The following is a 72,089-nucleotide window of genomic DNA, read 5'->3' as shown; positions in this document are numbered from 1 at the left end:
TAGAGCCAAGCAATGCAGAGGTCCTAATTAAAGTAATTAGAAAACAAATATTTTTGTACATGGAATATGTGGGACAAGAAGGCAGACAAAATGGCCAGCCTTCATGTTGTAATTGTCCTGTGGCTTCAAAGCTGAAGCAGCTATGAAAAAGAATGTTGACAGAGGAAAGATATTTGGTGTGCAGTTATGGTGCAGGTTAGAGAAGCAGACCCAGAGACTGCGCATATCTGAGTCACATAAACTTCAGTATTATACATTCTTTTACATGTTACCCTGTGTTTTAGTTTTCATTACATAAATATATACTCATGAAAACATATGTAGCTCTTTGTAGTTGTCTACCAATAGCATCACATATTGTAAGTAACACGGGCTTGGGGCCAGAAAGACATGGTTTTGAGTCCCAATTCTGTCGTTTATTTGGTGTGTGACTTTGGGAAAGTTCATTAAACTTTATGTATGTTACTTTGAAGTCTTTATGACAATTCTATTCAACAGCCTTATGAAGTTACTTAGTGGAGTGTCTGACCTAGAGTAGTGATTTAGCAATATTATTTCCACTGCTTTATTATAAAAAACGAATAAACTCAAATCACGTAGATTGACTTAAATTTCACTTGTAGTTTATTTTCCTTAGAAACCTAGGAGGGATCATGCCAATGAGTTGCTACCCCAAAACTCCTAATTTCACCTGGTGACAGCCACTGGGGTTAAGGTCTCCTAAAAGACATCCTGATATCTTTTGGGTTGGCCTTTGGGCTGCTAGTATCCTTTTATGTCATGAATAATACAGCACAGCGAATGGGAGACAGATTGCCTGAGTTCAAACCCCAGCTCTAACCTCTTACTAGATGTGCACCTTTGAACAAGTTTCTTCACTGCTCTGTGCCACTGTTTTTTCATCTGTAAAATGGACATAGTGATAAGTTTCTACCTAATAGGGTTGTCCAGAAGATTAAATGATTTAATGAGTGAAAGTACTTAAACATCATCTGACTTACAGTTAACACTGTATAAACCTCATAACACTGTATAAACTTGGAGCCTGTTTGGGTTGTGAACTTGGTCGAATATCAGCTACTGACATTGCTCATCTGATGCAAATACAATTCATTCATGGTAAATACATTCCCTTCCTTACGATAAGGTCTATGCTATACAGTGCACTAGTAATGGATTTACTCAATGGATTAAGACGTGTAAAGGGCTAAGTTCCTTGACATTTATTTCCTATAATAGGAATACCCATACTGAGAGGCAGACATAACATTTTTTCCCACTCTAAAGAGGAGGCTGAATTTCTGTGTATTGAAAGAAAGAGAAAAAAATTAAAAGTAAAAAGAGAGAAAGAGAAAATAATCCTGGCAAATGGACCTGAAATGAAAATCCTCTCTTATTTAGCAGTATTATTCACAGGTACAAAGATGTGGCCTTGTTTTCCACTGCCTGACCACGCAGTCACAGCCCCTCTTCTCTTTCTGCCTCTTTATTCAATTATGGAGAGCACATTTTGTAGTAGCCCTACATCTAAAAGGAATTTTTTTTCTGATTAAATATTGAACATTAAGATGGTCGGGCCTACTTACAAACAAGGCAGGCCTGAGTCAGTGGGAAATCTCAGTGATAAGGAATGGTCCCAAGGAGGCTATCCATTCCAGAAAAGTGACAAAGACATTTATAAAACTGTCTGAAGATTACAAATCAAATTGAGAGCCCAAAAAAATTACTGTATTTGGATATATAAATATATATAATCACGTATACACAGCAATGATTCATGGCATTGAGGGATGCAGAAAAGCTAAGTTTTAGGTTTAAATAATTCTGAGTTTCTCAGATATGCTTTTGCCAGGAAACAGGGAGAGAGGATGGAGCTCACTGCTCATTGGTCAAACAAGCATAAAATAAATTAGTGAAATCGGAGGATTTCAGGTGTTTGTTAGACTATGGAGAATGACGGCGTGGGACTAAGCAGCACCGTATTTAGCAAACCTGACCAATAAATCTCTCTAACAGCCCCTAGGAGGCACACTGTGGCATTATCCCATTTTATGGATAAGGACTCGATAAAATGTAGGCTTGTGAATCTCCCCAAGGCTAGAGGAAAATTCGTTTTGGTGCTCCTTGTGGGGCTTAAGCAGCTGGGCTGTAGTAGAAAGTGGGGTGGACTTGGAGCCTGTTCAGGTTGTGAACTCGGTCAAATATCTTACTTCATTCTTAAAACGCTCAGTTTCTTTAACTGAAAAATGGTTTGGGTATTTTAATCATGCCTTTAGAGAACACTTCACTATTGAGAAAAGAGTAGCCATATAATTGATGGATCGTGTCTAAAATTGTAGCTAGTTTTGCCCATGGTCATTTCAGTTCTATATTCCCTATGTTACGCCCATATCCCTTCACCTCCCTTACCTGTCACTCTGGCTGCTGTCAGCTCCTTCCCCCAAGCTACTGTGCCTGGGCTATCAGAGGGATCTACCTATAATATGTCTATTAGCCCTTTGCTTTCCAGCCCACAGACCTTCAGTGGCCCACAGAGCCAATACATTCATTGAGCATATGTTTATGTTCTCTGCTGTGTGGTATAGAAAGGTGATAGCAACAAAATGAACATCGATTAATTGACTGGTTCATTCATTCATTTAAGCAGCAATTATTTATTGAATGCCTACTATATGGCAGGCACTTTCTGGGCACTGAGGATGCAACAGTGAACAAAGCAGACAACAGTGTCACTCCTCATGGAGCTATGTTCTAATGGGGTAAACAGACAATATACAGATAAAGGTGTAAACATATAGCATGTTACATAGTGAAAGGACTAGGAGAAACAACAAACAAAGTAGAAAAGGAAGATATAAGGTCATGGGAGGATTGTTAAAATATTAGATAAGTTAGCCAAGGGCAACCTCAAGAAGAAGGTAACATTTAAGCAAAGACCTAAAGACGTGTAGCTATTTTGTACTGTGCCCGTTACATACCAAACTCCGTGAAGTCAGTGTGCTCTCCCCATTTACAGATGAGGAAGCTGAGTCTAGTTAAATCTAGGATTGCTAGATTTATCAAATAATAATGCAGGACTCTCAGTTACATTTAAATTTCAGACAAGTATATTCCATGCAACATTTGGGATACTTATACTAAAACCAATAGTGTTGGGCTTCCCTGGTGGCGCAGTGGTTAAGAATCCGCCTGCCAATGCAGGGGACACGGTTTCAAGCCCTGGTCCGGGAAGATCCCACAGGCCGCGGAGCAACTGGGCCCGTGCACCACAACTACTGAGCCTGTTATCTAGAGCCCGTGCACCACAACTACTGAAGCCCATGCGTCTAGAGCCCGTGCTCCACAACAAGAGAAGACATGGCAATGAGAAGCCCACACACCGCAATGAAGAGTAGCCCCCCGCACACAGCAACTAGAGAAAGCCCACGTGCAGCAACAAAGACCCAACGCAGCCAAAAATAAACAAACAAATTTAAAAAATAAATAAATAAAGAGGAGGAGCAACATCCTGGTGAAGTAAAGGGAAATAAAATAAATGGAGAACAGGGCTTCCCTGGTAGCGCAGTGGTTGAGAATCTGCCTGCCAATGCAGGGGACATGGGTTCGAGCCCTTGTCTGGGAAGATCCCACATGCTGCAGAGCAACTAGGCCCGTGAGCCACGACTACTGAGCCTGCGCGTCTGGAGCCTGTGCTCCGCAACAAGAGAGGCCGCGATAGTGAGAGGCCCGCACACCGCGATGAAGAGTGGCCCCTGCTCGCCGCAACTAGAGAAAGCCCTCCCACAGAAACAAAGACCCAACACAGCCAAAAATAAATATAAAAAAAAGAAAAAAATAATAAAAAATAAATGGAGAACACATTTAAAAAAAAAAAAAACAATAGTGTTGTTTATCTGGAGTTTCTGGGCTGGTAAATGACTGTGAATTGCCTAAAGAGATCAAAGAGATTCTCAGTAGTACTAATACTAATAATACGAAACACTTACGTAGCATTTACTATATACTGGACATTGTTCTGCATTAACTCATCTAATATTCACATATTCACGTTAATTCTCTGAGGTAGGTACTATTATTGTTTCCACTTTAAGAATGAAGAAAAAAGCATAGAGTAGTTAACCTCTGATTATGAATCCAGGAACTGAGTTTGGAACTGAAAAAAGACTTTGTCACTTTGCTAAAGATCTAATATTAATGATAGAGTATTGTTTTGAAAAAGATTTTTATTCTTTTTTGTTTTCATCGTTTCCTAACTTACGTACCATCTAAACGGAAATTTGTATTTCATGTTTATTTTGTGCATCATTTGAGCAGTTGCCATTTATTATATTCCTGGATTTCTTATATCTTTATCTTCAGTTCTTTAGCAAAATTTTAAAATATATTATTTTTCTCAGTTCAGGGACTGGCTGACCTCAGCTGGGCAGTTTTTGTTTGAGGCTTTTCATGTAGTTGTAGTTGATGACAACTGATATGATTATCTGATGGTTTCTTCATTCACATCTGGCATCTGGGCTGGATGGCAAGAACAGCTGGATTCTGGTCAGGCATCCCTCTCCACCTGGCTAGCTTGGGCTTCTTTACAACTTAGCTCTCTAGGGGAAACCCTAGAGAGTCTGGCTTCCCCCAGAGCTAGCACTCCAAGGACACAGTCTATTCTTTACAAGAATAGATGAAGATGGTTAAAATACTTGCCCTAGATAGGTGATAGAGAAAGAATTTGAACTCAAATTCATATTACCCAAAGACTGATCATCTTATTTTTCCATGCTAAAGCCTCAAGCTAGTGGCAGAGGATTTTATTCTACAAATAAAATTTCCCTCCCAAGTAGATCTTATTTAAATGTATATATAAATATATATCAAGCTTTCATATTTATATGCAAGATTTTTAATATGCCTTTAATTACTGTACAACATGCTATACTGCATAATATATTTTTAAACAAATCCAAAATACAATTAACTAATTAGGAGGAAAAGGACTTTGCCTATAAGCCAACATCAATCCTGAAGCATCCCTGCCAGACTCTTTTTCTGTCTTTCCATTACAGTGTTTATCTCTACATAAAAACTCAGAGAAAAATTCAGACGTATCAACTTTTTCAGGGAGTGTATTAGCTGACAAAGAAGGAAAAAATATTATAGATTCTCACTTTACAATCTGAGCTAACTTTCCTATGAATAAAGATCCCAGGGTAGAAGGAATAGCCTCCTTGATCCTTTACAACAGTGGAATTTTAGTGACAAAGAAAAAAGGAACGCAGTTACCTTCTGGCTCTGATTCTAATTCTACTTCATTTAAAATTTAGTTTAGGTATTTGCAAGATATGGCTAGAAATATAAGATAAACTGTATTCGAAATCCATCTTAATAATAGAAGTTTTTAAAAATGTTACACTTGCAGGATCCGTCCTTGTAGCCATGGAACCCTGGGTCCTGGGAAGGCTGCTGAGCATCGAGGAGGTAGAGACCAAAAGCGCAGTGGCGTAGATGAGAAGAGCTACAGAGCGCACTTTGAACAGGCACGAAAAGGCAGATGGGCTCAAGGTGCAGTCTTTGAATGCCCTAGTAGGGAACGTCGATTTCACCCTGTGGACAACGTATCAACACTGAAGTCTCTGAGCAGGGATATTTCCTCAGTTTTCCCTTATTTTTATGACTTAGAATAACTAAATCACCTGTGCTAAGGATGGATTGGACCAGTAAGTCACAAGATCTCTTTCGGTGTTCTCCTTGCTGTAAGATAAGGGAAATCACCCTAGCTTTGTCTTGGGGTGATCTATATTTCAGATGGTATCTAGATAGATAGATAGATAGATAGATAGATAGATAGATAGATAGATAGATAGATAGATAGATATAGAGCCACGACCTCCTTTTAAATGCCCCAAATTCTCTGTGGCACCTACAAAAACAAACTTTCATATAATTAAGTATTCAAACAGCTTCTTTCCTAAAGAATCACAGGAATGAGGTAATGGCCCCAAATGATTGAGCATATGTTTCACTGGATGTGTTACTTCATGTCTTTCCTTAATGCAATATAAAATAAAATGAAAAACTAGTTGGAAGATTTGATAGGCTCTTTCCATCTTTCTCAATGAAGAAAGAGTAAGCAACATTCAAAATAGATTTAAACAATAGCAAGGAACATTCTTTTTTCAGTAGGGACATTTTGAAATTCATATTCCATGCATAAGGCTCTCACTGAAGTACTAAATTAAAAAGGAGTTATAATTTCCCAGGTGCTTCATTTCTGGGAACACCTCCTTTTCTGCAAGTTGTCCTAGTACTCCCTTGGCCTTGAACAGAACTTGATTCATGTTTTAACTATCAGAAATGTCAAGTCGAGTATCCTAGAAAATAAGAGTATAAGGAGTACTACCAGGTAGACAAACTCGCATTTTGGGTTGTTGTCCTACAAAGCTATGAAATCAAATGGCTCTGGTTTCAGTTAACATGGGGATTTGATATACAAATATATTCAGATACCATTTAAAGAAACAGTCTAATTACAAAATAGGAAAATGTATATGAAGAGACCATTCATGAAGAGGAAATAAAGCACAGGAAAAGATTTCAATGTCATTAGCCATTAGAGGAATGCATATTAAAACCACAGTGAGATGTTGATGCACACCTATAAGAATGGCTAAAATTTTTAAAAAGTAATGACAACACTAAATGCTGGCAAAGTTATGGATAAATATTGTATATTGTTGATGGGAATGTGACATGGTGTAGCCACTCTGGAAAACAGCTTTACAGTTTCCTTAAATACTAAACATGTAAATACCTTATGACCCAGCAATTACACTTCTGGGCATTTATCCCATAGACACGGTAAATGATATTCACGCAAAAACTTATGTATGAATGTTCATAGCAGCTTTATCCGTAATAGCCAAAAACCAGAAAGAGATGTCCTTCGACAGATGGTTAAACAAACATTGGTATATCCATACTGTGGAATACTATTCAGCAATGAAACGGAACAAATTCTTGATATACCCAACTACCTAGATGAATCTCAAGAGAATTATTGAGTGAAAGGTGTCAATCCCAGTTCACATGTTGCAAAATTCCATTTAGATAACATTCTTGAAATGATGAGGTTATGGAAATGGAGAACAGATTAGTGGTTGCCTATGATTACATAAGGTGAAGTAAGGGAGGAGGAAATGAGTATAGCTATTAAAATGCAACACGAGGGTTCCGTATGGTGCTGGAAATGTCCTGTATTTTCATGGCACCAGTGTCAATATCCTCGATGTGATATTGTACTGACTTTACAAGATGCTACTGTTGGGGGAAACTGAGTAAAGAGCTCATGGGATTTTCATGTATTACAGTGCACGTGAATCTGCAATTATCTCAAAATAAAAAGTTTAATTAAAAATAAAAGGGTACATCTCCTCTTAGCCAGCCCTCCTGTATTTCTACAGCTTCTCTTTCTTTGGATTATAATAACTGTTCCTTCCCTTTGCCCCTTCAGGCCTGCAGCTGGTAACATTTTCATGTTGTTGCTAGTCTTGGACATTCTATACCATTCTTTGTTGATTTCCTTTAACCCTGCCCCAACTTTTGTTAATAATACATTTTTAAAAGCATTATTCTACCTGTTGCTACCAAAATCTGAATGACATTAATGTAAATATATTTTTCACCTGGCTTTACCTTCAGCTCCCAGGTGATGCCCTTAGTGAAAGAGAAGTTGTGGTGTGGTTGAAATAGCATATAAGTAAAGGTCAGGAGCATCTGCTGATCACGTCCTGTGTATCAGGCACAAAGTTAAATGATTTTGCATGAATCATTTCATCAAGCATCTTTCTGTCCAAGTCATGATGTTTTCTGCCATTACACTGTTAACACTTTTAAAAGCCTGGATTCTAGTCTAGCTATGCCCCCAAATCCTTCTGAGTATAATTTCCTTCTCCTTTTAAGCTTCAACATGGATATTTTATGACCAATGCTTAAGGATCTCATCCAAACTCAAGAGCACTTTCCTTCTTTAGTCATTTTTTTTTTTCTATTTCAGAAGTCAATGTTAGTGTCCCCACCTCTCTTAAGATGCACCAGGAAAGAAAGTACGAGTGGAGCACAGAATCCTGGACTAGATGTCCAGATATGCTGGCACTGACCCCATCTCCCAGTGTGACACTGGGCAAGACAGTTAAAACTGCTGATGTTCAATCTCCTTACCTAACAATGGTGGGTAAAACAATAAGATCCCTTTCCATTCTCATATATTATGGTTCTATGAAAGAACATATTTCTTCCTTTTTTTAATCCTTTTTTTGGTTTTACTTTTTACAATTTTTTCTATATTTTTGTTCTAGGGACATACTTCTTAATTTTTCTGTTCTGTGTAGCCAATCATTTTTCACCAAAATGTCTTTGCCAAACTCAGAGAGTAAACATATATAAATCTCTATCAAATTCTCATTTCATTTGCAATTTGTGTTCACACATTAGTATGAGCAAAATGTAGGACTTCAGTGACATTTTTTATTCATATAATTTTCTGAAAAAAACTCTTACCATCTCTGTTATTTATTTCTCAACTGATCTCTCTGAATTAGAATTTTTTTTTTTTAAAAAAGAGCCCTGAGATGCAATACTATTTCTATTGTTTGAAATCCCACCAGGGGTCCCTCAATTTGGCTCATTTTCCATTTTGAAGGTCTTGTCCAACCATCCTGGAACACTTTACTTTACTTCCATCCATCCCATGCCACCTCAAAAGATGAATGCTCTCTGTTTACTGGAGCTGCTTTATGTTCTTTGTATTGTGACAACCTATTTAAAAGAAATGGGACTCATGTCCTGCATAGGAGTATTTTGCTCTTGCCTTTAAATGGCTTGTACTCAGCCTGTCAGAGAAAGGAAACCCAATCTCATTTTCATCAAATATACACTGCAGAAACATTACTGTAATATGAACCAGAGCTTGAAAATGGAGAAGCAATTGTTGTTGCTAATCAGACACAAATTTCACACAGAGACAATTGCTTTTTTCCTGCACAAATAATATATTCACTCATTAAATTCAGTCACACTCTCAGCACAATCTGATCAGAAGCTGTTTTTAGCCCAAGATGCCTGAGAAATTCTGGCTTGTGTCACACAGGAACACAAGTTCCTATCTACTTCTCTCTCAAGCAAGAGGAAGATGGGAAAAAAAAAGCAGCTACTATTTACAAAGCACGCAGTAATTGCCAACATTTATTGAACACTTATTATGTACCAGGTACTGTGATAGGTGTTTGACTTCTTTCTTTTTTTTCCTCCTAGAAAAAACCGAAGAAGTGTACGCTGTGATGCCAATTTTCTTGGTAAAGTTAAATAACTTATACAAGCTCACACTATTAAAAATGGCAGTAGAGGGCTCAAATCTAGTCCTGTTAGATGACAAAGACTATATACTCTCTCTACACATAAGATGGCTTAGAACAAATGTAAAAATGGCTTGCTCATCATCCATTCAGTCATTCATTTACTTTATGACTATTTACTGAGGATTTAATATGTGCCAAACATTATTCTGGGAATGGGATCTATCACTGAAAAAAAGCCTGCTATTATGATGCCTACTTTATAGAGGAGGAAGATAAAGAGTGAATAATCCACATCCACAGAATTTAAAACAATAAAATACATAGCATATTAGAAAGTGGTATGGGATATAAGGGACAAAAAGAGCAGAGTAAGGGGGAGGGGGTGTGGGGTGTGTGTGTAGTGGGTGAAGGCTGGACACAATTTTAAATTGAGTGATCAGGGCATGCCAGATTGTAAAGGTAACATTTAAACAAATATTTGAAGAAGGCAAGGGAGTTTGATGGGTGAAAATTGGAGGAAGAGTGCTTGCAAGAAGGGGAACAACTCATGCAAAGGCAGTAAGGCAGAGGGGCATCTTGTATGTTTGAAGAACAAGAACAGCAAAAAGGCAGGTACGTCTGGAGGAGAATGAGCGACAGGGTAAATAGTTGGAGTTGACATTGGAGAGAAGTGATGTAGGCTAATAGAAGGCATTTGACTTTTTCTCTGCATAAGATGGGAGCCATTGAAAAGTTTGGGGCAAAGAAATGACATTATCTGACTTTTAAAAGAATCATGCTGGGGATTTCCCTGGCAGTCCAGTGGTTAAGACTTCGCCTTCCAATGCAGGGGGTGCGAGTTTGATACCTGGTCGGGGAGCTAAGATCCCATATGCCTCGTGGCCAAAACACCAAAACAGAAAATGAAACAATACTGTACCAAATTCAATAAAGACTTTAAAAATGGTCCATATCAAAAAAATCTTTTAAATTAAATAAATAAATAAATAAATAAATAAAAGACTCACTCTTGCTGCTATATTGATAATAGAATATATTGGGAGCAAAGTGGACATAAGGTGACCTGTGAGAAGGCTCATACAGGGTGATAACAAGTGGTAAAATTGTGGATATATTGTGAAGGTGGGACAAATAGGATTTTCACTGAGATCAGATGTTTGAGAGCTTGAGATCAAGAAAAAGTGAAATCCAGGATGATCCAAGATTTTTGATCTCAAAAAATTGAAGGCTAGAACTTTCATAACTCATTGACAAAGCCTACAGATGGAATAGAATTTGAGAGGAAGATCAGAAGTTCAGTTTTGGACACATTAAGTTTGAGATGTCTAGTCATATATCCAATTGGTGGTGGCGAGCAGGCAGTTGTACCTATCAGCCTGGAGTTCAGGATCTTGAGGTGTAAATCTAGTAGACAGTGGTACTAGCATGGAGACCAGATGAGATCATCAAGGGGATGAGTGTGGATGGAGAAAACAATAGGACTAAGGACTGATCTCTGGGACAGAACAACTGTAAGAGATCCAGGAAAAGACAAGGAACCAGCAAGAGAAGGTTGAGAAGTATTGTTGAGTGAGATAACATGAAAGTGATGAAAGTAATGTCCTGAAAGCCAAACAGTGAGAGTGTGTACAAGAGCAGGGAGTGATGACCATGGGCAAGTGCTACTCTAAGATTATATATGCATGTAATACATATATATACACCTATTTATATAAAGCACCAAGAATTAAGATGAGTCATGTTGGGAAAAGTAACATTCAAACAGGATCTAAAATCATTTCCATATCAAGAGAAGTAGCTCAAAGATTGGTAAGCAAGAACACTAGTGAGGGATGGTGAGTAGATGATACAATATGATGACATGAGATATCAATCTGGGGCTTTTAGGGAAAGATCTGGAAGCCTAAGTGAGGCAGAGAGATAGCTGCCCCACCGCCAGGACTGGTGGTTTGAGAGTAATGGGAGAGAAAACAGCCACACTTTAGAGGATGTTAGGGGATGCAGTGTTCTCAGAGAGCATGCAGGTTTCCTTCAGAGCAAGAAGATAAAGGAACATCCATAGAACAATCTGTGGATACAGGGAATTCTGCTGATGATAGACTATTAATTCTAGAAGGCACACTGGAAAGGTTTTGGAAACTGGAAGTCATTGGGTAATAGGGAATGTGCAAAGTTTATAGAGATTTAAAATGTGAGAGACAAAGAAAGCCTGGGACTTCTTTCTAGTTATTCTGAGAGCCCAGAACTCCTCTGGCCTCCTGATATATAAGCTGGGGTGGAGGAGAACTCATATTTATAATGTTTAAAATGGGCTAGGCTCATAATTCTAAAGAGCATCTAACTTTTATACATTCTTCCCAGTTCTAATAAATCTAAGATTTGGTGGATATGGAAGTTTTTGTTTTTTTTCTCACCTCCAATCCAGATTACTAAGAGGTTGGAGGGACTAAGGATTGGAAATGATCCCTCTGGAAATAGGAGGGAATCTACATATGTCTCTGTGAGGAAGAACAGTGTGTGTGTGTGTGTGTGTGTGTGTGTGTGTGTGTGTGTGTGTTTCATGTGTGTGTGCATTCATTGAGAATAGAAGACCAGAAAATATGTTCCCCAAAGACTACTTTTCTATTCCCCAGGTGATGAGGAATTGTGTGAAAGGAGAGACTTTCTCCTAACAAGACTAAAAGCTAACAGTTTTTAGCCTTCTAGCCCAAAATAGCTGATAAGAATGAATCTTCTTCCTACCCCTGCACCTGCCTCTGACACTCCACAGAGCCTCCCGGGATGCACAGGATTCAGAGAGCAATGGCTTATCTTCCTGTGGACCTCTTTCGTATTCTTCCTTCTCACTCAGAAAGGGTGTGGGAGAATGGCTTTCAAGCATGGTCAGTATTCATTTCCTCTATGCAAGAATCTGTCACTTACCAAATCATTAGTCCATTCCATGCTGGATACCGAAATATTATTTTTAATTCCATACCCTAAGATATTGGAGACTCCAATCACAGACATTTTATCCTTTTATATGGCCCTTATTAATTCATAGATTACATGTAACTCACTGTCAATTTTCTTGACAAGAACACCAAAGGATTTCCTCTACTTTCTCCATTTGTGTCCAAATGACCTGCACTTTCAACCTCTTTCATAAGCCCTGTGGACACTCAGTCCCTTTTCATCCCTCGGCTATCACTAGAATACTCTCTAAACTTCTTCTGTAAATTGATTTTGCCACACAGCAACCACAGTAATTGTTTGAATTCTCTTCACTTAGACATAACCCCCCTTCCTGGAATTTTATGATAATGCATGAGGCAACACAAGTGCTTCAAGTATTTTGGACTCTTAAAAGACAATAGCCAATGGTGGGTACTTACAACTCACAGAATCAGTACAGTGGAGAAAGTGCTCATCTTGAATTCCCAAGATATGAATACAAAACCCACTTCTATGGGTACAAAAGGAGGAAGGCAGTAGGATGTAAGACGTACTGTACAAATTTTAACATGTTGTATAAAAGTTAAATTATCTTTCCTTTTTGAGTTAGAAGCTGTAATATATAATCAGCCCACTTACCTCCCACAATTTCTACCCAGCTGTGAATACTGAAACTGTTTTGTCCTTTCTGTCCTTACCTTTGGCAAGTTTGCTAATTTTTCTGAGTATCATGTTTCTCAACAGTAAAATCGATTATATATAAACACAATGTGTGCGTGTGTGAGAGAGAGAGTTAAACATGCCTGCTACTTCCAATGCCACTCACCAGGTAAGCAGGGGACCAGGAGCTCTGTCCAGGCTGGATTTCAAGGAACCTTGCTGGGCATGGACACATATAGTTAGCAAGTGTCTGAATGTCTGAAGGTCATGGGCCAGAACAAGATTCCAAGTTTGGGATGAAAGAAGGCCCAGAATACATGGTTTAGTTTTAACACAGATAAGTGTCAAAGAATAAAAATTGGATGCAGAGGAAACGGCTGTCTCTACAGAATAGACCTGATGAAATAAATGGGTCCAGGGAGCAGATCAGGAAGCAATGCCAAGAAGCAAAAACGGGATTATAAATATACTCAAACTAGAAGTGGGAGGGAGGCTAAGTTTGTTCAGCCAAGAAGGAGAAAGGCACACCATTCTGAGTCCAGTTACACAGGGATTGCTGATCTAACCAGATGTGTCCCAGATACTTCACACCTCCAAAAGGATACTTGTTAGAAGTGTAGAAACATCAGATCCTTTTGATGACTGGTGAGGAATAACAAGACTGCCTTCCTAGCCCTAGGAGAGAAACAAACTGATCTTTTTCCATCATTTGGAATAATGTGAAAACTGACTTAAAAGATTTTTCTTTTAAACATTACCACTGGTGTGATATAAATACATATGGTGTTTCATGGCACAGTCAAAATGTGAAAGGATGTTGTAGAGAATGCTCATTTTCTGAAATGCACTCTGCAGAAAGCTGTCACTCATGTGGCAAAGGAGAATTCTGGGTGGCTTCCTAAACAGGACTCCTGGTGGGTCTCTTTGTGCTATTGATCTTGTGTCATCGGTTCTCCTGTGGTTGAGTGAAGCCCAAAGGTACTGACAGGAGAAGAAGCAGGTAAAGACTTCGATTTAACGTCTTTTTCTCCTCTATCTCAGAATTATCCCAAGTGTACCAAGGTCCAAGGTGTTCTTAGATATGCACTTCCTCAGCCCAAGCAGGGCTTAGGGGAGCCGGAGACCAGGGGCAGCCTCATCTGGTTTTCTCAGTGTACCTGACAAATATCACCACATTTTTTTGTGCCATGAGGTGAAAAAAGATGTGACACACAGAGCTAATTAGTAAGAGGGAATCTGAAGTGTACATCTATTCAGAAACGATGAATCTCAGCATCTAATAGCGGGTAGTATAACCGTGTTGAAAGAATATAGAATCTATAACAATTTAAGTCTAGATTTACATCCAAATTCTTCCAGCTAAGGGAAGGTTGTTTTATTTAACCCTCCTAAATTTGTTTTCTCATCTGTAAAATGGAGACAGCAACCGCACTTTCTGGAAACTTATGATACGGTGAAAAACGAATTGCTTGGCTCAGTACTTGGCATGTAGTACATGCTCAACAAATGTTATTTTCATTCCCTGCCCTTTGCTCACCGTGACCGTGGCTGTATGTGAATACGATTTCCTGATTTATAAGCCCAAAGACCCTTCGAGCGAGATAAAAGAACTCTAAACTCGGGGTTTCCCATATTAAGAGAAAGAGTTTTGATAGTGTCTCCGTCTTTGCTTAGAATGTCAACTGTTGGTTCCTTCTATTTAAATACGACTCAGCTTCTAGATCAAATTAGATTAGCTTCTCCTCTATAAAATATTCCTCATTTCCATCCTCAGCCTACAGTGAATCATTTCTTCTTCTGTAGCCCACGCTGTTTGCTTATGTACATTTGGTTTCTGATTCCATCTTGCTCTGCATTAGAGTTATCTCATGTTTGTTTTCATTAGGGCATTCCAGCTTCCTTAAATGGCCTTTTGTGATTGCTCTTTGAACTAATTCTCTTAAACCTAATTCTATGCCTGATAACAATCATCTGTACTTATTATTAAAACTAACTATATTCTAAGAAGGGTTCTAAGTATTTCACTTGAAAGAGATCATTTAATCCTCACAATGACTCAAGGAGATGGGCAGGATTCTGGGTCATCCCACTTTTACAGATGAGGAAATTGACATTCTTAGAGGTTAAGTCAGTTGTCCACGGACACGTGGCTAAAACACTGTGGAGTCAGCATTCAAGCTCAGTCAGACTGCTTCCAGAAGCCAAGCTTGTAACCACTATCCGGGTGATACAGCATGTTGATTTAGAACACAGGCCATTTCTTCCCCTCTGTCAGACTGCAACTGAGACTCTCAGTAGAGTGACAGCACAGGAACACGAGTGCAAAGCAGAGAATGTGTCTTTCGGAACCTAGTGCATCATCAGAGGTATTTAAATTAAACTGTCATGTTCCCTCCCACACACAGCGCAAGGATTTGAGTCATCGTTCAGGAGTAGCAGTGCGAGGCTGCGGGTAAACTACCTCATGCAGCACTAATTTGGATGGCAGTTCCCAGCCCAAATCTACATCTCACCACAAATCAAGGTGGATACCGTCTGTGCTGGGAGACAAATGATGTCAAACATCTGCTGAAAAACACGTCTACAGATTGTAACAAGCCAAGCTTACAAACAAGCGCAGGCACAGACACCCCAATTACCTTGGTGGTGGGAGCCTTATGGGTCTCAACTGGGTTCTTTCTGATAGCAAGGAAGTTTTTCTTCAAGATATCATCTAGGCAAGGTGAGTGGGATGTACAGAGAAGGAAGGGCCAAAAAGAGCAGACCTGAAAAAAGCTTCATTGAGTTCAAGGGACTATGCACTGTGTCAAGTGGTTTACAGATGTTATTATTTTTTTTAATCTTTATTTTTTTATACAGCAGGTTCTTATTAGTCATACATTTTATACACATCAGTGTATACATGTCAATCCCAATCTCCCAATTCATCCCACCCCCCCGCCACTTTCCCCCCTTGGTGTCCATACGTTTGTTCTCTACATCTGTGTCTCTATTTCTGCCCTGCAAACCGGTTCATCTGTACCATTTTCCTAGGTTCCACATATATGCGTTAATATACGATATTTGTTTTTCTCTTCCTCACTTACTTCACTCTGTATGACAGTCACTAGATCCATCCATGTCTCTACAAATGACCCAATTTCGTTCCTTTTTATGGCTGACGAATATTCCACTGTATATATGTACCACATCTTCTTTAGCCATTCGCCTGTCAATGGACATTTAGGTTGCTTCCATGACCTGGCTATTGTAAATAGTGCTGCAATGAACATTGGGGTGCATGTGTCTTTTTGAATTATGGTTTTCTCTGGGTATATGCCCAGTAGTGGGATTGCTGGATCATATGGTAATTCTATTTTTAGTTTTTTAAGGAACCTCCACTCCACACTGTTCTCCATAGTGGCTGTATCAATTTACATTCCCACCAACAGTGCAAGAGGGTTCCCTTTTCTCCACACCCTCTCCAGCAGTTGTTGTTTGTGGATTTTCTGATGATGCCCATTCTAACTGGTGTGAGGTGATACATCATTGTAGTTTTGATTTGCATTTCTCTAATTATTAGTAATGTTGAGCAGTTTTTCATGTGCTTCTTGGCCATCTCTATGTCTTCTTTGGAGAAATATCTATTTAGGTCTTCTGCACATTTTTTGACTGGGTTGTTTGTTTTATTAATATTGAGCTGCATGAGCTGTTTATATATTTTGGAGATTAATCCTTTGTCCATTGATTCGTTTGCAAATATTTTCTCCCATTCTGAGGGATGTCTTTTCATCTTGCTTGCAGTTTCCTTTGTGTTGCAAAAGCTTTTAAGTTTCAGTAGGTCCCATTTGTTTATTTTTGTTTTTATTTCCATTACTCTAGGAGGTGGATCAAAAAAGATCTGGCTGTGATTTATGTCAAAGAGTGTTCTTCCTATGTTTTCCTCTAAGAGTTTTATAGTGTCCGGTCTTACATTTAGGTCTCTAATCCACTTTGAGTTTATTGTTGTGTATGGTGTCAGGGAATGTTCTCATTTCATTCTTTTACATGTAGCTGTCCAGTTTTCCCAGCACCACTTATTGAAGAGACTGTCTTTTCTCTATTCTATAGCCTCGCCTCCTTTGTCATAGATTAGTTGACCATAGGTGCATGGGTTTACATCTGGGCTTTCTATCTTGTTCCATTGATGTATGTTTCTGTTTTTGTGGCAGTACTATATTGTGTTGATTACTGTAGCTTTGTAGTACAGTCTGAAGTCAGGGAGTCTGATTCCTCCAGCTCTGTTTGTTTCCCTCAAGACTGCTTTGGCTATTTGGGGTCTTTTGTGTCTCCATACAAATTTTAAGATTTTGTGTTCTAGTTCCGAAAAAAATGCCATTGGTAATTTGATAGGGATTGCATTGAATCTGTAGATTGCTTTGGGTAGTATAGTCATTTTCACAATATTGATTCTTCCAATCCAAGAACATGGTATATCTCTCCATCTGTTGGTATCATCTTTAATTTCTTTCCTCAGTGCCTTATAGTTTTCTGCATACAGGTCTTCTGTCTCCCTAGGTAGGTTTTCCTAGGTATTTTATTCTTTTTGTTGCAATGGTAAATGGGAGTGTTTCCTTAATTGCTCTTTCAGATTTTTCATCATTAAGTGTATAGGAATGCAAGAGATTTCTGTGCATTAATTTTGTATCCTGCAACTTTACCAAATTCATTGATTAGCTCTAGTAGTTTTCTGGTGGCATCTTTAGGATTCTCTATGTATAGTATCATGTCATCTGCAAACAGTGACAGTTTTACTTCTTCTTTTCCAATCTGTATTCCTTTCATTTCTTTTTCTTCTCTGATTGCCATGGCTAGGACTTCCAAAACTATGTTGAATAATAGTGGTGAGAGTGGACAAACTTGTCTTGCTCCTGATCTTAGAGGAAACACTTTCAGTTTTTCAACATTGAGAATGATGTTTGCTGTAGGTTTGTCATATATGGCCTTTATTATGTTGAGGTAGGTTCCCTCTATGCCCACTTTCTGGAGAGTTTTTACCATAAATGGGTGTTGAATTTTGTCAAAAGCTTTTTCTACATCTATTGAGGTGATCATATGGTTTTCTCCTTCAGTTTGTTAATATGGTGTATCACATTGATTGATTTGCGTATATTGAAGAATCCTTGCATCCCTGGGATAAATCCCACTTGATCATGGTGTATGATTCTATTAATGTGTTGTTGGATTCTGTTTGCTAGTATTTTATTGAGGATTTTTGCATCTATATTCATCAGTGATATTGGTCTGTAATTTTTTTTGTAGTATCTTTGTCTGGTTTTGGTATCAGGGTGATGGTGGCCTCATAGAATGAATTTGGGAGTGTTCCTTCCTCTGCAATTTTTTGGAAGAGTTTGAGAAGGATGGGTGTTAGCTCTTCTCTAAATGTTTGATGGAATTCACCTGTGAAGCCATCTGGTCCTGGACTTTTGTTGGAAGATTTTTAATCACAGTTTCACTTTCATTACTTGTGATTGTTCTGTTCATATTTTCTATTTCTTCCTGGTTCAGTCTTGGGAGGTTATACCTTTCTAAGAATTTGTCCATTTCTTCCAGGTTGTCCATTTTATTGGCATAGAGTTGCTTGTAGTAGTCTCTTAGGATGCTTTGTATTTCTGTGGTGTCTGTTGTAACTTCTCCTTTTTCATTTCTAATTTTATTGATTTGAGTCCTCTCCCTCTTTTTCTTGATGAGTCTGGCTAAAGACATCAATTTTGTTTACCTTCTCAAAGAACCAGCTTTTAGTTTTATTGATTTTTGCTACTGTTTTCTTTGTTTCTATTTCATTTATTTCTGCTCTGATGTTTATGATTTCTTTCCTTCTACTAACTTTGGGTTTTGTTTGTTCTTCTTTCTCTAGTTCCTTTAGGTGTAAGGTTAGATTGTTTATTTGAGATTTTTCTTGTTTCTTGAGGTAGGCTTGTATTGCTATATACTTCCCTCTTAGAACTGCTTTTGCTGCAACCCTTAGGCTTTGGATCATCGTGTTTTGGTTGTCATTTGTCTCTAGTTATTTTCTGATTTCCTCTTTGATTTCTTCAGTGATCTCTTGGTTATTTAGTAATGTATTGTTTAGCCTCCATGTGTTTGTGTTTTTTAGGGTTTTTTCCCTGTAATTTATTTCTAATCTCACAGCACTGTGGTTGGAAAAGATGCTTGATATGATTTCAATTTTCTTAAATTTACTGAGGCTTGATCTGTGACCCAAGATGTGATCTATCCTGGAGAATGTTCCGTGCGCACCTGAGAAGAAAGTGTAATCTGCTGTTTTGGGATGGAATGTCCTACAATTAAATATATCTGGTCTATTGTGTCATTTAAAGCTTGTGTTTCCTTATTAATTTTCTGTTTGGATGATCTGTCCATTGGTGTAAGTGAGGTGTTAAATTCCCCCACTATTATTGTGTCACTGTCAATTTCCTCTTTTATAGCTGTTAGCAGTTGCCTTATGTATTGAGGTGCTCTTATGTTGGGTTCATATATATTTATAATTGTTATATCTTCTTCTTGAATTGATCCCTTGATCATTATGTAGTGTCCTTCCTTGTCTCTTGTAGCATTCTTTATTTTAAAGTCTATTTTTTCTGATATGAGTATTGCTACTCCAGCTTTCTTTTGATTTCCATTTGCATGGAATATCTTTATCCATCCCCGCACTTTCAGTCTGTATGTGTCCCTAGATCTGAAGTGGGTCTCTTGTAGCCAGCATATATATGGGTCTTGTTTCTGTATCCATTCAGCAAGCCTGAGTCTTTTGGTTGGAGCATTTAATCCATTCACGTTTAAGGTAGTTATCGATATGTATGTTCCTGTGACCATTTTCTTTATTGTTTTGGGTTTGTTTTTGTAGGTCCTTTTCTTCTCTTGTGTTTCCCACTTAGAGAAGTTCCTTTAGCATTTGTTGTAGAGCTGGTTTGGTGGTGCTGAATTCTCTTAGCTTTTGCTTGTCTGTAAAGCTTTTGATTTCTCCATCGAATCTGAATGAGATCCTTGCCAGGTAGAGTAATCTTGGTTGTAGGTTCTTCCCTTTCATCACTTTAAGTATATCATGCCACTCCCTTTTGGCTTGTAGAGTTTCTGCTGAGAAATCAGATGTTAGCCTTATGGGAGTTCCCTTGTATGTTATTTGTCGTTTTTCCCTTGCTGCTTTCAGTAATTTTTCTTTGTCTTTAATTTTTGCCAATTTGATTACTATGTGTCTCAGCATGTTTCTCCTTGGGTTTATCCTGTATGCAACTCTCTGCGCTTCCTGCACTTGGGTGGCTATCTCCTTTCCCATGTTAGGGAAGTTTTCGACTATAATCTGTTCAAATATTTTCTCGGGTCCTTTCTCTCTCTCTTCTCCTTCTGGGGCCCCTATAATGCGAATGTTGTTGCGTTTAATGTTGTCCCAGAGGTCTCTTAGGCTGTCTTCATTTCTTTTCATTCTTTTTTTTATTCTGTTCTGCAGCAGTGAATTCCACCATTCTGTCTTCCAGGTCACTTATCCGTTCTTCTGCCTGAGTTATTCTGCTATTGATTCCTTGTAGTGTAGTTTTCATTTCAGTTATTGTAGTGTTCATCTCTGTGTGTTTGTTTTTTAATTCTTCTAGGTCTTTGTTAAACATTTCTTGCATCTTCTCAATCTTTGCCTCCATTCTTTTTCCGAGGTCCTGGATCATCTTCACTATCATTATTCTGAATTCTTTTTCTGGAAGGTTGCCCATCTGCACTTCATTTAGTTGTTTTTCTGGGGTTTTTTTCTTGTTCCTTCATCTGGTACATAGCCCTCTGCCTTTTCATCTTGTCTATCTTTCTGTGAATGTGGTTTTTGTTCCACAGGCTGCAGGATTGTAGTTCTTCTTGCTTCTGCTGTCTGTCCTCTGGTGGATGAGGCTAGCTAAGAAGCTTGTCCAGATGTTGTTATTTTTAACTCTCTCTCTCTTTCTCTCTCATACACATGTGTGTGCATGTGTGTGTGTGTTTGTGTAGTGCGTATATATATAATTTCCTTGAATATATTCAATTATCAAGGTAAGATTTTTTTTAGTATAAAACATCATAATTTCCCCACTACTTCAAAGAAATCCAGTAAGTAAATTTACAGTGAAGATCCTTGATGAAAACTATGAGTGAGCACCAGGCCCCGAGGAACTCAACCCACAAGCCCCAGTGCAGTTTTGTCTTTTTCAAAAAAAAAATATATATATATATATATATATGTGTGTGTGTGTGTGCATGTGCACATGTGCACATGTGTGTGTATCAGTTTTTCTGTACAGATAAATGAGACTCAGAAAAGTTTAAAAATCTAATAACATGCCAACGTTAAGGTGGGCAGAACGAGAGAAGGATTCAGACTCAAGTTGACTCTACAACTTGTTCTCTTCCTGACTCACTTCAACCTCAAACAATGGCCTTCATAAAGGTTTATTATATTTTTATTCATTCATTGGGCAAACATGATTGTGTACCTAATAATCACCAGCATTGTTGTATGAACCAGGGATCAAACAGTATAAAACAGCCATAGTCCTTAGCCTCATGGGGAGGATGGAAAACAAAAAATATCAATGTATCAGGTGGTGATAACTGCCATGAAGAAAAATAAAGCACAGTCTGGTGCATAGAGAGAAATGGGACATTCTATTTTCAAAAAGGTTGTCATGGAAAGCCCCTGATAGGATGGCACTGAACAGAGAGTGGAAGGATACACGTCTAGAAGTATACATGAGCCATGCCAATTTGAGCATACTAACAGCATTCTACCCAAAAGAAGCAAAGACTCTAAGAGGGGATATATTTCAAATATTTGAGTTCACTCTTTTATAGGAAGATCAAAGGGGCTATTGAACCTAGAGCATAGTGAGAGAGGGAGTAGCAGTAAAATTTAGGAAAACGAGATATCTGGGGTCAAATAAAGTAGCATGAGTTGGACACTTATAAGCCATGAGTTGGAAATTACTTTTAGTGTAGTGGGAGGCTACTGGTTTTGAATAGAAAAGTTACAGAATATGACTTAAAGTTTACTGCTACTGTATAGAAAATAAACTAGTGTGTGTGTGGGGGGGGGGGGGTCAAGGTGAAAGCAGAAACACCACTTGGGAGATATCTGAAATAATCTAGGTAAGAGATTATGGTAGAATGTTCTACGGTTGTAGCAGTTGGGGTCATGTGAAGTGCTTAAAACCAGGATGTATTTAAAGATAAGAGTCTAAGAATATAAGGACAAATTTTATGTGTGATATGAGAGAAAGAGAGAAGTCGAGTTCAAAATTTTTATTTAGGCAACTAGAATAATGGACCCTGCATTACTGAGTTGGGGAAACTGAAGGAGTAGCAGTTATGTGGGCAGAATCAAGAGTTTAGTAATATTTGAGATGCCTATTGAACTTCTCAATCAGGTTGGACATAACGGTCTAGAGTTCAGGCAGGAGATCAAAAATATAATACACGAATGCAGATAAATTCAGTTACACGCCCTCTCCATCTTTCTCTAACCTTCCATTTCTTCTCAATCCCTCTTATATCACGGCTCCTGACTTTCCATTACCTAATTACATTGGGTTCTTTTGGGAATCTGTGAAAGAAGTGTGGCCATTGTTTTTTTTAAGAAAAGTACTCTCTTGAAAATGAAACAAAGGGAAGAGTCTTTCTTAATCATGCAAAGAGATAAGAAATATCAAACTTGCTAGTTTAGTTGGAGAGCTGAGAATGAAACTATGTGAGTTAGAAGAGATATAGGAAGATCTATGAAGAAAGAAGAGTGGATTTCTATCAGAAGTGAGAAAAATTGCTCCAGAAGATGGATAGCAACTTATATTGAATTTTCCCTCAAAATTCATTCACCCTGCAAGGTGCTCAGTTTGACATGCTTTTCAGTGCTATGATGCTATTACACTAGAGACAAGAACATTCCATCAGTGACTTTAAATAGCAGAAAAAAAGAATGGCAATTAAATTTTATACTTTTCCAAAGGGAAGAAAAGTGGCCCAGCCAGGCCCAGAATATATGATAGAGACACAAGAAAATCTAGGATAAGATTTGGTTTTGTGTTCAGACAGATTGAAGGCATCAAAGTTAGAGACAAGCTCCTTTTGGGGGCAAGAGAGAGAGAGAGAGAGATAGAGACAGAGACAGAGAGAGGGAGAGACAGAAAGAAAGGAAGAGACGGAAAGACAGAGAGGGACAGAGATAATGATAATTCGTGTTGTGGGTAACAAAATATTACAAGGAAAGAAGGAAGGAAGGAAGGAAGGAAGGAAGGGGATAGAAAATCTACCACAAGATGAAAAGTACTAGAAATTATGGTTTAGCCTGAAGAAGAGAAGACATAAAACATATTTCAGGGATGGACTTCCATGTAGAACATGAGACTGCTATGTAATTTCAGAGGGCAGAAGTCACAATTTGGCTAACCCCAGACTCAAGGCATCTGGCTTCTTCTCCCTGCTAGCTATGTCAACTAGAGCAAGTTACTATACCTCACTGTGCCTTAGGTGTGTCTTCAGTAAATTAGGAATAATAACAGCACTACTTCAAAGTATAGTGAGGATTAAATAAGATAACTTTGATAACAAATGAATAGAATAAGGTTTGGGAAGTAAACCTTGGTATGGGGCTGGGTCCTAGTATGAAAAAAAGGGTAGAATGCTAATTCTTACTTGATACAGGATAAGTGTGGCACTGAAAATGGTCAGTCTAATAGATACAAACTCAAAAAGGTATGAAGATTTCATCTCGATAAGCTAGAGTTCAGGTTGGCCTCTAGTCCCAGCTGGAGAAACCAAGATAGAAACCCAGCTACATGGCTTGGCCCAACATGGAGTAGTCAGGGCAGACTCACTTGCCAGACCGGCTATTAAGGATTTTTCAAATACTCCCCAGACTTCATCTTCATGTGACACTGAGGCTCCTTGTGTTCTCCCAGCAGTGACTAAACTGACTGCTGGATTTGGGTAGCAGAAGACACATACTGAAGGTTATCCATGATTATGGCTGAACTGACAGGGGGTCCCAGGACAGAACTGTTTCATTGCTGGAGACCTTTTTTTTTTTTTTTAACAGTAAGAATGAACAGAACAAGTTGTCAGGGAGATAGTGAGCACCTTGTTCCTGGAAAATTCAAACAGGAGCTTGAAAGGTCAGGTTATGACTTCGTTAAATGAACATTTGTTGAGAGCACAGGGTGTGGGATGGTGAGCCATGGTTGAAAAACAGACCACAAGGGGAATTGAAACAAAGATGTTTATTACTCACAGGTCCTGGAAGAAGCACACAGCTGGCCTCCAGAGGCCACATGGGGAGGGCAAGGCAGGGTCCCAGCAGAGAGAGAGGCAGGACATAAAGCACACGTCTTTATTAGGGTCCAAGGGTAAAGAGTTTTGTTGTGCCCTGTCTAAGGCTGGATTGGTCAATTTAAACCAAAAGAAGCAAGGTTTTGGTAAAAAACTCCATGAGGGTCTTATCTAAGGGACATGCAAGGGGAAGGCCCTGGGAAGTGCAGGGAGACTATTAATCACAAGGGCTATTAGTGAAATCCTATCAGGAACGTACATCTGCTTGTGACTCTGCTGGCTATTACTTGGGGTACGTTCTTGCATGGGGCGCTAGCATCAGTTTACAATCCCCGCAGCCCACTTGGCCAAACCAAATGGATGCTGAGTCAGCAATACCATGGACTAGCTTAGGTAAATTCTCAACAGTCTACTTACTGAAGAGGTCACTGGGAACATTCATACATCAGGAAGGGGGTCTAGTATACTTTTAATGTTATACTTTCTAACTCTGGGTAGTGAGCTGAATGATAACTTTCAAAGACACCCACTCTTATTCCATGAAATCTCTATTATTGTAGGTGGTAAAGTTTTTGCAGATGTAATTACATTATGGATTTTGAGATGAGATTATCCTGGATTATTTGAGTGGGTCCTAAATGATATCACATGTATTCTTATGAGAAGAAGGCACAGGGATATTAAACACATACAGATAGAGGAGAAGGCAATGCAAAGACAGACCAGAGAACTGCAGCCACAAGTCAGAGAATGCCAACACTCCCCAGAGGCTGGAAGAAGCCACGAACGGATTCTCTCCTAGAATTTCTAGAGACAGTAGAGAGCCCTGCCTGCACCCTGATATGAATTTCAGGCCTCAGGAACTATGAGAGAATAAATTTCTGTTATTTTAAGCTACCTAGTTTGTGGTGATGTGACATAGCAGTTTCAGGAAACAAATCCACTCTGGTTCCATAATTTTTAGAGACAAATATAAGTATGGATTATCTATCTAAAAATGGAGCAACAGCAATCAAATCCCATTTACTCTTTCCTATTTTATGTATTTCCTCATAAATATTTTCTTAATTAAAAACGTCCTTTAATCCAATTGCCAGATGTTGCAAAGGGAATACATTTAACAGAATGAACACGTTAGTTTCTCAATTTCGTCTCAAAATATATAGTGCCATGGGGAAGACGTTCTCCTTAGGTAACTATTAATCAGACTCTTAACGATTCTTTCAGTCAATCAATGCTCTAAAAAGGTACAGAATTATCAATTAAATATCTCAAGAGGAAACTGGAAGGATGAGGCAATTGCAGGTACTTTGAACATGTATTGATTAATATATTCTTGCAAGGAATATTGATGAGCCTTGTACTATGTAAAAGACATATTTTTGAATTTTTTTTATTTTTATTTTTTTAACATCTTTATTGGAGTATAATTGTGTTACAATGGTGTGTTAGTTTCCGCTTTATAACAAAGTGAATCAGCTATACATATACATATATCTCCATATCTCCTCCCTATTGCGTCTCCCCCCCCCCACCCTCCCTATCCCACCCCTCTAGGTGGTCACAAAGCACTGAACTGATCTCCTTGTGCTATGCAGCTGCTTCCCACTAGCTATCTATTTTACATTTGGTAGTGTATATATGTCCATGCCACTCTCTCACTTCGTCCCAGCTTACCCTTCCCCCTACCTGTGTCCTCAAGTCCATTCTCTACGTCTGCATCTTTATACCTGTCCTGCCCCTAGGTTCTTCAGAACCTTTTTTTTTTTTTTAATTCCATATATATGTGTTAGCATACAGTATTTGTTTTTCTCTTTCTGACTTATTTCACTCTGTATGACAGTCTCCAGGTCCATCCACCTCACTACAGGTAACTCAATTTCGTTTCTTTTTATGGCTGATTAATATTCCATTGCATATATGTGCCACATCTTCTTTATCCATTTATCTGTCGATGGACACTTAGGTTGCTTCCATGTCCTGGCTGTTGTAAATAGAGCTGCAATGAACATTGTGGTATGTGACTCCTTTTGAATTATGGTTTTCTCAGGGTATATGCCCAGTAGTGGGAATGCTGGGTCGTATGGTAGTTCTATTTTTAGTTTTTTAAGGAACTTCCATACTGTTCTCCATAGTGGCTGTATCAATTTACATTCCCACCAACAGTGCAAGAGGGTTCCCTCTTCTCCACACCCTCTCCAGCATTTTTTGTTTATAGATTTTTTGATGATGGCCATTCTGACCGGTGTGAGATGATATCTCATTGTAGTTTTGATTTGCATTTCTCTAATTATTAATGATGTTGAGCATTCTTTCATGTGTCTGTTGGCAATCTGTATATCTTCTTTGGAGAAATGTCAATTTAGGTCTTCTGCCCATTTTTGGATTGGGTTGTTTCTTTTTTTGATACTGAGCTACATGAGGTGCTTGTCTATTTTGGAGATTAATCCTTTGTCAGTTGCTTCGTTTGCAAATATTTTCTTCCATTCTGAGGGTTGTCTTTTCATCTTGTTTTGGTTTCCTTTGCTGTGCAAAAGGTTTTAAGTTTCATTAGGTCCCATTTGTTTATTTTGGGTTTTATTTCCATTTCTCTAGGAGGTGGGTCAAAAAGGATCTTGCTGTGATTTATGTTACAGAGCGTTCTATGTTTTCCTCTAAGAGTTTTATAGCGTCTGGCCTTACGTTTAGATCTGTAATCCACTTTGAGTTTATTTTTGTGTATGGTGTTACGGAGTGTTCTAATTTCATTCTTTTACATGTAGCTGTCTAGTTTTCTCAGCACCACTTATTGAAGAGGCTGTCTTTTCTCCATTGTATGTTCTTGCCTCCTTTGTCAAAAATAAGGTGACCATATGTGCATGGGTTTATCTCTGGGCTTTCTATCCTGTTCCATTGGTCTATGTTTTTGTTTTTGTGCCAGTACCATACTGTCTGATTACTGTAGCTTTATGATATAGTCTGAAGTCTGGGAGCCTGATTCCTCCAGCTCCGTTTTTCTTTCTCAAGATTGCTCTGGCTATTCAGGCTTTTTTGTGTTTCCATACAAATTGTGAAATTTTTGTTCTAGTTCTGTGAAAAATGCCAGTGGTAGTTTGATAGGGATTGCATTGAATCTGTAGATTGCTTTGGGTAGTATAGTCATTTTCACAATGTTGATTCTTCCAATCCAAGAACATGGTATGTCTCTCCATCTATTTGTATCATCTTTAATTTCTTTCATCAGTGTCATAGTTTTTTGCACACAGGTCTTTTGTCTCCTTAGGTAGGTTTATTCCTAGGTATTTTATTCTTTTTGTTGCAATGGTAAATGGGAGTGTTTTCTTAATTTCTCTTTCAGATCTTTTATCATTAGTGTGTAGGAATGCAAGAGATTGTTGTGCATTAATTTTGTATCCTGCTACTTTATCAAAATCATTGATTAGCTCTAGTAGTTTTCTGGTAGGATTTTTAGGATTCTCTATGTATAGTATCATGTCATCTGCAAACTTCTTCTTTTCCGATTTGGATTCCTTTTATTTCTTTTTCTTCTCTGACTGCTGTGGCTAAAACTTCCAAAACTATGTTGAATAATAGTGGTTAGAGTGGACAGGCTTGTCTTCTTCCTATCTTAGAGAAAATGGTTTCAGTTTTTCACCATTGAGAACAACGTTGGCTGCGGGTTTGTCATATATGACCTTTATTATGTTGAAGTAAGTTCCCTTTATGCCTACTTTCTGGAGGGTTTGAATTTTGTCAAAAGCTTTTTCTGCATCTATTGAGATTATCATATGGTTTTTATCCTTCAATTTGTTAATATGTTTTATCACATTGATTTGCATATATTGAAGAATCCTTGCATTCCTGGGATAAACCCCACTTGATCATGGTGTATGATCTTTTTAATGTGCTGTTGGATTCTGTTTGCTAGTATTTGGTTGAGGATTTTTGCATCTATGTTCATCAGTGATATTGGCCTGTTGCTTTCTTTCTTTGTGACATCTTTGTCTGGTTTTGGTATCAGGGTGATGGTGGCCTCATAGAATGAGTTTGGGAGTGTTCCTCCCTCTGCTATATTGTGGAAAAGTTTGAGAAGGATAGGTGTTAGCTCTTCTCTAAATGTTTGAAAGAATTCGCCTGTGAAGCCATCTGGTCCTGGGCTTTTGTTTATTGGGAGATTTTTAATCACAGTCTCAATTTCAGTGCTTGTGATTGGTCTGTTTATATTTTCTATTTCTTCCTGGTTCAGTCTCGGAAGGTAGTGCTTTTCTAAGAATTTGTCCATTTCTTCCAGGTTATCTATTTTATTGGCATCTAGTTGCTTGTAGTAATCTCTCATGATCCTTTGCATTTCTGCAGTGTCAGTTGGTACTTCTCCTTTTTCATTTCTAATTATATTGATTTGAGTATTCTCTCTTTTTTTCTTGATGAGTCTGGTTAATGGTTTATCAATTTTGTTTATCTTCTCAGAGAACCAGCTTTTAGTTTTATTGATCTTTGCTATCATTTCCTTCATTTCTTTTTCATTTATTTCTGATCTGATCTTTATGATTTCTTTCCTTCTGCTAACTTTGGGGTTGTTTTGTTCTCCTTTCTCTAATTGCTTTAGGTATAAGGTTAGGAGTTTTACTTGAGATTTTTCTTGTTTCTTGAGGTAGGATTGTATTGCTATAAACTTCCCTCTTAGAACCGTTTTTGCTGCATCCCATAGGTTTTGGCCCATCGTGTTTTCATTGTCATTTGTTTCTAGTTATTTATTGTTTGCCTCTTTGATTTCTTCAGCGATCTCTTGATTATTTAGTAGCATACTGTTTCGCCTCCATGTGTTTGTATATTTTACAGTTTTTTTCCTGTGATTGATATCTAGTCTCACAGTGCTGAGGTCAGAAAAGATACTTGATATGATTTCAACTTTCTTAAATTTACCAAGGCTTGATTTTTGACCCAGGATATGATCTATCCTGGAGAATGTTCCATGAGCAGTTGAGAAGAAAATGTATTCTGTTGTTTTTGGATGGAACGTCCTTTAAATATCAGTTAAGTCCATCTTGTTTAATGTGTCATTTAAAGCTTGTGTTTCCTTATTTATTTTCATTTTGGATGATCTGTCCATTGGTGAAAGTGGGGTGTTAAAGTCCCCTACTATGATTGTGTTGCTGTCGATTTCCCCTTTTATGGCTGTTAGCATTTGCCTTATGTATTGAGGTGCTCCTATGTTGGATGTATAAATATTTACAATTGTTACATCTTCTTCTTGGATCGATCCCTTGATCCTTATGTAGTGTACTACTTTGTCTCTTGTAATAGCCTTTATTTTAAAGTCTATTTTGTCTGATATGAGACTTGCTACTCCAGCTTTCTTTCGGTTTCCCCTTGCATAGAATATCTTTTTCCATCCCCTCATTTTCAGTGTGTATGTGTCCCTAGGTCTGAAGTGGGTCTCTCGTAGACAGCATATATGCAGGTCTTGTTTTTGTATCCATTCAGCCAGTCTATGTCTTTTGGCGGGAGCATTTAATCCATTTACATTTAAGGTAGTTATTGATATGTATGTTCCTATTACCATTTTCTTGATTGTTTTGGGTTTGTTATTGTAGGTCTTTTCCTTCTCTTCTGTTTCCTGCCGAGAGAAGTTCCTTTAGCATTTGTTGTAAAGCTGGTTTGGTGGTGCCGAATTGTCTTATCTTTTGCTTGTCTGTAAAGGGTTTAATTTCTCCGTTGAATCTGAATGAGATCCTTGCTGGGTAGTGTAATCTTGGTTGTAGGTTTTTCCCTTTCAACAGTTTAAATATGTCCTGCTACTTCCTTCTGCCTTGCAGAGTTTCTGCTGAAAGATCGATCAGCTGTTAACCTTATGAGAATTCCCTTGTATGATATTTGTTGGTTTTCCCTTGCTGCTTTTAATATTTTTCTTTGTATTTAATTTTTGATAGTTTGATTAATATGTGTCTTGGCATGTTTCTCCTTGGATTTATCTTATATGGGGCTCTCTGCGCTTCCTGCACTTGATTGAATATTTCCTTTCCCATATTAGGGAAGTTTTCACCTGTAATCCCTTCAAATATTTTCTCAGTCCCTCTCTTTTTTTTTTTTTTTCTTCTTCTTCTTCTGGGACCCCTATAATTCCTTGTTGGTGTATTTAATGTTGTCCCATATGTCTCTGAGACTGTCCTCAATTCTTTTCATTCTTTTTTCTTTATTCTGCCATGTGGTAGTTATTTCCACTATTTTATCTTCCAGGTCACTTATCCGTTCTTCTGCCTCAGTTATTCTGCTATTGATTCCTTCTAGAGAATTTTTAATTTCATTTATCTTGCTCTTCATCATTGTTTGCTCTTTAGTTAAACATTTCTTGTATTTTCTCCATTCTATTTCCAAGAGGTTGGATCATCTTTACTATCATTACTCTGAATTCTTTTTCAGGTAGACTGCCTATTTCCTCTTCATTTGTTTGGTCTGGTGGGTTTTTACCTTGCTCCTTCATCTGCTGTGTATTTCTCTGTCTTCTCATTTTGCTTAAGTTACTGCATTGGGGGTGGTCTCCTTTTCACAGGCTGCAGGTTCATAGTTCCTGTTGTTTTTGGCGTCTGCCCCCAGTGGCTAAGTTTGGTTCAGTGGGTTGTGTAGGCTTCCTGGTGCAGGGGACTGGTGCCTGCGTTCTGGTGTATGAGGCTGGACCTTGTCTTTCTGGTGGGCAGGACCGTGTCCAGTTGTTTGTTTTGGGGTGTCTGTGACCTTATTATGATTTTAGGCAGCCTCTCTGCTAATGGGTCAGGTTGTGTTCCTGTCTTGCTAGTTGTTTGGCATAGGGTGCCCAGAACTATAGCTTGCTGGTCGTCGAATGGAGCTTGGTCTTAGCCTTGAGATGGAGATCTCTGGGAGAGCTTTCGTCATTTGATATTATGTGGAGCCGGGAGGTCTCTGGTGGACCAATGTCCTGAAGTTGGCTCTCCCACCTCAGAGGCACAGGCCTGAAACCCGGCCGGAGCATGAAGACCCTGTCAGCCACACGGCTGATTTAGTCCTCTCTGAAGCCATCTGATATAGCTATTTGTGGTAAGACAGCTATTTATCCACCAAAGAGCAATCTCCCACTTTTTCCAGAGTAAGAGAATTGTAGCTCTAAAAGATGTATTTTCATACAGACAATATGGTGATGAAAAAATCATAGAAATCTTCTTCCTTCATGAAGCATTTTACTTCCTTGAATGGGAAAGGTAAAATATGTGTAATTTGGAAGTAAATAAGATAATCTCAGATAGTAGTAAGTGATATAGAAAATAGCAGGTTATGTGATAGAGAATGTCTGGTGTAGGTAGTGGAGGTTACAGATGGTGGAAGACACATTTGAGTTAAGACATGAATAAATAGGAAAATCTAGACACGTGTTAATCAAAGGATGCAATGATATGCATATCAATTAATCGGCTATCTTTAGTATATGGGGAGAAGCAGCAAAATTATATTAAAGGATGAAATATTTTCCCATGAGAATTATGCTATTATTTCCATGTGGGAAATAACATGAGAGAAGTGAATCTTTATAAGAAACATTGGTCTTTTACATCTTTAAATATTCTCCAAGGAAAAGTTTTTATACTTTACTAGACTACACCTGTGATCTTCTAGATATTGTGTATGTTTTTAAATAGACTTGAATCTCCTATTATAACTGTTTTCATTTGTTGAAAACAGAGACAATCTGGTCAGATGATGCATATCCTATCACACTTGGGGCCAGATCTGAACAAATATTCACTAAGCTTTTTTAAAATCCATAAAGAAGCAATTAAAAAGCAATTGGGTTTTTATAGCTGTTATTCAAAGTTAACAGATAAGCAGTTTGAAAGAGGATGTGCTGTTGAAAAATGGAAAACAATTGTACAGGAATAAGAAGATCTGGACTTGGTTTTGCCCCTCAGTGGTTTCACAGACTTGAAAACATCATTGAACCTCTCTGATTGTCTATGTCCTCATCTCTTAAAGGAAAATAATGGACTAACACCACTAAATTTCTGTCTCTAAAATTTTATGAAAATATAATTTGTTTTCCACAAACTCAGAGCCAATCCTTTCCCTTTTTCTTATCCACCGTCTCTACCTCACCTATTCCAGGCTCTTTTTCTAGTTTCATTACAAAGGCCTATTACTTTTTGAGTGGCTTCTTTGAAATGAATAAATACACTCAATTCAAATCACAAGGTTAGTGTCTTTAAAATGTTTTTTCTCTCCAGTAAATTGAATGTATGGTTTTTATGCACTAGACACATTCCCTCCTCATACTTAGAAATCCTTTTATGCTTTGTGGTCTCTCAAGCATTTTAAAAACCGTTCATTCAACGTGGGACTGTTCTGGCTTGTCTCATGTTTCCAAGAATATACAGTTATTCCAGAAGGCTTTGATTTAATTCACAGGGATTTCCAGATCTATTTGGGAAAACTCAATAATGTCTTTTCCTTAGAGAATATTTAAAGATGTAAAGACCAAGGTCTCTCATAAAGATTCATTTCTCTCAGATTATTTCCCGTATGTGAATGATAGCATCTTTCTCATAAGAAAATATGCCATCCTTCAGTATAATTCTGCGGCTTCTCCCCATGCACTAAAGATAGCCAATTAATTGATATGCATTTTAAAGAAGAATAGTGGTGGGATTGTGAAAATCACAATCAGAGTCAAAATAAATAGAATCAGAGTCAAAATAAATAGCCTTATTCTTTTACATACCTCATTTGTGAATTTGAAAGACTTGCTTTATTTAACTTTCAAATGCAGAGAATAAAAACACAGTAATACCAAGCATTTCTGAGTTCTTACTGCAAGGTGGGCTCTGTGACAATCACGTTATGTATAACATCTCATTTGTTATTCATGATACTGCATGTAGGCATTCTCTTTTCAAAGACAAGGAATCTCACCTTTTGAAAAGAAGCAAAGCTCCGTGTCACAGGGACTCTCAATCTTTACAGGGCTGTTGGACTGTAAAATCCATGTCTTAACATCTCTCTATTATAAATGCCGATTTCTATCCTCATAAGTTAGGAACACCTACTAATATACAATGAATTGTTTAAAAACTATTATGCCTATTCAGATAAAAAGGATGGAGATGATAAAGATAAACATGATTAAAATGATGATGCTGTTGAAGTTGTCAGCCTCAGATTTAACCTTATGGGGGAAACTGATGTTTACAGAATTTGGCAATCTCTTAATTTGTAGTAATATCTGCTGCCCCCATGTGGTACACTGTATGACTATCCTCTTCTCAGTGCTTATTTCCCCCTCTGCCAGTGAAAAATATTCCTGTCCTATATTACCTGTCTTCCATGATTCTTTCTGCTTGCTCTGGAAGGGAAATAGATAGTAAGGAATCATGATTATGGTTGGATGGAACTTAATGACTGATAATGTGTTCATGTGTGTATCTGAGCATGTTTGTGGACTCTTTAACAAGAAAAAAAGATAATTTGTTGAAAACATATAGTGGAGGACTTTCTAATATAGAGGAGAAGCCATGAAACAAATTCCAGTGGAAAACCGTAGCAAGTCTTAGTAACAGAAACTGTTATTCTATCTCTCTATCTCAACAATACCAGAATGAACAAACTCTAACCATTAACTCTATTCTTGCCTTGTTCAGGTCAATTATCAGAGCCCTGGAAGAGAAGATCTAATTGATGAAACTGAGGTTAAGGTCTAATCTCTTCAAAGTGCTAGCTGGAGAAAGGGCTGATGTAAGAGAAGGGACCTCCAGGATAGCTGCTGACTTTTTGTAGTGGTAGCATGGGACATCTTGATTTACTGTAAAGTAAATAAGGATAAAATTTCCCGAAAGCATATTTAGATGACATCAGCATGGAAAATTGAATACTGGGCAACCAAATCCCACAAAGCCCATGAAATGTATTATGTTACTAGTCACTTGAATTTCATTTAAAAATAATAGTTGTAGAAAAATAATGCTTTGGCATAGTGATATAGGGCTCTCATAGTGTGACAGTAGGAATTAGGAAAGTCACTGATGATTTGTCAGTAACTTCATTTGCAGGGGTTTTTAACTTGTGATCTCTAAAGCCTAGGTATCCCATGAATGGCACCAAGGGGTTGTTGAACCAAAACATTGTATCTAAATATTTGAGAACATGTTTGCATGTGAATTATTTTTCTGGTCAGATTTCACATAATTTATCATATTCTCAAAGGAATCTGTGTTATTCCTCACTAAAGTATAAAATAGTTAATCTATTGTGAGTCATGTAAACCATAAAATATTTAGCTAATCACAACTTCTGCCCTCAAGAAGTTCATGGTCACATAATCTCTTCAAGGAAATAGATACATATAGAAAGATTGCTACACAACATGATAAAATAGTTTTTTTGATAAATGGTATGGAAGGAAAGATTCCTACGTGTGTATGGAATGTAGTAACTGGTATCAGACCAGTGCATGCACCTACAGACAAAAGGAAAGTTGAACAAAGTACAGAGATCATTTCTTTGGGTGTGATGAAGAGGAGGCAACATAAAAAGACGGACCAAGATTAAGCAGAGGAAGAACTTCAGAAAGATAAACTGACCTTCTGAAACTACTTTTATCCTGGGGGAGTTAATGATTCTGGCTGTGAGCAGGAGACCAAGAATCTAGGAGTTAGAACCCAGAAGGCTTTTGCTGAGTAACAGAGAGAAACAACAGAATTTTGGCAGATATTGAAAGGACCAGAAGCACATGACTAGTTATCCCCTCAGTATACTTGCTAAACTCTAGTTTTGTTGTGGGGAAGGCCATAACCTAAGCAGAAAAACAGAACAGAGAAAGGTTAGGGTTTGAGATCTGTCAAAGGACTGGGTTCCACAGAATACAGCAGGTTCTTAGCCAAAAATCCTGGAAAGACAGAGGCAAAACCAAAGTTGACTTGGTCGTAAGAGGGCTTCAACCTAGCCTTAACTCAGCACCACTAAAGATTTGATTAACATAATCAATCACCACCCTATCTGACTAGTGTGGGAATGGGTGAACTCACTCTTGAGAGACATAAGATCATCTGCAGCCTCTACGGTTTTTAAACTACTGTCTGCCATTCAATTAAAAAAAAAATCACTAGGCACACCAACAGACAGAAACTCAGGACCAAAGCCAGGAGAAAAAAGAAGCTATAAATGTAGACCCATAGGTAGCAAAGATATCAGAGTTAATTGACTCCTGTGTTTAAGAAAACCATGGAAAAGATGAGAAATTGATGAAGAAATGAACAATTCCACCAGAAAATTATAATCCTTAAAAAAGAATCAAATGGAAAATCTAGAATTGATGAATATCAATAGTATCTAAAATTTTGAATTTATTAGATATGTCAATATGAAATGTGATTAATGAGTTCTAGAATAATTGAATTGAAAGTCAGGTTTATATTATATAATCCAAATTTAGAATATAAAATAAAAATAAAGAAAAGAAATTTAGAGACCCATGGAACTTAGAGAATACATCTAATATACATGTAATTGGAGTCCCTGGAATACAGTAGAGAAAGAATGGGTCAGAAATAAGTGGATTAAAGAAAAAAACACACAAACCAAAAATGAAACAAAAACTAAACCATAGGCTCATCATAACAGGTCTGCTAAAATCCAAGACAAAGAATAAATATTCAAAGCAACAAAAAAAAAAAAAGGAAAAAGAAAAAGAGAGATGCATTACCATTAAAGAAGCAAGAATGAGACTGATAGTTGACTTCTCAGCAGAGATGATAGAGGCCCACATAAAATAAAAAGAAACAAACAATAAATTAATCTTAAAAGAGAGGTATGCTTTGATATTATTTATACATGTGGTTTTGTCATATAGAGTTGACTGAATTCCAATACAGACAAAACCCACAAAGATTTTAAAAAGTTGTATTGGTAAAAACACCCCGTTTGTATTAAAGAGACTAAAAACATTCAAGTTCAAACATTTTCTGGCCTAAAAACTTCTATAGCCAGGAAACATCCTAAGAAACCATACTGGTCTCTAAGAAGTGTATATTCTATAATGCCTCTTTAGATATGACCAACAAAAATGGTGGAAAGAAAAGAATTATGGAGACCAACAGATTTGGGAACCATCCAAATGAGCAGATCCAGGGATCAATTAAGGAATAGTCCACGTCCCAAGGATAGCCAAATGCAGCGACATTTGTCCATTGAGATTCCAGAATTTCTAAGAAACAGTGATTGTTATATGTTCCCTATTCATCACTCTTCTAAATGAGAATGTTTATTAGTTTATTCTATCCTTGAGCTAGGCATGTATAGGACTGACTTGTCTTTTTTTCCCTCTAAAGGTTGCAAACAGGAGGAGGAAAATACTGACCTGATATAAAGCATAAAATTCTGGCCTCTGAGCGTCATACCATGATCAGATACGACTTTGGGAGTGTCTTGGGGAATGAGTAAATTTTGTGTGTTGGAGGGATATAAATAAATGTCATCAAGAGAGCAAACTGTGATAGACTGTGTTGTTATTCCCAATGTTTCACTATTCCCTGCATCCATATATTTGTTAAGTGATTTTGCAGCACTTTTCGCTAAAGATGGGGCACATATTGACGTTGGGCTTAGCTGTAATGATTTGACCAATAAAATCTAGACGGACGTGACATTATTCTAGTTCTCAACCAAGACTGGAAGAACAATGCATGTTTTCACCCATTTCTCTTGCATTTCTTCCATTGCCATAAGAAGAAAATGCCCTAGGTAGCCCACTGATCCAACAAGGATGAGAAATATGTATAACCAACTTTTAGCAACTGGAAACTCAAAACTGATGTTGTGAATGTAAGTTATTCAACCACTGTTGAGTGGCAGTATCCACTAAAATTTACCATTTGTATACCTAGCATTTCTATTTCTTGGTCTAGACTCCAAAGAAATACATATGTCTATATATGCAAGACCATTGATGAATCTAATAAGCATAATGTTGAAAAAAAGAAGCCATACCCAAGACAATTAATAATGCATGATTCCAAAAAGCTCAAAGGAGGCCAAACTAATCTAAGATAATAGAAATCAGGGTAGTGATTACCCTTGGGGAGAAGTGACCCTAGGAGAAATAAGGGGCTGTCTGTTTGCTGCTAATGCACTGTTTCTTGATCTGGGACCTGATTTCCGGGTGTTCATTTTGTAAAAATTCATCGAGTTGCAGACTCATGATTTATGTCTTTTTTGTATGTATGCTATTCATAAACAAAACACGCATTAAAAATACTGTGGGAAGATTAATGGAGGACATTCTATTTTTCTTTCACATGTTACCTCTACTTCTGCTGTCAAAAAAGTGTTAGTATCTTATAATTTAAAAATAAAGTTAATTAGAAAGTCTGATTTATTTATTCTTGGGTGAAGCAAAGATACAGATTAAAATACACATAGATTGCATTTATATTAAGCTTTGTATATAAGCAGGTATGCATCTGGTGTGGAGAGGGTAAAAGAAGTGAAAAAAAAAAATCAAACAGGGGCAATGTTACGAAAGGCAGAAAAACTGCAAAATATAAATTACATTGAATACACTCAAGGTGTTTTGTTGCAGCTAGTATTGGTTAGGCCATAGCTTGGGTTAGGCCCAGTCCAAATATATCAGAGCACTTAATAATTTCACAAATAGATTAATCCATAGTATGTGAGAAATGTGTCAAAAATGTTTGGCCAGTTTGGACTTCCTACTTTCTCAGTCAGACAATGAGATTTGTCTGCAGCTTTTAAACTGATCACAACTTTGCTTCAGAAAGCTACCTCTGCCAGAGTAGAGACCAGAGTCACACCAGTTAGAAAAATTGTAAATTTTCCAGGCAAGAAATAATCAAAGCCTAAACTTGATCCAGGGAAGGTAATTTCAATAATTGTTCTTTTGGTAACTCTCCTAAAACCATTCTATGCAAGCATCTGGCCAATTCCACTTCTTCATAGGAACAAACTTCACTAATAATTCATTAGAAAATATAAGCAAGAAATAAAGTTCCTCTTTACATAGCAAAGTCACCATAGTGTTGTGTAATGACCAGACAGACTCAGAGCCTCCATATGGGGCCAAAAATGTTTTCTCTCTTAACACTGTCTTATCCTCTCCAGTTTCTGCCACTATACTCCTCAGAGTAGAGTTCAGTCTCCCATGAAATGCATATCCTACCACTGGGACTGTGGGTCAGAAAAGACTGTACATATGACCCACAGCAATAAAACCCCACCTTTATCCCATTTATGGAATGTCCTTTTGAAACATTTTTTTTTCAAGTAGAAAACAGATTATATCTTATCTCCCCCCAAAAGACAGCTTAAAGTTATTCTAGCATTTTACTTATATCCTTTCTTTAGTGCATGAAAATTTCTGGAGGTGTTATTATTGTCTATTTACTTCCCTTAGGGTACAAGGCAGGTTGGTAAATTTTCTTGGGTACATAGAAATCCATCTGTGGATTTCTCTCTAGTCAGTTAGAATACATACACAGTTCATAAAATAAAATCACAGAAGCACAGAATTGAAAGTTTAAAAAGACTTAGAGACTATCTAGTCCAACACCCTTATTTTACAGATGAGGAAAGTCAAGAATAGATTTTTTTTTTTATTTGTCCCAAATCACTCTCCTAGTGACTAGCATCCTAGGGAGGGGAATGTAGGTCTCCGGAATCCTTTCTGTGTCAGAAACATTTTTTGAAAATAATTTTACTAGACACAATGCTCTCCTACTCTCCTTCTTTTTTTATTTTTTATTTTGGCCATGCTGTGCAGCTTATGGGATCTTAGTTCCCTGAACAGGGACTGAACCCAGGCCCAAAGCACTGAAAGCGTCAAGTCCTAACCACTGGATCGCCAGGGAACTCCCTCCTATTCTTATATACAAAGATCTAAAATATGACTTTCTTGCCTATCTACCTATCTATCTACCTATTGCCTATCTACCTCTAGACAGACAGGTAGATAGATAGATGGATAGGTAGATAGGTAGATAGGTAGGTAGACGATAAGATAGGTAGAGGTAGGTAGATAGGTAGATAGATAGGTAGATAGGTAGGTAGATAAGTAGATAGATAGATAGGTAGGTAGGTAGGTAGACAGGTAGACAGATAGGTAGATAGGTAGGTAGGTAGGTAGATAGGTAGACAGATAGGTAGGTAGATAGACAGATAGGTAGATAGATAGGTAGGTAGGTAGGTAGGTAGGAATGACTGCCTCACCTGTGTGTGACATTAATTTGGTTGGCATGTACTTTTTTGGGGATTTGGCACGACAACACTTGTGGAAAATGAAAATAAAATACCGGTGTTTATAAATACCCATACATATATGCAAACAATACCACATTCAGTTAAATGAAGCAGCTGAGGTATATATTTAGTCAACTTAATATTTAGTTAATCAGGATCTCTCTTATTAAAACTCACACCTGGTGGAATATATGTAATTTCTGGAGATCTGCCAAGGGTTTGCAGGCCACTGAAAAGTGACAGAAATATGAGAGATCAAGTATGTTCCCCCAAATTAAAATTTTTTCAAGTGTGCAGAAACAAATCAAAGTAATTGTTAGGACAGTGGCAGATGTCAAAATTTTTTGAGAGATTCCATGCCTTATGAATATCCATTGAGCGCCCAAAAGGATTGCAAGACCAGGAAAGTATGTTCTATAGGGAAGTGCTGAGAGGCTGATGGCATATGATATACTTGCTTCCTGCCTTTATTGTGGAGTCCATGAATGCAAAGGGAACTCTGTTAGGGAACAAGAAAGGAAAAGATGAACAGCATGGTTATGGGCTGCGTGTCTGGGTCCCTCTAAAATTTCTGTGTTGAAACTCTAATCCCCTGTGTGCCTGTATTTGGAGATGGGGCCTCTAAGAAAGTAGTTAAGGTTAAATGAGGTCATAAAGATAGGGCCCAGATCATACAGGATTTGTGTCCATACAGGTAGAGACACCAGGGAGCTTGCTCTCTCCATGCACTCATACTAAGGAAGGACCACGTGAAGACACAGCAGTAAAGCAGCCATCTATGAGCCAGGAAAAGAGCCCTCACCAGAAAGCTAGTCCTGTTCTGGGACTTGATCTTGGACTCCTAGCCCCCAGAACGGTGAGAAATGCTAGTTAAGCCATCCAATCTGTGATACTTTTTTTATGGCAGCCCGAGCAGACTAATACAGACATAACGAAATGCTTCTCCAATCACCCAATTTATTCTACTAGATACATGAGCTCTAGAGACTTGAAAGAAAGGAAGGAAGCACTTCCCTTTGAGGAATAAATCACAGAGTTAGGTACAAGTATCATATCACCTACGTAGAATCACTTAGTTGCTTCAAAACGCATGCTTTCAAACTTGCTCAAAATTAGAGAGCCTGACGTTGAACTGGGAACCTGTGTTATTAGCAAGATTCTGTATGAAACTTCTGAACAATACATTTTGATAACTGCTATCTTAGGAAGGTAGTAAATGTCAATCATAGAAAGGTCTCATGTGACTTACCCTACAGTTTTGCCTTTGGCTCATTCTGTTTAAAATATTCTGGAATGAATAAAAAACTACATATAGAATAATAAACAATGCTTTGAATGATACTAAAATATGATGAAGAAAACTGAACCAAGATTTATAATAAATTAATAAAACAACCCATCTAAGTCATAAAATTCAACAAGAATACATGTAAACAACCTGGATTTGTACATTAAAAATATTTGAGGGCTTCCCTGGTGGCGCAGTGGTTGAGAATCTGCCTGCTAATGCAGAGGACACGGGTTCGAGCCCTGGTCTGGGAAGATCCCACATGCCGCGGAGCAACTAGGCCCGTGAGCCACAACTACTGAGCCTGTGCGTCTGGAGCCTGTGCTCCGCAACAAGAGAGGCCGCGACAGTGAGAGGCCTGCACACCACGATGAAGAGTGGCTCCTGCTTGCCACAACTAGAGAAAGCCCTCACACAGAAACGAAGACCTAACACAGCCATAAATAAATAAATAAATAAATAAATTTAAAAAATATATATATTTGAAAATTTCATAATGAAGAAGATCCAATTGACTGAGATATTTCTTATTTATACCAGGACTCTCTTTTGGTAGCTATGGCCCTGCAGGCAACAGGTGTTGTGATAGCGATGCACTTGAGTGAATTCATGAGCTTCATGAAATTAATGTGCCACATGGCAGCACAACCATGTGACATCCCAAGCTTACCACAAAGCAGAATATTTTTACACATAACATTTTAGAATCACCTCAGCCCCCAGACAGAGTATTTGTGTGAGTATGACTATGTGTGCATCTGAAGTGGGAAGGAGCCTGTAGGTTATAAGGAAAAGATAGAACTTGCTTCTAATTCTGAAAGGTTTATTCTCCGAAATCTTTTCCTGTTCTCCCCTTTAAGCTACATTATTTTTTTTTTAATTGAAGTATAGCTGATTTTTTTAAAATTAATTCATTTATTTATTTATTTTTGGCTGTGTTGGGTCTTCTTTTCTGTGCAATGGCTTTCTCTAGTTGCGGCAAGCAGGGTCCACTCTTCATCGTGGTGCACGGGCCTCTCACTATCGCGGCCTCTCTTGTTGCGGAGCACAGGCTCCAGATGCGCAGGCTCAGTAGTTGTGGCTCACGGGCCTAGTTGCTCCGCGGCATGTGGGATCTTCCCAGACCAGGGCTCGAACCCGTGTCCCCTGCATTGGCAGGCAGATTCTCAACCACTGCGCCACCAGGGAAGCCCAAAGCTACATTATTTTTTAATTTCAACATCTGCCTATATGCCTTATGAGATTTGATCTTTACAGTGTTCTTGGCACTTTCAAGAGTTTATAGTTCAGGAAATGTATGAAGATATGATTAGATGTATCATTTTGTTTTTTTCACCAACCCAACCTGCCATGTGAACTCTGACCAATCATATTTAATTTTCTTTTAACTTAGGGTAATTTTTAATAATTTGATCATGATTTCTGCTTAGGGTAATTTTTATATATTTCAAGACTGCTTCTTCTCATCTTTTCTTTTCTGGGAGCCCTCTCCTTCTGGATGTCCTTAAATTCACATGCTCGCTCTGCTGGGTCTCCCAGATCTATCCTGTCGGTCTCTTACATGTTTTCGCATTTTTTATAGGTCTTTATGCAGTTTTGCTTTATATATTAAGATACTTCTTCCAGCACATCTTCCAGGCCATGAGTGTGTCATTTAAAATCATGGCTTTATTTCCAGATTTATGTTATGGGACACAATGCAACCCACAACAAAAACTGTTTTTTTTTCCAAATGGCATCTTATTTAGAAACTCAATCTATAAAACAGATAAATTGAGCAGCTCTGGTTAAGTGAGGGTGGGGGCAGAGCACAGCTGACCCTGACTCTACCTCACCTGCTCAAACAGCCAATGAAATGCCCCCAAGGCACTTGCTGCCTCCTCAAAGCACAGTTTAAAAATGGTTATTGGACAAGGAGAGAAGATGGTGGAAGAGTAAGATGCGGAGATCACCTTCCTTCCCACAGATACAGTAGAAATACATCTACGCCTGGAACTGCTCCTACAGAACACCCACTGAACGCTGGCAGAAAACGTCAGACCTCCCAAAAGGCAAGAAACTCCCCCCGTACTTGGGTAGGGCAAAAGAAAAAAGAAATAACAGAGACAAAAGAATAGGGACGGCACCTGCACCAGTGGGAGGGAGCTGTGAAGGAGGAAAGATTTCCACGCACTAGGAAGCCCCTTCGCGGGCAGAGACTGCGGGTGGCAGAGGGGGGAAGCTTCGGAGCCACGGAGGAGAGCGCAGCCACAGGGGTGCGGAGGGCAAAGCGGAGAGATTCCCGCACGGAGGATCAGTGCCGACCAGCACTCACCAGCCCGAAAGGCTTGTCTGCTCAGCCGCTGGGGCGGGCGGGGCTGGGAGCTGAGGCTCGGGCTTCGGTAGGATCGCAGGGAGAGGACTGGGGTTGGCGGCGTGAACACAGCCTGAAGGGGTTAGTGCACCACAGCTAGCAGGGAGGGAGTCCGGGAAAAAGTCTGCAGCTGCCGAAGAGGCAAGAGACTTTTTCTTCCCTCTTTGTTTCCTGGTGCGCGAGGAGAGGGGATTCAGAGCGCTGCCTAAACGAACTTCAGAGACGGGCGCAAGCTGCGGCTATCAGCGCGGATCCCACAGCAACAGGGGCGCAGAGGAAAAAACGGAGAGATTCCCGCACAGAGGCTCGGCGCCGAGCAGCACTCACCAGCCCGAGAGGCTTGTCTGCTCAGCTGCCGGGGCGGGCGGGGCTGGGAGCTGAGGCTCAGCTTCGGTAGGATCGCAGGGAGAGGACTGGGGTTGTCGGTGTGAACACAGCCTGAAGGGGTTAGTGCGCCACAGCTGGCTGGGAGGGAGTCCAGGAAAAAGTCTGCAGCTGCCGAACAGGAAAGAGACTTTTTCTTGCCTCTTTGTTTCGCGGCGCGCAAGGAGAGGGGATTCAGAGCGCTGCCTAAACGAGCTCCAGAGACGGGCGCGAGCCGCGGCTATCAGTGCGGACCCCAGAGATGGGCATGAGATGCTAAGGCTGCTGCTGCCGCCACCAAGAAGCCTGTGTGCGAGCACAGGAAACTCTCCACACCTCCCCTCCCGGGAGCCGGTGCAGCCTGCCACTGCCAGGGTCCCGTGATCCAGGGACAACTTCCCCGGGAGAATGCACTGCGCGCCTCAGGCTGGTGCAACGTCACGCCAGCCTCTGACGCCGCAGGCTCGCCCTGCCTCCTCCGTACCCCTCCCTCCCCATGGCCTGGGTGAGCCAGAGCCCCCAAAGCAGCTGCTCCTTTAACCCCGTCCTGTCTGAGTGAAGAACAGACGCCCTCAGGCGACCTACACGCAGAGGCGGGTCCAAATCCAAAGCTGATCCCCAGGAGCTGTGCGAACAGAGAAGAGAAGGGGAAATCTCTCCCAGCAGCCTCAGAAGCAGCGGATTAAAACTCCACAATCAACTTGATGTGCCTGCATCTGTTGAATACCTGAATAGACAACGAATCATTCCAAATTCAGGAGGTGGACTTTGGGAGCAGGATATATTAATTTTTCCCCTTTTCCTTTTTTTGTGAGTGTATATGTGCATGCTTCTGGGTGAGATTTTTGTCTGTATAGCTTAGCTTTAAAATAGCTTTATTTTACTTCACTATATTATAGCCTCTTTCTTTCTTTCTTTCTATTTTTTCTCCCTTTTACTCTGACCCGTGTGGACGAAAGGCTCTTGGTGCTCCAGCCAGGCATCAGGGCTGTACCTCTGAGGTGGGAGAGCCAACTTCAGGACACTGGTCCACAAGAGACCTCCCAGCTCCACGTAATACCAAACGGCAAAAATCTCTCAGAGATCTCCATCTCAACATCAAGACCCAGCTTCACTCAACGACCAGCAAGCTACAGTGCTGGACACCCTATGCCAAACAACTAGCAAGACAGGAACACAGCCCCATCCATTAGCACAGAGGCTGCCTAAAATCATAATAAGGCCACAGACACCCCAAAATACACCACCAGATGTGGACGTGCCCACCAGAAAGACAAGATCCAGCCTCATCCACCAGAACACAGGCACTAGTTCCCTCCACCAGGAAGCCTACACAACCCACTGAACCAACCTTAGCCACTGAGGACAGATACCAAAAACAACGGGAACTACAAACCTGCAACCTGTGAAAAGGAGACCCCAAACACAGTAAGATAAGCAAAATGAGACGACAGAAAAACACACAGCAGATGAAGGAGCAGGGTCAAAACACACCAGACCTAACAAATGAAGAGGAAATAGGTAGTCTACCTGAAAAAGAATTCAGAATAATGATAGTAAGGATGATCCAAAATCTTGGAAATAGAATAGACAATGCAAGAAACATTTAACAAGGACGTAGAAGAACTAAAGAGGAACCAAGCAATGATGAAAAACACAATAAATGAAATTAAAAATACTCTAGATGGGATCAATAGCAGAATAACTGAGGCAGAAGAACGGATAAGTGACCTGGAAGATAAAATGGTGGAAATAACTACTGCAGAGCAGAATAAAGAAAAAAGAATGAAAAGAACTGAGGACAGTCTCAGAGACCTCTGGGACAACATTAAATGCACCAACATTTGAATTATAGGGGTCCCAGAAGAAGAAGAGAAAAAGAAAGGGACTGAGAAAATATTTGAAGAGATTATAGTTGAAAACTTCCCTAATATGGGAAAGGAAGTAGTTAATCAAGTCCTGGAAGCACAGAGAGTCCCATACAGGATAAACCCAAGGAGAAACACGCCAAGACACATATTAATCAAACTGTCAAAAATTAAATATAAGGAAAACATATTAAAGGCAGCAAGGGAAAAACAACAAATAACACACAAGGGAATCCCCATAAGGTTAACATCTGATCTTTCAGCAGAAACTCTGCAAGCCAGAAGGGAGTGGCAGGATATACTTAAAGTGATGAAGGAGAAAAACCTACAACCAAGATTACTCTACCCAGCAAGAATCTCATTCAGATGTGATGGAGAAATTAAAACCTTTACAGACAAGCAAAAGCTGAGAGAGTTCAGCACCACTAAACCAGCTTTACAACAAATGCTAAAGGAACTTCTCTAGGCAAGAAACACAAGAGAAGGAAAACACCTACAATAACAAACCCAAAACATTTAAGAAAATGGGAATAGGAACATACATATCGATAATTACCTTGAATGTAAATGGATTAAATGCTCCCACCAAAAGACACAGGCTGGCTGAATGGATACAAAAACAAGACCCATATATATGCTGTCTACAAGAGACCCACTTCAGACCTAGAGACACATACAGACTGAAAGTGAGGGGATGGAAAAAGATATTCCATGCAAATGGAAATCAAAAGAAAGCTGGAGTAGCAATTCCCATATCAGACAAAATAGACTTTAAAATAAAGACTACTACAAGAGACAAAGAAGGACACTATATAATGATCAAGGGATCGATCCAAGAGGAAGGTATAACAATTGTAAATATTTATGCACCCAACATAGGAGCACCTCAATACATAAGGCAAATACTAACAGCCATAAAAGGGGAAATCGACAGCAACACAATCATAGTAGGGGACTTTAACACCCCACTTTCACCAATGGACAGATCATCCAAAATGAAAATAAATAAGGAAACACAAGCTTTAAATGATACATTAAACAAGATGGACTTAATTGATATTTATAGGACATTCCACCCAAAAACAACAGAATACACATTTTTCTCAAGTGCTCACGGAACATTCTCCAGGATAGATCATATCTTGGGTCACAAATCAAGCCTTGGTAAATTTAAGAAAATTGAAATCGTATCAAGTATCTTTTCCGACCACAATGCTATGAGACTAGATATCAATTACAGGAAAAGATCTGTAAAAAATACAAACACATGGAGGCTACACAATACACTACTTAATAACGAAGTGATCACTGAAGAAATCAAAGGGGAAATCAAAAAATACCTAGAAACAAATGACAATGGAGATACGACAACCCAAAACCTATGGGACGCAGCAAAAGCAGTGCTAAGAGGGAAGTTTATAGCAATACAAACCTACCTCAAGAAACAGGAAACATCTCGAATAAACAACCTAACCTTGCACCTAAAGCAATTAGAGAAAGAAGAACAAAAAAACCCCAAAGCCAGCAGAAGGAAAGAAATCATAAAGATTAGGTCAGAAATAAATGAAAAAGAAATGAAGGAAACAATAGCAAAAATCAATGAAACTAAAAGCTGGTTCTTTGAGAAGATAAACAAAATTGATAAACCATTAGCCAGACTCATCAAGAGAAAAAGGGAGAAGACTCAAATCAATAGAATTAGAAATGAAAAAGGAGAAGTAACCACTGACACTGCAGAAATACAAAAGATCATGAGAGATTACTACAAGCAAATCTATGCCAATAAAATGGACAACCTGGAAGAAATGGACAGATTCTTAGAAATGCACAACCTGCCGAGACTGAACCAGGAAGAAATAGAAAATATGAACAGACCAATCACAAGCAATGAAATTGAAACTGTGATTAAAAAGCTTCCAACAAACAAAAGCCCAGGACCAGATGGCTTCACAGGCGAATTCTATCAAACATTTAGAGAAGAGCTAACACCTATCCTTCTCAAACTCTTCCAAAATATTGCAGAGGGAGGAACACTCCCAAACTCATTCTACGAGGCCACCATCACCCTGATACCAAAACCAGACAAAGATGTCACAAAGAAAGAAAACTACAGGCCAATATCACTGATGAACATAGATGCAAAAATCCTCAACAAAATACTAGCAAACAGAATCCAACAGCACATTAAAAGGATCATACACCATGATCAAGTGGGGTTTATCCCAGGAATGCAAGGATTCTTCAACATACGCAAATCAATCAATGTGATACACCATATTAACAAATTGAAGGAGAAAAACCATATGATCATCTCAATAGATGCAGAGAAAGCTTTCGACAAAATTCAACACCCATTTATGATAAAAGCCCTGCAGAAAGTAGGCATAGAGGGAACTTTCCTCAACATAATAAAGGCCATATATGACAAACCCACAGCCAACATTGTCCTCAATGGTGAAAAACTGAAAGCATTTCCACTAAGATCAGGAACAAGACAAGGTTGCCCACTCTCACCACTATTATTCAACATAGTTTTGGAAGTGTTAGCCACAGCAATCAGAGAAGACAAAGAAATAAAAGGAACGCAAATCGGAAAAGAAGAAGTAAAGCTGTCACTATTTGCAGATGACATGATACTATACATAGAGAATCCTAAAGATGCCACCAGAAAACTCCTAGAGCTAATCAATGAATTTGGTAAAGTAGCAGGATACAAAATTAATGCACAGAAATCTCTTGCATTTCTATACACTAATGACGAAAAATCTGAAAGTGAAATTAAGAAAACACTCCCGTTTACCATTGCAACAAAAAGAATAAATATCTAGGAATAAACCTACCTAAGGAGACAAAAGACCTGTATGCAGAAAATTATAAGACACTGATGAAAGAAATTAAAGATGATACAAATAGATGGAGAGATATACCATGTTCCTGGATTGGAAGAATCAACATTGTGAAAATGTCTCTACTACCCAAAGCAATCTACAGATTCAATGCAATCCCTATCAAACTACCACTGGCATTTTTCACAGAACTAGAACAAAAAATTTCACAATTTGTATGGAAACACAAAAGACCCCGAATAGCCAAAGCAATCTTGAGAACGAAAAATGGAGCTGGGGGAATCAGGCTCCCTGACTTCAGACTATATTACAAAGCTTCAGTAATCAAGACAGTTTGGTACTGGCACAAAAACAGAAATATAGATCAATGGAACAGGATAGAAAGCCCAGAGATAAACCCACACACATATGGTCACCTTATCTTTGATAAAGGAGGCAAGCATATACAGTGGAGAAAAGACAGCCTCTTCAATAAGTGGTGCTGGGAAAATTGGACAGGTACATGTAAAAGTATGAAATTAGAACACTCCCTGACACCATGCACAAAAATAAACTCAAAATGGATTAAAGACCTAAGTGTAAGGCCAGACACTATCAAACTCTTAGAGGAAAACATAGGCAGAACACTCTATGACATACATCACAGCAATATTCTTTTTGACCCAGCTCCCAGAGAAATGGAAATAAGAACACAAATAAACAAATGGGACCTAATGAAACTTAAAAGCTTTTGCACAGCAAAGGAAACCATAAACAAGACCAAAAGACAACCCTCAGAATGGGAGAAAATATTTGCAAATGAAGCAACTGACAAAGGATTAATCTCCAAGATTTACAAGCAGCTCATGCAGCTCAATAACAAAAAAACGAACAACCCAATCCAAAAATGGGCAGAAGACCTAAACAGACATTTCTCCAAAGAAGATATACAGATGGCCTACAGACACATGAAAGAATGCTCAACATCATTAATCATTAGAGAAATGCAAATCAAAACTACAATGAGATATCATCTCACACTGGTCAGAATGGCCATCATCAAAAAATCTAGAAACAATAAATGCTGGAGAGGGTGTGGAGGAAAGGGAACTCTCTTGCACTGTTGGTGGGAATGTAAATTGATACAGCCACTATGGAGAACAGTATGGAGGTTCCTTAAAAAACTACAAATAGTACTACCATACGACCCAGCAATCCCACTACTGGGCATATACCCTGAGAAAACCATAGGTCAAAAAGAGTCATGTACCAAAATGTTCATTGCAGCTCTATTTACAATAGCCAGGACATGGAAGCAACCTAAATGTCCATCGACAGATGAATGGATAAAGAAGATGTGGCACATATATACAATGGAATATTACTCAGCCATAAAAAGAAATGAAATGGAGGTATTTGTAATGAGGTGGATGGAGTTAGAGTCTGGCATACAGAGTGAAGTCAGTCAGAAAGAGAAAAACTAATACAGTATGTTAACACATATATACGGAATCTAAGAAAAAAAAAAAAAAGGCCATCAAGAACCTAGTGGCAAGACGGGAATAAAGACACAGACCTACTAGAGAATGGACTTGAGCATATGGGGAGGGGGTGGGGTGAGATGTGACAGGGTAAGAGAGTGTCATGGACATATATACACTACCAAATGTAAAATAGATAACTAGTGGGAAGCAGCCGCATAGCACAGGGAGATCAGCTCGGTGCTTTGTGACCACCTAGAGGGGCGGGATGGGGAGGGTGGGAGGGAGGGAGATGCAAGAGGAAAGAGAAATGGGAACATATTGTATATGTATAACTGATTCACTTTGTTATAAAGCAGAAGCTAACACACCGTTGTAAGGCAATTATACTTCAATAAAGATGTTAAAAAAAAATAAAATAAAATATAATAAATTTACATCCCCCCCCAAAAAAAAATGGTTATTGGACAGCTCCATTTTTGTATAGCTGTATGCTAAACCATTGTATGGGAAACCATAATTTATTTTAATAATCTGACTTTCCTAGACATTTCAATCATTTATACTTTTTTGTTACTATTACAAGCAACATGGTGCTAAGCAACTGCGTGGCTAAGTTTTGTGTTCATTGTTGATCATTTCTTTAGTGATATTTCCTAAAAATTGAAAGGATTTTAAGTACTTAAGAACATTAGCACATGATGTCCCATTGCATCCTCCCAAAAAAAGAAAGTTGTTGTCCTAATTAATTGTCTTCCCAGCTTCACACCATATACTTTTAGGTTTAGCTGGCATTCATCACAGAATACTGTGCTTCAAGATGGAGTCGTTCTGTTCTAAATTATTTTTAAGTAAGTGGAAGAAAACTACTGGCCCTGCAGCAGCCCTGGAATACCCCACCCCAAAGTCAGAGTCTATTCTCACTTAAAAGAAGATAGATTTGAAGCACTGAGAGGGGAGAAATTAGGCAGAGAAAGAGCCTGTAAGCATACAACTCATTGTCCCACTGAGGCACTGTATTTGTTTCCTAGGGTTACAACAAATTACTACCAACTAGTTGGCTAAAATCAAGAGACGTGTATTGTGTGGAGGCCGTAAGTCCAAAATCAAGGTGTTGGCAGGACCATGTTCCCTTTGAAGGCTCTAGGGAAGAATCCTTCCTTGTCTCTTCCTATAATTTGATGGTGGCCAGCAATCCTTGGTACTCCTTGGCTTGTAGCTGTGTCATTCCAGTCTCTGCCTCATTCATAACATGGCTTACTTCCCTCTGTGTCCTCTGTGTCTTCAAATATCTCTGTCCTGACAAGGACATCAGCCATTGGATTTAGGGCTCGCAATTTTGCCTGACCTCATTTTAACTTGATTACACCTGCAAAGACCCTATTTCCAATTAAGATCACATTCACAGATACCAAGAGTTCAGAGCTAAGTATATTTTGGGAGGAACACAATTTATTCTCTATCAGGCATTAACTGAATTCTGGAAGAAGGTAGGTTCCTAGGTTTGGGGCTGTTCTAAAGAGAAGTTCAAGGGAGTCCCTAAGATTAACCTGGCCTTCTTTAGTTTCATGCAGTGTGATCACTGACCCCTCTCCAAGTGACATCCTGGATTGGAAGCATTTTTTGTGAAATGGAGCCACCGGCCACCTACTTTCTGCATCAGAAAGATAAACACACAATTTAAAGAAAACTCTACACTGTCACAGAAACTAATTGTATCCAGGATTCTGCAGTGTGCTCTTTGCAATCGCTGGGCACAAAGAGAAGAGTGGCATGTGCCCATTAAGATAAGTGGCACGTTTAATTATAAACTCAGAAACAAAGGTTTCAGAACATTCTGTGAGGGAGCACATCACATTTCCTGCACCTTTCAATACACCATACCTCTCTCCTGGTGTTCACTCCTGTGTATAATCCCTTTCCCTTAAGCATGGTGGGCCCTGTGATTTGCCTCTAACCAACAGAATAAAGCAAAAGTGACAGAATATACATGATTATGTGTAGATAATTATATTACATAAGATTGTAACACTTATGTTGGGAGGATAGTCTCTCTCTCCTTTGCTAGCTTTAAGGAAATAAGCTGCCATGTTGGTAATGTCCATATGGCAGAGAACTGACAGCAGCCTCAGAAAAAGATCTTAGCAAGAAATTGAGGACCTCAGTTCAAAAATCCACAAGGAATGGACTGCTGCCAACAACCACTGGAGCTTCAAAACAAATCCTTCGGGAAGCAGCCGCATAGCACAGGGAGATCATCTCCGTGCTTTGTGACCACCTAGAGGGGAGGGATAGGGAGGGTGGGAGGGAGACGCAAGAGGGAGGGGATATGGGGATATATGTATACGTATAGCTGATTCACTTTGTTATACAGCAGAAACTAACACAACATTGTAAAGCAATTATACTCCAATAAAGATGTTAAAAAAAATATATCCTTCTTCGTTCAACCCTCTGATGAGAACTCCCAACCAACATCTTGATTGAAGTTTTGTGAGAATCTAAAGCAGAAGACCCAGCTAAGTTGTATTCAGGCTTCTGCCTTACAGAAAACTGTGAGATAATAAATGTGTCTTGTTTCAAGTCACAATGTTTATGGTAATAAGGTTACATACCAATAGATAACTCATACATGGCATATGCCAACTCTGAGCATTTAGTTAAACTTCCTGCATCACTAAGATTAAGTCTTCTGAAAACACATTTGGATCCACCAAAAATAAGTGCCATAAGGTATTAGTGATGTTTTTAGTGAACATATTTATGAGAAGTGGTGCACTTAATGCTTAAACTCCATCCTACTCTAATTAATACTCTGTGAGATCAGAAAAAAACAAATGAAATGTTTCCACACATTAGCTCCTGTCCTAAAGATCAATGCTGTAGGCAAAAGGATGTAAAGAAAACAGCTTCATTCTCTCACTGTTTCTACAAATTCATTCTGTGGACTAATTGTTATTGTTCTAGTGGATGAAATATTTGAGTGGTCCCAAAACCCTTTTGGTAGCCAGCTAATAAATAAATTGTCCTTTTACTTTGGCATATACACTGGAAAGGTACAAATGCGTAATGCTGGTAGATCTAGTTCTGGCCCACCTTCTTTCCCAGTTCTCAATAGAAGTTCTAGCACATCACTGTGGACTGTGGGGAAACTTGGTACCTATTGTTTTACTGACCTTTGGTGCATCTGCTAAAACCACAGGAAAAGTTGTTAGTTACCATCCTGTTACTAATGCAATGAAGACAAATGTGAAAATATGTAAAGTTTTGAAATGAAAAATTATTTAATGCTAGAAGAGAGGGTCTATCTGGATTCAGCTAGGCAAGTATTGAAATTACACTCTATTGGGCACTTAGAGTACACACTGCATCACTTAAACCTCACAACAATCTTATACAAATTTAAAATAGAATTTAAAATAGCTGAGTAAGATTGACTGTGTTTCAACCCCCATCTAGTACAACTTGATGTCTGATCTTGGGAAAAGGGTTGAGCTTCTCTGATAGTCATCTGTACAATTTCTTCATCTGTTAAATGAAGATAATGATTACAACTAACAAATGATTAATCTATTCCAGGGACTATTCTATATATTTTACATGGATTATTTCATTTAAAACTCATCATAACCTTATAAGGTAAATACTACCATCATCATGCCAACTTTGCTAATGAGGAAAATGAAGATCATAGTGGATAAATAAGTAGTTGCCAAGATCTCACAGTTACTTGGACCTCAGGAGTTTGTTTCTAAAACCAAGGATCTTAAATATTTTAACATATTCCTCACCTGCTATGGCTATGATTAAATTTAGTAATGCTTATAAAGTAACAGGAACATAAAAGGTTCTCAATTCATAGTTGTACATATGAATCAGAGTAATAATATTCAAATAGAAAAATTTAGAAAGACTGAAGAGTTATTTTAAAGGAAAGGTGACTACTGATTTATTTCCCATGTTATTTTATTCAAATATTTTTCATACCAGGGTATTCTTTTCTCATCATCAAAAGACCTCTATTCTGAGCACAGCATCTTTAAGGCCCCCTGTGAGTTGGATATTAATAGCCAAAGGAAAGAGAATGTTCTTCCTGCTCCATCCTCTGCCCCCCTTGGAATTGGAAAATAGCCCTTGGGATAAGCAGAGCCAATGCCATGTGGTTTTTCCTAACAGCCGTGCTATTTCCAGTTGGTTTCTTTTGCTTTTAATGAGAGGAAACTTCTTTCCAATCTGAACAGCAATTCTCCATGGATCCTGCCTACAGAGCAATGACAGCTAGATCTCACTCCAATTACAAATGGGAAGCTGGCTGCCAGTGAAATTTCAGAGGACTAGCAAGGTTATGCTGACATTGAGATTTAGGTTGGTCCTTGGCCTCCCCCATAGAAAAAAACCCCAGGTAGTCCTTTGGGGAAGGGAGAGGTTATGAGTAAGAAGGCATTCTTCTCTGCATGGTTCCTTATCTGTGACACCAGCACTAATACATGTTGATCAAGCCACAGCCAATCCCTGGGTCCATTCTTGGTAAGTCATAACATCCTGGTTTTCTAAACTAAAACTTGGTATTTCTCATACAAGCTATGTAGCTTGGCTAGAAAACAAATGTAGAAGAAAAAGTGTGTGCATATGTTCAGTAGGTAAAATGAGAGATTTCTTATGCATACACTAAATTTAAAATAAGATAAATAGAAATTTTAAATGATAGGGTGATATAAGACATTCAAGCATTGTAAAAGAATTTGGAATTATGACCATAAACAGTCATGAGGATATTACCAACATGAATTCAAAACCTGAAACAATTTTATGGTTGTAGAAGTTTTAATTGAGGTAATTTATTAGATACTGGTTGCCTTAAAAATTGGTACAATAGAGTTACTTCTGAAATATAATATTTTTTAATCAGTTTGCAGTGTGAGTTTTTATGTGTCTACATATACTCACAATTCATGCATACTCAAGTTTAATGTATAGAAGCTGAGGCAGCTATGGTGCTCTGGGAAAGATCACTGAACTCAAAATTAGCAGACCTTGGTTTGAGAGCCAGTTTTACCCCTTGTGATTAGCACTTAGAAAAATCACTTAATCATAAGGCCTTGTTTTACATCATATGGAGATTATAATGCCCACTTTGTTGTTCTGAGAAGCATAATGAGATAAAAGATATAAAAGTACATAGTGTTTTATTTGGTTCATTGCAATGGTAGTTTCCAAATCATTCCCTTGGAAAATGAAGGCAAAAATCTATTATGAATCAAGCTTATTTTCTGAAAAGATAACAGACTGTGTAGTATGGTGGTTAAAATGTTCTCTAGTTAGACATATTTGAACACTTAATAATGTATAACACTTATATAGCCCTCATTAAATCACAGTGGTCTAAGCACTTTACATATATAAGCCCATTTAATCCTGCAATCCTATAAGGTAGCTTAATATTGTTATCCTCCTTTCAAAGACAAAGGAAACTGGGTCATGAAGAGATAAAATAATTTTCCTAAGATCCTGCCTATAACCAGTCATTACTTTTTTTTTTTTTTAAGAGACTCCTCTTTTTTTTTTTTTTTTAATTTTATTTATTTATTTATTTATTTATGGCTGTGCTGGGTCTTTGTTTCTGTGCGAGGGCTTCCTTTAGTTGTGGCAAGCGGGGGCCACTCTTCATCACAGTGCACGGGCCTCTCACTATCATGGCCTCTCTTGTTGCGGAGCACAGGCTCCAGACGCGCAGGCTTAGTAGTTGTGGCAAACGGGCTTAGTTGCTCCGCAGCATGTGGGATCTTCCCAGACCAGGGCTCGAACCCATGTCCCCTGCATTGGCAGGCAGATTCTCAACCACTGAGCCACCAGGGAAGCCCTAGTCATTACATTTTTAAAGCCTCAGTTTCTTCTTCTGTGAATTGGTTATAATAATAGTCCCAAATTTTAGGTGAAGATTAAATGTAAAACTTACCTAAATTGTGTGGCATGCAGTAAGAAGTTAATAGTGTTAACTCTTAATATAAATTCTTAAAGATTATAAAAGTGAGGCTAGATGAGAGTATCAATCAAAGCTTGAGTTTAGCTGCTAGAAACAGATACCTATAATAAACATGGCTTTAGAAAGATGTTGTGTTTTTGTTTTTTTTTCTCTCATATAAAGAGGGGACCAGAGACAGGCAGTTTAGAGTTCATATAAATTAATACAACTAGGATCCTTCTATACCTCTTTAAGGCTGTGCTTGTAAGCTTATGGTCACAAGATGGCTGCCAGGATTCCATCCATCAAATGCAGATTCCAGACAGGAAGAAAGGAAGGGACAAAAATCTAAAGGGTTTGACCGTTGAGTATGCCCCATTTTTAAGATTTCCCAGAAGTCCAGACCAATGACTGCATTTCATTAATGAAAATTTTGTTGCATGGTGAACATGCAAGGTTCCTTGAGTAACTGATGGAGAAGGGTTATTGGATAGGCAATGAGCAGTTGTTGCCACCCAAGATTAAAAGAATCGGTTTCAGTGCTAATTGCTGGTAAATGCCTCCCTAAAGACAGTGGTGTGAACATTGCTCCAAATTTGCAGGTAGCCTTAAAAATGCAAAGCCAATTTGTTTATCAATGACATGATTATGCATCTTTATAAAATGAAAATCTTTTAATTTAAAATACATCAATTATAATAAAATCCCTAAGACTTCTATGTCAGTTTCCTAGGGCTGCTGTAATAAAGTACCACAAACTGGGGTGATTAAAACAACAGAAATTTACTCTGTCACACTTCTCGAGGCCAAAAGCCCAAACTCACAGTGTCACTAGGGTTGGTTTCTTCTGGAGGCTCTAAAGAAAGAATTCATTCTGTGCTTGTTTTCTGTTTCTGGCGGCAGCTGGCAATCCTTGGCAGTCTGTGGCTTGTTGACACACCTCTGTCCTCACCTGGCCTTCCACTCTGTGTGTCTGTGTGTCTTCTCTTTTCTGTCTCTTATAAGGACACTCCTCATTGGATTTAGAGCTCACCCTAACTACAGGATGATCTCATCTAGAGACCCTTAACTTAATTACTTCTTCACAGACGTTATTTCCAAAAAAGGGCAAACTCACAGGTACCAAGAGTTAGTATTTGGACATATCTTTTTGAGACCACTATTCAACCCACTGTACAACCAAAGGACAGAGTGAAAGGGTTAGGGAGGTCATATGCATAGTGTCAAGATCTTAATAGCTCAGACTGGAATGGGGTTGGGGTAGAGCCAAAGAGAAAACATGGCAGGAGTCCATTGACCAGCACTATCTGGGAGCATCACCATTCATCTACCTCCTTCAAGGAAAGAGTATATTTATCTGATCCCCCAAAGAAACAAAGGCCCAGTTATCCATGCTGAGATTAGTTTTTAGTTTATTCTAGACCAATGGAAAGAGTAACAGATCTTTGTGTCCATGATTATTTTTTTCTTTCAGAACAGCACTGACTCCAGCATGTATGGCTTCCTCCCAATACCACTCAACTTTAAAAACTGCTTTGATGGAAACAGCTAAGGAAATGTAGGTAATATTTTGGTTGTTTTTCTTTATAACTGACACATTTTGGGGGGTTTCTATACCAGGAGTCTACAAACACATTTGTTTAGAGGGGTCAATGAAATAAGCTTTGTATTAAAAATTCATTGCCCTCTCCACTTAACTTCTTTTTTTGTTTCATTTCTGATCGAAGAAAGAGTTCAAGAATTATTTTCATTTTCCCTCACTTGAATTGTAAGAAAAGTGATGTCAAAGTTCCATGGAAAAATGGCAACTGATCCTAAATGTTAGTGGCATGGAGTCAATGGAGAATGAGGGGACCGGGACAAACGAGAGGAAGCTGGGCCCGTCCTAAGAGGGACAGGTACGACTCAGTTACTTTTGATTATTATCCTAAAGGAATGAAGGTTTTGGGGGACCAGATCTTCTCAATATTTTTCGAAAAGTAGCCGGGAATGCTATCTTTTTATAAACAATGTTATAATTCTCAATTCTAAAACATTGGCAACTGGTTAGAAATACTCCCTATTTTAATAATCATTGAGCAGATTAATCCTGTGCAGATCAAGCAAAAATTATGTGCAATAAATTCAACTTATAATCTCTGCATACACATTTATAGGTGAATGCACACAGATACATGTTTCTGGCAAACATCACAATTCTATATTATAAGTCCAGGCACATGCATGTCAAGGAGACAATGACATCCCTGTCTTTAAGGAAACCTGCAGCAAGTGTATTTTTCTGAGTTCTGCATAACAAGGCCGTTTCTTGCTGAAGAAATATTTTTATTATCTGATCTTGTATGTCAACTTGTTTATAATTGTCTTGTTGTTAGATGTTTGCTTAAGATTTTTCTTTTATATCTGTGGTTTGATATTAAAATGAGTTACACGGATCAGCCTGGGTTTCGTTAGTCACTTTGAGGGTCTTTTTTTACACTTTCATATATTTGGCTGATAAAACGATGCTATTGTCAAAGCCTCCAGGACTGAGTACAAGACCAAAGTCTTAAACAAGTCTTCCTTTCACATCCTACCAAGTTCCATATTCTATTCAGGGTCTCACTGATGATATACACATTTTTCTTTGAAGATTAGTCGGCCTGAATCTTGGTGGTACAACTTGTCTCCAAGGTCTTGGAATAAAATTCCACAGGTTCCTTGGAAACGTACTTTGTTCTGTTTCAAGTTCCTTGAAGAAAAGAAGAGAAAACAACTCTTCAAACTTTACAAATTAGGGTACCCTCTTATACTTGTGCCAGGCATTAAAAAGACAAAGCATTCAAGTCTGCAATCCTTCAACAAATAAGGTTTTTATTGAATGATTAATCTGTGCTCAGCTTTGTGCTAGAATCTAAGACATCATTCATGTTTCCAATTCTCAAGCCTTGAACCCTTGAGAAAGGTTATGAGAATTTCCTTTATGGATAATGTATCCCTAAGGAGTCTCCAAATCCACCCTTTCTAACTCCTATTACAGAAATTCACATGCTGACCACGCTAATCCTCTAACTCAGAGTTCTGGTACTTGGAAATCCTGGAATTTCTACCCATAGACGAATGAACAGTGCTAGCCTGAAGGTGCCCATGTCAACTCAAATTTTTCAGAAGTTTCCGAAGATATATCCAAATAGATGGCATGAAAGTATTTTAAAGAAGAAACAAATATAATAGGACTCTTTTGCAACACTAGTTTAAGGCACTAAAGGACTATCCATATTTCAGAAGGAAGGTTAAGAAGAACTACTGGAGGATATTGTGGTAAGGATGCCAGAAGTTCCAGATTCTGGCCTCAGGCTATTGTGCTCTTCAGCCTTGCAGAATTCTCGAAGAACATAAAACACAAGAAATTAGAGCAAATTAATGTCAACTCCCAAGTTGTTTTTGAGCCCCACAAGTCAATGAAAATCTCTGGTGAGCCAGATTAGACTAAACAAATGAGTTTAGGAGATAAATCCAAATTAGAATCTAGGCATACCACATGCCAGCTCCAAAAGAGAAAGAGGCAGAAACAGAAATCTACCGCTGTGTGCTCCTTTGCACCCCAGTGACTCCATCCTTTCATAAACACAGCCCAATCAAGGTTCTGAAGCCTCCCCAGTCAAAACAGAGTTTCTTCAACCTGGAGAGAAGTGAAGATGGGAGCATATAAAGGAGGTCTTGAAAGCATGCCCTTTCTTAGATATGAACCCCACTTCATAGACTCTAAGTTACAAGAAGACATAGTCCATAGTTTACAGGACAGTCCCATGTCATATAACGGTACTTTTTAATGAGTGAATCATGAAATGTGTAATAAGTGATTTCATATTTACAGCCTATACTTTTTTCCAATAATCAAATGTACAGATCTGAAAATTATATGTCTCTTATTAGAACATATATAGAGTTAAGAAAATTGTTCTCCAGGTATATGAACAAATAATGTCAACACTGAGCCATTATTGCAGAATCAGGGGTGTGTTCGAATAGCAAAAGCACAGATGAAGAAGGGATTAATTCTATGGGACATGCAGAGGAGCCAATCCCAGAAGATGTCACTGAGAAGGCTCTATCTATTGTAAAGGATAAGTAGAAGTTCAGAAGGCAGATGGGGGGGAGAAAGGCTTTTCTGCCAGAGGAAACAAAATGCTCAAAGGCTTAGAAACTTAAAACAGCACAGTATGTTGGAGTGAGAGAAAATAGTTGGTCTGTATGACCTTATGTCTTGATAACCATGAGGAGGGAGGAGAGGAATTTAGATGGTTCGATAAGTAAAGGAATCCAAGATTGTTTCTGGCACCTTCACAAAAGCCTAATTATTATATTACCTCTGCTCTGTGTCTTGATTTGCTTTTCCAAATACTCAGAAATAATTAGAAAGCAATTTTTTTCCAGTGAGAATCTAGTATTTCTGTCTGGATTAATAACCTGCACTATGGAGAATATACTTACAGGAAACTAGTGATGGCTAATCTCCAGCAGGAGTATGTACTAAGGTCACCTAACACCTGCAGGTTACCATACTGAAAAGGAACCATGTTGGGAAGTTAATTACTGGAGGGTAGGGAGTGGCCAAGAGGCCCAGAGGCATAAAATAGATGGAACCATGTTTGGGTTCTTTGGAACAGTGGGAATCTCTAATCATTTATGCAATTTATTCCTCCAGAATTTGCCCAGCACGGCTTGATAATGCAAACATTGAACACTGGAGGAACCAAACAAGCAAAATAGATTAAGACAGCTATGTTTATTATAATTCAGAACAAGTGTAAAGTCATCCTAGAACATTTTGCAATGTGTACCTACTCCATGCACAAGATTAAAACAAATACCTTGCTTAGTTTCAATATTAAGCTTAAGTTAGAGGAAATTTGGCATTGATTTTCACAGAATACATACTAGCAACCAGAACATCATACTAGAACCTTCTAATGTTGACCCAATATCATAGAATATTAAAATTGGTTTTGTTGCTATTACTATGGTACAAAATCTTCTATGTTGTTTTTATTATTTTTAAACTGAATTTCTCTTTGAATGTTTTCAAAACCAAATGCAAATTGGAGTGTAAGGTAAAGATTCTCATCCTCATCCATATCTTTTCCCCACTGCTTTTGTTTCTCATGTATCCTTCCAGATATGATTTATGTATATATGAGCAGCTAAAATGGCACACTCTTTTTTTCTATTTTCATAAAAATAGTGGCATACATGATACACTTGATGAACCTTTAGTTTTTTTCACTCAAAAAATATATATAGGCAGTGGCTGTACATAATGAACTTCATCATTTTATACAGCTGTATAGTATTCCATTATTTGAGTGTACAAAAATTTATGTAACTAGTTCTTATTTATGGTCATTTAGGATGTTTCTAAATTTTGTCTTTAATAATTTTACAATGAATAACTTTGTTCACTTGTAATTTTGAACCCATGCAAGAACATTTCTAGGATAAATTTAAGAAGTCTAATTAATTGTGTTTAGAAATGGGCAAAAGACATGAACAGATTTTTCACCAAAGAGGATATACAGATGACAAATAAGCACATGGAAAGATGTTCAGCATCATTAGCCATTAGGGAAATTAAATTTAAAACCACAAAGAGATATCACTATAAACCTATCAGGATTACTAAAGTAAAAAATAGTAACAACAACATATATTGGTGAGGGTGTGGAGAAAATGGGTCACTTATACAATGTTGGTAGGAATGTAAAATGCTAAAGGCACTCTGGAAAACAGTTTGGCAGTTCCTTAAAAACATGGAACTACCCATTGGACCCAGCAATTGGATTCTTGGGCATTTATGGCAAAGAAATGAAGACTTATGTTCACCAAAAAGCTGTACAAAACTGTTTAAGGTAGTTTTATTCATAAAGGCCCCAAACTAGAAACAACCCAAATGTCCTTCAATGGATGAATTGTTAAACCATGCTACACTGAGTACTACTCAGCAATAAAAAGGAACAAACTATTGATACATGTGACAATCTGGATAAATCTCCAGATAATCATGCTGAATGAAAAAAGCCAATCCCCAAACACTGTATAATTTATACAGCATTCTAGAAAAGTTTTAATTAAAGAAATGGAGAACAGATTCATGGGTTAAAGGTGGTAGGGGTGGGAAGGAAGTGTATATGGCTATAAAAGGGCAATATGAGGGACCCTTGTGGTGATGGAAATGTTCTGCATCTTGACTGTATCAGTATCAACCCTGGTTGTAATATTGCAAGATGTTAACCACCGGGGGAAAGAAAATGGGTAAAAGGATACAAGGGATCTCTCTGTATTATTTCTTACAACTGCACATGAATCTATACTTATTTCAAAATAAAGAGTTTAATTATAAAAAAAGTCTATTTGTAGTGTCAAAAGATATGTGCAATTATACATTTAGTAAATATAGCCAGATTGACTTCATTTTTCTTCTTTCTTTCTTTTTTTTTTTTTTTAATTTACACTCCAGCTAGTAGTGAGTGGGAGAATCTTGCTTTCAACACTTTGTGAATTTGTGTCTCCAAATCCAACAGGTAAAATGATGAGGTTTTCATTCTTTTTCTGAATGTGTTTCTCAACCAGAAGAGAAAACTCTCCCATTTCCCAATTAAAACAAAAACAAACAACTTCAACGACAAAAACAAAGTAAGCTTCCTCTTATATTAGGAAAAAAGAATCTAACATAAAAGCACCAATGAAGTGGATTCAAAATTCCACTTCCAGCAAAAAACTATGTTAAGTCTTTTGTTTTGTGAGAATCCTGCTGATGACCAACAGTATTAAAGGTGGATCCAAAAGTGGGTGACAAAAGTAGATTAATGTAGCCAGAGTTCTTTAGGGTTTTGGGGGTTTTTTTTTGCATCAATTTAATTGATTTCATTTACTTACTGTTAGGTTCAAAATATCCATATATTACACAGATATTCAAAAAGCTGACTTTATGTCACATATGTCTTCCTGCATCTGGCGATGGTAAAACAAAAGGCTCTTCCTGGTTTTGAGAGCCCATTTATTAACATCCAAGTAACAGGTAGGCAGGAAAAAATCACAGTGAAACAATTAAGAGCAATTATCACATTATTGAGTTTTGAGAGGCATTTCAGCTTTAGGTAATTGATGTCAAACCAGCTGTGAATCAAATAGATGTACTTATGACCTACTAGACGTTTCTAGTGCTTTCAACAAGCTAGCTCCAGCAAGCCAAAACGTTGCTTTAGGAATTTCCAAAAATAAAAGAAAAGGTAAACTAAAGTTGCTTTTTGTTGTTGTTGTTTTTCTTTTTTGTCTGGTAGACAATGATGTTACCTGGTGTTCAGAATTCAAATGTTAATGTGCACATTAATCACCTAAGCATTTCGTTAATGGGGATTCTGATTCAGTAAATCTGGAGTGCAGCCTGAGATTTTGTCTTTTTCACCAACTCTCAGGTGATGCTGATGCCCCTGGTTTATGGACCACGTTTACAATAGCAAAGGTGGAGAGAAAAGGAATATGACTCAAATTGGTACAACTTCAATCCTTTATATCAGACTCTGAGTTTACTGTGGGGTTATAACCTCTTCTTGCATACATATTCCCAGCCAGATGAACTATAATCTCTGCCATTTTCATAAAAAGAACAGAAAAGTAAAACAACTTTGATGTCTTTCCCATTATTAGAAAAACATCAGAAGAGAAAATATCGAAAGTATCTTCCTATAAAAAGGACAACACTTGATAGTAACTATATTAGTTTGTTGGGGCTTCCATAACAAAGTGTCACAGATGGGGTGGCCTGAACACTGGAAATTTATTATCTTATAGTTCTAGAGGCTAGAAACCCAAAACTGAGGTGTTGCCAGACTATTCTTTCTGAGGGTTATGAGGGAAGAATTTTCCAGGCCTCTCTCCAAGGCTTATAGATGGCTGTCTTCTTTCTGTGTCTCCTCACATGACTGCCTTCTACCTATGTCTTTGTACATCTATGTATTTCAAATTTCCCCTTTCATTAAGGATACCAGTAATATTGGATTAGGGTCCATCCTAACGACCTCACCTTAATTTGACCAGCTTTGTAAAGGCCCTATCACCAAGGAAGGCTACATTTTAAAGTACTGGGGAATAGGACGTTAATATGTGAAATTTGGGGTGGACACCATTCAACCCATAACAGTAATTTTCCTTTAATAGTTTCTTTCTGCCCAAATCTTCCACCTTAAAATGGAACGATTATACTGTTGAAACAATGCCATTTAGTAGGCATAGACAGAAGTAGAGGCATCACTCCACCCACCAGCTGATAATTTCAAAGATGTATATTATTTGGAGTAAATGTTGAAAGAACCTTCCATTCAATGGCTGGAAAGACAGGGCAAATTAAGTGTATGAAAGTATAAACATCAGGCCTCTATGACTCACTAGATCTGTGACTTTTCACTCATTACTTAAACTCCCTAAAGCTCAGATTCTTTATTTATAAAATGGGGTAAAATATTTTCTCATAAATTAGTTGACTATTAAATTATCTTGTGTGGTAGATTGGAGTATTGTCCCTAGTCATAGTAGTCAGGGTCTTGCCAGGACAAAGAAACCACTCCAGTCATTTGAACAGGGAATTTTTAACATAAACAATTGTAAACTAGGAAAAGGTGGTTAACTAAAAGAAAGGATAAAAAAGGACTCTAAGGGGCACACAAGTAGCAAATGCAGGGGGCATTTACTACATTTAAGGGAGAAGGAGAATGAACAAGAAAAGAACAAGCTACTTAGAAGAGTCCCTTCCCTCAAGGCTGAGATTCAAATGCTTTGGAGAGGATGCGGCTTCCTGACCAGACCACAGGAACAGGCAGCCTGCTGGTGGTGAAGAAGCCTGCCCAGGATCAGGAGCTGGTGTATAGAGAGACTTGCTGAGGCTGAAGGCTGCAGCTGACCTCTGGGACTCTGATGTGACTGCCACACACTGATCCTCTGTGTGTGATCCTCAAAGAAAAACAGCTCAGAGGAACCAGGATACTTTTGCTATAGAAAACACAGGACATCAGTGAAATTAAAATTTCAGATAAACAATGAATAACGTTTTAGCATAGGTATGTTCCCTGCAGTATTTGGTACATCTTTATAGTACAAAAAACAAATCGTTCGTTATTTATCTGAAATTCAAATTTGCCGAGCATCCTTAATTTTGTTTGCTAAATCTGGCCACTTTAACCAGGAAGAAAAAAACCTTTGCTCCTGCTGTGACTTCACAGTATCTCTCCAGCGCCCTCTATTGACCAAGCTTAACACTGAGCCCACTGGACTAACGTTTACAGGGTTCAGCTCCAGTATCACAAAATAAGTCAATAAAATGCAGATTTGGAACTGAGTCAATACATTGATAATAGGCATATCAATAATTCCCTTCCCCTAAGTTTTCTGTTAAAGGGATAGAACATCCTTGACTGTTACAATGTGATCTGCAGGTTCACCTCACCATTGAATAATCACATCTCACCTCACTGATGTTGAGTTTGATCATATGATGATGTGTATTGGTCAATGGAACATGAGCAGATGTAACATATGCATCATCAGAGCAAAAGCTTTAAGAAGTCTTGTGAGTTTCCACAAGTCTTGATTCTTCCCCTCTGCCAGAAAAATGGTACATCCCATATAGTGACTGTTTCTTCAGCTTGGATCCCCAAACGTGGAAATGCTTACGGCAGAGTTATAGCATCTCACCCACAACTGCTGACAAGCAATGTGAGGGAAAAGACATGTTTGTTCTTAAAAGCAGCTGAGGTGTTTCTTTCTTTTCTCAACTGCAACAAAGCTGACTAATATACTTCAAAATATAAAGCAGTGGTTATACTGCCTAGCATACTGTTCAGCTTTGGAAAAAATAAGCAACATGGCATACAACATGTATTTTGAAAGTAGATTGCTTTCCAAGTAAAGTTTTATTATATAATAATCAATGTCATAATAAAACAACCTAAAAAGAGCAGATAACCACTGAAGGATCCTAGCAGGAAAGGAGCATCGTCAGACTCTGCCGAAGGAAGATTACTCTCATGCAGTGTTCAGCAAACTTTTTCTGTGAACGGTCAAATAGCAAATATTTTAGACTTTGGAGGACAAATGGTATCTCTTACAATTACTAAACTCTGCTGTAGTTGTGTGAAAAGAGCCATAGACAACATGGGTATGAATAAGTGTGGTTGTGTTGCAATAACATTTTATTTTCAAACAGAGGAGTTGAGCAGGATTTGACCTAGGGTCATACTCTGCTGACTACTGCTCTGGTGAACTCTTCCACTCTTACCCCTTGACAAGCAATCCTCTACATGAAAGCCAAAGGAATCTATTTAAAATATAAAACAGATCACGTCTTTACCCTGATTAGTAACATCCAGTGTCTTTCCAACATACTTAGGATAAAATGTACACTCATCTGAGAGCTCTAAGACTTTGTACTGTGAACTCTACTTTGCTGCTCCTTGATTAATTTTCTTAAGCCATCGTGAATGTCACTCTGCAATAAATGGCTTAGACACCATTTCTGACCCTTGTGGTCTCTTGTTCTTAGCACCACTGGGGACATCAGCTCTTGCTGGACCCTGACTGAATTCACACAGGTGCACCTTAATAGCAACTTCCTTTATCCTTCCCCACAATGTGCCTCACACCTCCTGCCCCAGTGCATCTCTATTGATTTTGAAGTGTGAAAAAACAAGACTTCCTCTTGGTCTAAAGCATGTATATCCCAGAAGTTCTGGGGATTAATACCCTCTGGTGCAAACTCCCTTGATCAATTGGCAAAGGTGGTTGATGGATAATTTTTCTCCCTTTGAGTTCCAGTTTTTCACATGATTTATAGAGGATGGTTCTTTAAGGTCAAGCAAACAGTCACTCTGAGCAGTCAGCTTGATTCCACAACCTCATGTTGGCTCGCCCGCCTACTATGCTCCACTCCCCTCGTGCCTTACTTCTGCTCCCTGGTTTCTCACTTTCTAATAGATGTGTGCACATAGCCTTTGGCTCAGAGCCTGATATTTGGAAACAAAAACTGAGGTACTCCATCTCACACTCATGGTTCTCTAGCCATCACTGCCCTGTTGTTTGTAATTGGAATGTTCAAGCTTGTCCCTATCCTAGGGTACTTGCCCTTGCTGTTTCTTCTCCTCCTGGATCTTTGCTTGAATGGTTATTTCATGTCATTCAGACTTCAGCTCAAATATCACAGCCTCAGAAAAGCTTCCCCTGACTACTAAGTCTAAACAACTACCCTACCGCTTTGTACTACGTGATTCAGTCAAATTATGTTCATACCATTTATAACTCTATGAATAATTCTAATTGCTGTGTTTGATTGCTTTGTTTATTATTTTTCTTTCCCCACTGTTTCTAGTCAACTCCCAGTATATTGTAAGCTCCGTAAGAATGGAGTCTTTTTCCTCCGTGCTTACTGATGCATCCCTGCACCTAGAACAGTATCTGACACCTAAGAGGAACACAGTACATATTGTTTAATGAATAAAGATAAATACAAACTAGGGAGAAGGGCTGTGATTTGAAATCCTACTTCAGTAGAAAATGTGACACTCATAGTCAAAGAAGAACATAAAATAGAAAAGGAAGTTTATCACTGGAAAGCAGATCCATTGTCTTTGAGATGGGTAGAGCTAGACCTACACTGAGTCAGCCAAAATGCTCAGAGAACATTTGGAACCCTAAATGACACAAGAAGTTTAACAATGGCTTTAGGAATTTGAGTCACCAATTGCGTTATCTAGTTTGTAATCTCCACAAGAGAAGGCTAAACAACTGTGTTAACTCTTTCACACTGGAGTGAATACATGAATACAGGAGGCAGAAGCAGCAGCTTAAAATGTCATGTATGAAAGTTTTCTGAGTGACCAATGCATCCTGAGTCACACCTGGGAATATTAGATAAATGGTTGTGAAACAAACCCAAGCATTTGATCACTCTCAGGCAATCACTGTAAGAACTAAGTATATTGCAAAATGCATTTCCCTCTTACGCTGATGAGAGCTGAGCTATAAGGATGTGCTTGTTATGCCTTTGAGAAATGAAGTTTCAGAAAAATAAGGATAATTAATTGCAACTCAGAATAATGAAACTTTCCCCCAAATCTGCTGCAGGGCCCCATACTTTATCCAAGGCTTAGGTAGTACAGAGTGAGATACAGCACAGATTACCTACAACTTCCTAAATTTAACAAAATAAAAATCCAGCAAATATCAACATCTTCAAATACTGTCTCATTTTAAAATGGTTTATATTCTAACATTGGAGAAATGTCACAGGCAGTCTGTCCCATTTTCAATGAGATTATTCTTTTATTTCGCTTGCTTTCTTATATCTATCACATCATATTATCCCTTTTTGACTTTCTATATATTTATTTTAAATTGTTCATTTAGGACAAATGGTTTTGAAAATGGATAAAAATAATGTATGTATTACATCATTATCTTTATCACATAATTGACTTCAAGTCTGATATTGTGTCTGGTATGCAGTAGTCACTCAATAAATGTTTCTAAAGTCAGGAATTCCTTATCCAGCCTTGGATTTGATGTATCACTGCTACCAAGTGACATTTTGGGGATTGGCATGCTAATTCCCTCACATAATAGCATCTTTATGTAGCAGGATACTACTGAACTCCTTTCTGAAGACACACAAATGATTTCCTATAGCAAAGAACAAAGATATGACTATTTATGCAACAGAACATAGGTTTCTTGATTGCAGCTGTTACTATGAATTTTAAATGCCCTGAGATACTAAGTCCTCTTTATTGCATACTGAGGCTCAAGTCCATCTGTTCTCAAAGACAATAGCAACCTGACCTAAATCAAAACCCATTCTTCTTAGATGAGCCTCACACAGGACATGAATCCATTGGAGAAAGCCTGGAGACCGTCCTTACTCAGAATAGATATTCTTTTCTTCTTCTCTCTCCCTACTTTTTCTGCCATCACTTGAATAGAACGAGATAAAAGGTCATTAAAGTACGCAGGTAGCACAGTCTATAATGAAAAGATTAAGTCCCGAAAAGAAGGGAGAGGTGATTTCTCAGCTGAGAGTTTTCATGTCTGGTAGCACTGAGGGCAGGAAAAAACTTAGAACAAGAATTGAAGAAAAGTCTACTTTTCCCTCATATTTGCCCTAATCTGAGTAAAAAGATTCAAAAGAATCAGAGAGAAAAGGGAATGAATCATTCATACGGCCTTTAAAAAATCTCAACCAACTCTATTGAGAGTGGGGGGGGGGGGGATGTTATCTGAACATAAAGCTCTTGAATGAAACTTGGCTGAACTGTAATGACCCAGCAGAGGATGTGCTAAAAGCAAGAGCCTAAGCTGGTGTCACAGTAGAACTGAAGAAAGTCCTAGAGAATGCACGCATCACTCCTGGGTGTCACATCTCCTCTAAGAAACTCAAATTAACCCTTGAAGCAGAGCCTTCAGTTTAGTCACTGTCTTGAGCGTCATACCCCGCTCCTAATTTAAATACTATTTAAAACTAGCCCCCAGCTAGTAAAATACCCTTTTTAATTAAAACACTGTGTCACTGTGGAGATCTAGTGGGTTATCCTCGTCACTGAGATCAGTAGAGAAGTTTAATCAAATCCTAAATAATGAATCAACTTTTTATGCCCTTTGTAATCTCATTGTAACGCATTGCAATTCAAGGCCATTACACTACATTTATCTTTAATGAATAATAAGTGGTACATTGGTATTGACTGAACAAGCGATTAACTAACTATTCCATCAGTAGAGGAACACAGAAATATTTTTAATTATTAATAAACCACAAACTTTGCTTGTCAGGTACAATCATCTTTGGGTAAGAATGACTTATTTTCCTTTTTATTATCAGAGACAAATGGAATCAACTGTCATTTCAAACCACCTCTGGTCATTCTCCAGCATAGAACTGACAACTTCCAGCCTCACTTCTTACCAGATGTAAAGGGCAATAGATTTGCAAAAGAACAAAAAGTATAAAAAAAGTGCTCAGTTCATGTAAAAACCAAAGAAAGAAGGTTGGAAGTAAAATTATGTTCTCAAACTTCCCTATGCTGATTTAAAAGGATAGATGTAATAAAGGTACTTGTGAAATATTACGGGACAAATACATAAAATTGCTAACACTGTAGAGAAGAGACATACTGTGCATAGAAGAGTTTATCCTTGTCAAAGAGAGAAAGGATACATACATACACACACAGAGACATACACACACATATATATACATATAGAGAGAGAAAAAAAAAATGAAGCTATATATAGAATAGAGTGGCAAGCTTTGAAATGGACGTAAGAAGAGAGAAAATATGAAAATAAAACATTTGAGAATTATGATAAAAGTAACTCAACCAGAGGTGCTTCAAGATGGCAGAGGAGTAAGATGTGGAGATCATCTTCCTCCCCTCAAATACGTCAGAAATACATCTACGTGTGGAACAACTCCTACAGAACACCTACTGAATGCTGGTAGAAGACCTCAGACTTCCCAAAAGGCAAGAAACTCCCCATGTACATGGGTAGAGCAAAAGAAAAAAGAAAAAACAGAGACAAAAGAATAGGGGTGGGACCTACACCTCTGGGAGGGAGCTATGAAGGAGGAAAAGTTTCCACACACTAGGAAGCCCCTTTGCGGGCGGAGATGGGGTGGGGGTGGCGGGGGGAAGCTTCGGAGCCACGGAGGAGAGCACAGCAACAGCAGTGCAGAGGGCAAAGCAGAGAGATTCCTGCACAGAGGATGGGTGCCAACCAGCACTCACCAGCCCGAGAGGCTTGTCTACTCACCTGCTGGGGCGGGCGGGGGCTGGGAGCTGAGGCTCAGGCTTTGGTCGGATCCCAGGGAGAGGACTGGGGTTGGCTGCATGAACACAGAGTGAAGGGGGCTAGTGCGCCACAGCTAATCGGGAGGGAGTCCGGGAAAAAGTCTGGAACTGCCTAAGAGGCAAGAGACCATTCTTTCGGGGTGCAGGAGGAGAGGGGATTCAGAGCACCACCTAAACAAGCTCCAGAGACGGGCACGAGCCGGGGATACCAGCGTCGACACTAGAGACGGGTATGAGATGCTAAGGCTCCTGCTGCAGCCACCAAGAAGCCTGTGTGCAAGCACAGGTCACTATCCACACTGCCCCTCCCGGGAGCCTCTGCAGCCTGCCACTGCCAGGGTCCTGTGATGCAGGGACAACTTCCCTGGGAGAATACACGGCGTGCCTCAGGCTGTTGCAACGTCACGCCGGTCTCTGCCACCGTGGGCTCGCCCTGCATTCCATATCCCTCCCATCCCCTGGCCTGAGTGAGCCAGAGCCCCCTAATCAGCTGCTCCTTTAACCTCGTCCTGTCTGGGAGGGAAACAGATGTCATCAGGCAACCTACAGGCAGAGGCGGGACAAAATCCAAAGCTGAACACCAGGAGTAGTGCGAACAAAGAAGAGAAAGGGAAACTTCTCCCAGCAGCCTCAGGAGCAGCGGATTAAATCTCCACAATCAACTTGACGTTCCCTGCATCTGTGGAATACCTGAATAGACAAGGTATTATCCAAAAATTGAGGCAGTGGATTTTGAGAGCAACTGTAGGCTTGGGGTTTGCTTTTAGCATCGAATTTGTTTCTGGTTTTATGTTTATCTTAGTTTAGTATTTACAGTTTATTATCATTGCTAGATTTGTTTATTGATTTGGTTGCTCTCTTACCTTTTTTGAATATATATATATATATATATATATATATATATATATTTTTTTTTTTTTTTTTTCCTTTTTCTCTTTTTGTGAGTGTGTATGTGTAGGCATCTTTGTGTGATTTTGTCTGTATAGCTTTGCTTTTACCATTTGTCCTAGGGTTCTGTCTATCCTTTTTTTTTTTTTTTTTTTGGATAGTGTTTAGTGCTTTCTATCGCTGGTGTTTTTGGTTTGGTTGTGCTCTTGTTTCTTTCCTTCTTCCTTTTTTTTTCTTTTTTTTATTACTTTTTAATTTTTTTATTTATAATAATTTTTTATTCTTTATTTTAATAACTTTATTTAACTTTTCTTTCTTTCCTTCTTTCCTCCTCCCTTCCTTCCTCCCTTCGTTTCCTTCCTTCCTCTCTCTCTCTCTCTGTCTCTCTTTCTTTCTTTTCTTCTCCCTTTTCTTCTGAGCCGGGTGGCTGAAAGGGTCTTGGTGTTCCGTCCAGGTGTCAGGCTTGTGTCTCTGAGGAGGGAGAGCCAAGTTCAGGACATTGGTCTACGAGAGACCTCCCAGCTCCACGGGCGAGAGCTCTCCCAGAGATCTCCATCTCAATGCTAAGACCCAGCTCCACTCAACAACCAGCAAGCTCTAGTGCTGGACACCCCATGCCAAACAACGAGCAAGACAGGAGCACAACCCCACCCATTAGCAGAGAGGCTGCCTAAAATCATAATAAGCTCACAGACGCCCCCAAACACACCACCGGATGTGGTCCTGCACACCAGAA

At 38.6% G+C, this 72,089-nt stretch overlaps 1 long non-coding RNA gene across 1 annotated transcript; it reads left to right on the top strand.

Moving 5' to 3' along the window:
- Positions 1-21,126: 21,126 nt before the first annotated feature.
- On the top strand, positions 21,127-41,216 carry LOC309606597. Its single transcript, XR_014231977.1, has 2 exons — positions 21,127-39,204; positions 39,235-41,216. It is a non-coding gene; the product is annotated as an uncharacterized lncRNA (long non-coding RNA).
- Positions 41,217-72,089: the final 30,873 nt, after the last annotated feature.

The sequence above is a fragment of the Balaenoptera borealis genome (assembly GCF_965194805.1).
Source record: "Balaenoptera borealis genome assembly, chromosome: 11".
Taxonomy (NCBI): Eukaryota; Metazoa; Chordata; class Mammalia; order Artiodactyla; family Balaenopteridae; genus Balaenoptera; species Balaenoptera borealis.
Note: the sequence above shows the minus strand (reverse complement) of the source record. Positions and strands in the feature narration are given on the sequence as shown.